The 72,089-nt window shown below is 41.3% G+C and overlaps 3 pseudogenes across 1 annotated transcript; 1 reads left to right on the forward strand and 2 right to left on the reverse strand.

The window, feature by feature from the left end:
- Positions 1 to 23,707: 23,707 nt before the first annotated feature.
- LOC115899910 lies at positions 23,708 to 23,943 on the reverse strand (annotated as a pseudogene).
- Positions 23,944 to 60,446: 36,503 nt separating this feature from the next.
- Positions 60,447 to 60,705, reverse strand: LOC115899933 (annotated as a pseudogene).
- Positions 60,706 to 61,934: 1,229 nt separating this feature from the next.
- Positions 61,935 to 62,378, forward strand: LOC104661837 (annotated as a pseudogene). The gene has a single exon (XR_004059656.1). The product of XR_004059656.1 is annotated as a ubiquitin-conjugating enzyme E2 variant 1 pseudogene (transcript).
- Positions 62,379 to 72,089: the final 9,711 nt, after the last annotated feature.

The raw sequence follows: 72,089 nt of genomic DNA on the forward strand, positions 1-72,089 counted from the left end.
GAATGGGAGAAAACTTTTGCAATCTATCCATCTGACAAAGGGTTCATATCCAGAATATACAAGGAACTTAAAAAAACTTACAATTAAAAAAAAAATCAAAAAGTGGGCAAAGGGTATGAACAGACACTTCTAGAAAGAAGACATTTATGTAGGCAACAAACATATGAAAAAAAGCTCATCATCACTGGTCATTAGAGAAATGCAAATCAAAACCATAGTGAGATACCATATCACGCCAGTTAGAATGGCGATCATTAAAAGGTCAGGAAACAACAGACGCTGCAGAGGATGTGGAGAAACAGGAACACTTTTACACTGTTGGTGGGAGTGTAAATTAGTTCAACCATTATGGAAGACAGTGTGGTGATTCCTCAAGGATCTAGAACCAGAAATACCGTTTGGCCCAGCAATCCCATTACTGGGTATATACCCAAAGGATTATAATTCATTCTACTATAAAGACACATGCATATATATGTTTATTGCAGCACTATTCACAATAGCAAAGACTTGGAGGCAACCCAAATGCCCATCAATGATAGACTGGATAAAGAAAATGTAGCACATATACACCATGGAATACTATGCAGCCATAAAAAAGGATGAGTTAATGTCCTTTACAGGGACATGGATGAAGCTGGAAACCATCATTCACAGCAAACTAACACAGGAACAGAAAACCAAACACCGCATGATCTCACTCATAAGTGGGAGTTGAACAATGAGACACAGGGAGGGGAACATCACACACCGGAGCCTGAGGGGTGGGAGGTTAGGGGAGGGATAGCATTAGGAGAAATACCTAATGTAGACAATGAGTTGATAGGTGCAGCAAACCACCATGGCATGTGTATACCTAGGCAACAAACCTGCATGTTCTGCATGTGTATCCTAGAACTTAAACTATATATATATATAAAGCTACATGAATTATGATAGTGCATAAAAGGGCCAAACTATAGTTTCCATTTCCAGCAAAGCCACAGAAAATGTCAAAGGGTAGGAAGCCCAGCTTTCTGTGTAGCCCAGCTAAAAGTGTTTTGCCAAAAAGTAAAGAACGAGAAGGGAAAATATTTTCTTTACTTCTCAGACTATTGTTGCTGTTGTAGACCCCTACTTTCCAATATGGTAGCTGTCACCCATTTGTGGCTAAAAAGCAATTGAAGTGAGACTAAATTTGCACTGAGATGCTCTATGAGTATAAAATACATAACGGATTTCGAAGACTTAGTACAAAAAAGAAAAAGGAATGTAGAATAACATAGATAATTTTTAATATTGATTTCATATTTAAATGATATTTTGGCTCTATTAGGTTAAAACTAAATAACTAAAATTAATTTCACCTGTTTCTGTTTACCATTTAATGTGTCTATTAGACAATTTAAATTATATAAGCAGCTGGCCTAATTTTCTATTAGACAGCACTGAGGTAGGTGGTGCCACTTTGACTTTAAGCACAATAATGTTTTTCACTAATGCACTTCATTCTGCTAGTAAAGACAGAAGTCTAAACTCCGTTTAAAGGAGGAATCAGTCTTTTTAACCCCTACAGTATTGCCTTAAAAATGAACTGCTTTATCTTACAGAGGCCTTCAGAAATACCCAACGCAGTTATCTTTTTTACACTTTCTTTTGCATTTGTTTAATTATTTTTTCAGTGTGCCGTCATAATGATAACTTTCTATTCTTTGGAAAAATTAGATCAGATGATTAAATCCCCTTCTGAGCATTTAGAAGGGGGTAGCCAAAGAAAGCTGATTTGAATACAGGGAATAAACAGTAATTAAACTGTAAATGTTGATTTCCTTTTGAAGTCCACTGGCGTGTTCGGTGTGAATAAAGAGTACATTGTCAGTTATTATTCCTGCTGCCACAGTTATGGCAGATGAGAATCGTTGAAAGGCTAAGTTAAATTGGGGAGTTTCCCAGGGCTGTGGTACTGAGACTTCCTTTGTTTATATTAAAGCCTGAATTTTTCCCCCACCTCAAACAGTACACATTGATTTTTTCAATAAAATCTGAGAGTTTTTTTCTTTTCCTTTCAAACTCATCTGCTGTGCTGTATTCTGGAGAGGAGCTTTTAAGACCTGGAAACGTGGCTTATCGTAGGAAACTAAAAAAGACTTATTTATTTCACTGTGCATTTTTTTTGGAGACTTTAAAATAGTAATCTCAACCTCATCTGTTTATTAGACTCGTGAGGAGGTTTGAAAACTTCCAGGGTCCAGGGTGCACGCCAGTCAGTTATGTTAGAAATGCTGGGCTAGGAATAGGGATAGGGATCAGTAAGTAATTGTTAACCACCCCGAGGTGATTCCAGTGAGTTGCTGGGGCTGAGAACCACTTCTCATTAACAGTCTAAGGAACACCTGTGTCCACCAGCTTTTCCCAGAAGCACTCAAGGAACCCGGCTTGCAGTACGCACAAGAGTTAGGTTTCTAGACGACTTTTTTCCTCCCTCTGATGGAAAATTAGAGGGACAGTACATTGGTTCACTCTGAAGCACATAACAATGTATACTTTTCTCACACTCTAATACAAACACTGAAGAGACTTTGATGATTATAAAACCGACACAAGTTCAATAATTACTTGAGCTCATTTTATTCAGGATATGTGAGCTAGGCTATTTGTCTTTTAAAGCCACACGCACAATAAACACACATATATACATACAGAATCAAAGTATATTCTGCCAATATATTTTCACAAGTTATTACAACAGCGATTTCAGCTGGATTCTAAAGAGGACATTTGGGGCAGGGTGAGTATGTTAGGCATTGTGCTGAATTATTTTGGGTTGGGTATTACTGTTTTTGCAAATGCAGTTGTTATCATGGAATCCAGATTTTTCCATTGTGAAACTGATCCTCTTGAATCTAGTTCTATTGCATCTAAGGCCTTCGACAGGGGTTCATGTGGTAAAAATATTTTGTAAACTGCAAAGCACTAAGTAAGCTAGTTCATGATATGCATTTTGTGAAGTTGGTGGTTTTGTTTAAAATCAATATAAAATGAGAACATCTCTTTCTCTCTCATTTTTCTTTTCTTTTTTTTTTGAGATGGAGTCTTGCTCTATTGCCCAGGCTGGAGTGCAGTGGCGCGATCTTGGCTTACTGCAACCTTTGCCTCCTGGGTTCACACCATTCTCCTGCCTCAGCCTCCTGAGTAGCTGGGACTACAGGCGACTGCCAGCACCGCCGGCTAATTTTTTTTGAATTTTAATAGAGGCAGGGTTTCACCGTGTTAGCCAGGATGGTCTTGATCTCCTGACTTCATGATCTACCCGCCTCGGCCTCCCAAAGTGCTGGGATTACCGGTGTGAGCCACTGCACCCGGCCGAGAAAATCTATTTTGTGGGTAGCCAAGAAAGGTGATTTATTCTGGGGTTGCTCTGTTGGGAGGGGTTGCGATTATTTGGTTGTCACAAAATGGATGGAGGGTAGAGTATAAAACTCTTTGAATCAGTAGCAATTTGTTGTTGACCATTTATTATCAAGAGCTTTGTGATGTTCATTCGCTTGTTTATTCATTCAACAAACACTCATTGACCCCTTCCAGGTGTCAGTATTGCTCTGGGTGCTGGGGATACAGCAGTGAGCAAAGTAGAACAAAACCAATCCTGTTCTCCAGGAGTTAACCTGTGGTTGGTGGAGACCAACACTACGTTGTAAATTATGAGAGAAAAATAAAGCAGAGAAAGGGGATAGGAAACACCAGATTAAAATTGTTCATGTGACTACAGCCAGCCTCAACCAGAAGGTGACATTTGAGCAAAGGACTGAAGTAGGTAAGAGAGCAAAGCATCGAAGTATCAGAGGAAGGGTGTTTCAGGCAGCAGGAAAAAGCAGTACAAAGAGCCTGAGGTCAGCGGGAGACTGGGGCTGGCTGGATGAAATACAAGAGACACACACACATGCACAGGCACACGCAAACACACACACGCATACATTCAGAGATGGAGTCACACTCGGTCGCCCAGGCTAGAGTGCAGTCACGCGATTATAGCTTACCACAGCCTCAAACTCCTGGACTCAAGCAGTCCTCATGCCTCAGCCTCCCAGGTGGTTGAGACTATAGGCATGTGCTGTTGTGCTGGGCTAATTTATTATTATTTTTTGTAGAGATGGGGTCTTGCTTTGTTGCCCAGGCTGGTTTGAACTCCTGTTCAAAGTTAAGTTAAAAACTTAACATATAAAACTTAACACAAAAACTTAACATACAGAGTGCCCTGTATTTTTATTGCCCAAATCTGGCTAAATCCGGTAACACTGGGTCTACCTATCAGGGTTTTCTTTTTCTTTCTTTCTTTTTTGAGATGGAGTCTCGCTCCATCCACCAGGCTGCAGTGCAATGGCTCTATCTTGGCTCACTGCAACCTCCACCTCCTGTGTAAAAGTGATTCTCCTGCCTCGGCCTCCTAGTAGCTGGGATTACAGGTGCTCACCACCATGCCTGGCTAATTTTTGCATTTTTAGTAGAGATGGGGATTTTCCATGTTGGCCAGGCTGGTCTCGAACTCCTGACCTCAGGTGATCTGCCTGCCTTGGACTCCCAAAATGCTGGGATTACAGGCGTGAGCTACGGTGCCCGGCCTACCTAGCAGGTTTGAAAGTGTGAAAGGATTCCAGTGGCTGGAGTGGAAGTGAGGAAGAGGGAGAGCTCCTGGGCACCAGAATGAATGGGGAGGGTCCTTTAGGCCACGGTGAGGACTTTAGCTTTTATTCCAACCGAGACTGGACATCACAGGAGAGTTTGAGAGCAGAGAAGTGCTATGACTGCTCTTGAAGTTTAAGAGGACCAGGTGGCCGGCTTTGCTGTGTGTCAGAGAACAGGAGCAGAAGCAGGGAGACCAGTTGGGAGGTGACTGCAAAAGTCCAGGTGAGAGGTGACGGCGATGGTGAGGAATGCTGGGGTCCTGGTGTATTCTGACGGTAAGCCAGTAGCATCTGTGGATGGACTGGACATGAGGCATAAGCAAAATAGAAGAGTTCAAGGAGGGATGAAGTTGGCATGAAGTGGAAGGGGGAAACTAAGTGCAGCAAGGTTTTTTTTGAGGGGTGGGGATAGGGAAAGATCATAAGTTCATTTGTGATGTGTTAAGTGTTAGATGTCTATCTGACATTTCAACTGTCCAAGTAGAAACAAGTTGGCAGTTCCGTATGTCTTTTCAGCTAGCGAAATCTGGAATTGCATCCTTTCACCCAAGTGGAAGAGGAAAATGAAAGTAAGGGTGAGGAATAGGTGAGAAAGGCTGTTTGGAAGAAAGAGATATTCTTTACCCCGCTCTGGGGGACTTGACTGAGGACTGTGACAGTGTTTGGGAACTGACAGCGAGGGGAAGCTGCCAATGCTTGTTGATCTCTCAAATCCCAGGGAAGACAGGCTGTCAGAGCTCTCTGATGGCACGTAGAAGAGCTGAGCTGAAGGTCATGTCTCCATGCTTCCAGCTGCCAAGGCCTGGTGGAATCACTTAATGCCACCACCTCCCACTTATCCTCCCACAGCTTTTTGTAGTGTGCCCAGCTTAACCCATTCTCGCCACTTCCCCTTATAACAGAGGAGCTGTAAGAAAATATATATGGCTGGGCATGGCTCACATCTGTAAGCTTAGCACTTTGGGAGGTCAAAGTAGGAGGATCCTTGAGCCCAGGAGTTTGAAACCAGCCTGGGCAACATAGGGAGACCTGGTCTTTACAAAAATAAAAAAAATTAGACAAATGTGGTGGTAGGCACCTGTGGCCAATGATCCTTTCACCTTCACCTTTGCTGAGGTGGGAGGATGGCTTGAGGCTGGGAGGCAGAGGTTGCAGTGAGTGGTGCTTGTGCCACTGCACTCCAGCAGAGAGAAACCTTGTCTCAAAACAGAACAAAAAATCAAAGAAAAAGAAAAATATATACAGGCACTACTCTCCCTACAAATTACCTCAGGAAGAAAAAAATAATATCTTTTCATGGAGGAGTGGAAAAATTCTTTTTAATTTTTGTTTTATTTAATAGAGATGGGGTCTCATTATGTTGCCCAGGCTGGTCTCAAACTCCTGGGCTCAAGCAATCCATCTGCCTCATCTCCTAAAGTGCTGGGATTACAGGCATGAGCCACCGCACCTGGCTAATAAAGCCCTTTATATGATGTGTGTTGTTGCTCTTGTCCACAACCACAGTCATGTTCATCTCCGTGATGTCTAGGAACCTGCTCCTACTCAGCACAGCCTCCTCCCGTATCTCCAGGAGCCTTTCTTTTCTCCAAGTGACTCCTGACTCTTTCCTCTCTTCGCGGCTGGCCCTGAGGATGTTGTCATTTCCTCTCTCCCACCCACTAAAATTTGGCTCCTCCCCAAGATGCTTTCGCATTTTCCCACAGTTTTCTTCTGGACTCTTCCTGTCAGCTTCTCTGTTCTCTTCTCTCATTTTCTGTAGATTCTGTGAGAACTTGGCAATTTTTCTCTTTGACTTTTTTTGCCATTTATTCTCCCCCTCCCCTTCCCCTGTTTTATTTCTTTCGACTTGTTATATACTGAGGTTTTGCATTTAGCTTCTATCCTCCTCTACTCCATAAGGCTCAGAATGGAGAATTGTTTTAAAGCCTTCATTATATTACTTGTGAATTTCTCAGTTTCATTCAGAAATCAGTTATACATACATAATAATGAAACTTAATTTGGGCAAGTTTTGCTGATTGACTCTATGCCAAGTTCATGATTTACAGCTGGGATAGGATATATCACAATTATGTTTAATATTTTGTTTCAAGGTGATCCAACTCCACCTGCCAGTTTTCCACTAGCTTTCTTTTGGAAAGAAGTTATTTGATGCAGAGATTGGGTTGTGGGAGAGCTACTTGGCTTATGTTTTTTAAAGACTCTGGGTTAACTCGAACTCAGACTACAGTTTGCATGGTTCTTGTGCTCCGTTTGTCTGACCCTCTCTTTCTGCCAATTTGCTGGGTCTGATTTCAAAAGCCTTTTTCTTTTATGCCAATTATTGTTGATTATCTTGGCAAATTCCCACCTAATGCTCAGTTAAGGGCGAGTTCTCAATCTTTTTCCACTGGTGTCTCAACAGGTTTTCCATGGGGAATGTGATATGGGTAAACTTCCTTGGAAAGGAGTGCCTCAGTAGTCACGAAGCTCCCTTGCTTGGGCCCTAAATAGACTTTCCTTATAGCAAAATCCACTTTGTAGCCAGTATTTTTGTGGTGAGTCTTTATTGTGCTGCCAGGCCTTATCTCATGTGGGCCAGCCTGTCTTTGGCATCTGTAGTTTGCAAATTGGTAATTGGAAGAATACAATGAGGATTTTTCCGTCCCTCCCTACCTCCTTCCCTCCCTCCCTTCCTTCCCTCTTTTTTTTTTTTTTTTTTTTTTTTTTTTTGTTTGTAAGCTGCATGTATTGAACTCTTACTCTGTGCCAGGCACTGTGATAGTGCTTTAGACAGAAGATTCATTCGGTTCATACAACCCATTTTATAGATGGAGATGGATGCTTAGAGGGGTTAAATAACTTGCTCAACTTATAGCTAGTAAGTGTAGGAACCAGGATGTGAACTAGATCTAATTTCAAAACCTGAATCTTCGAAGACAGTTCTTCCTGTTACACTATGGGATTTAAAACTAAATCAGTGAGGCTGGGCGCAGTGGCTCACACCTGTAATCCCAACACTTTAGGAGGCCGAGGCGGGCAGATCATGAGGTCAGGAGATCAAGACCATCCTGGCTAACGCAGTGAAACCCTGTCTCTACTAAAAATACAAAAAATTAGCCGGGCGTGGTGGCACGTGCCTGTAGTCCCAGCTACTCGGGAGGCTGTGCCTATAGTCTCAGCTACTTGGGAGGCTGAGGCAGGAAAATCACTTGAACCTAGGATGTGGAGGTTGCAGTGAGCAGAGATCGCGCCACTGCACTCCAGCCTGGATGACAGAGCAACACTCTGTCTCAAAAAAACAAACAAACAAACAAAAAGCAACAAAAAAGTAAGTCAGCAAAAGAGAATCAATCCAATTCATTTATCTTTTCCTAAAGATTTAAGTTTTCCTTGAAAATTTCTACCAACTGTCACACTCATTTGAAATCTATAAGTTGGGTTGTCTGCAGTATCCTTTCTCTATTCCCAGAGTCAGAACTTTCATTAACGTAAAGAAATCTTGAATCTCTAAGCTGCTGATTTAAATATATATATATGTATGTATGTATGTATTGTCTTGAACATAATGAGGTCCTGAACCAGAAACCAGTTGTACTGTACATCTGCAATAAACTAGCTACTAAATGGCAAGCTATAGGGAATATGCACTAATTAAAGACAGACTGTCTAATTCTTCTGTGATTGCTACAAAGTAATTGTGATAGTCTCAATGCACATGACAGATGCTCACTAAATTGTTGATAGGTTAGTTCCGGTTCAAAATGGTGGGCGAAGATGAGAGTGTGATTTATCTTATCGTAAATGTTGTTCCCAACAGAAGGTCAGACGATGAATTCCCAATGAGAAGTTGAACTCAGTTGGCCCCTTTCTATGTGTGCTTGATGAGGTGTTTCTGATGGGGCTTTTGTTGGTCAAGCTTGAAAGATCATCTTTTCAGAAAGGTCAAATTCCCCATTATCCAGGAATAGGAAAATAAGGCTACAAACTGCTAGGGCTTCTGCTGCTGTCTTTCTTCCTTTCTCATTTCTTATACATAAGAAAGAAATATCGAAAATTCGCAGATGACAGCTGAGATGTCCTCATGGAAATAAAACTTTGTTATATTTCCCCTCTACTGCCTGCTATGATTACATAAAGAAAAGGTGACCAGAATCACTGTAGAACAAATAGAATTCAATTGCTTCTTTTCCTGCCCTCAGCCTCCTAGGGCTTATAGTGTGGTGCCTGAGAGCTCAGATTCTGGAGGTGAACAGCTTTGGGCTTAAATCCTGGCTCCTTTACCTTTTGACTTGATTTTGGGCAAGTCACACAATCTCTCCTAAACTCATCATTTCCCATCTGAAGTGGGGATGAAAATAGCACCAATCTAATATGGTTACTGTGAAGATTAAAAGGATTAATGTTTGTAAAAAAAAAAAAAAAATTAGCAGTGTACCTGGCATATAGTAAATATCAAAATGATGATAGCTATTTTAAAAAATTATTATTATTGCAGAAAGATCCTAGTTCATTAGTTGCATATACTGATAGAAGTGAGGATGGAACTTCATAAGGGAGTGGAAAGAGAATACTAGCACTCCCTGATACCAGTTGTATGTAAATTACTTAACTGTGTGCAAAGGAGCACACTGCAGTTCTGTGCTGTGAGAGAAGACTGAATCACTTCCATTTCCATTGGTAAATGCTGAGGGCAACAACAGGGTACAGGGCAATAAATGCCGCCTCTCTACTTGGAAATGACTAATCTCCTTTCTCTAAAGTAAAGTGATGTTGAAGTGGGTAAGAAGAGAGAAGATGAAGGTAGCCAGAGTGAGAAATGGGATGGAAGGGAAAGGGAAGTTTCTAAGATCAGTCCCAAATCTTCCTTCTTGAGCTGTGACCAGAACATCATCCAATATCCAATGTCTTCTATCAGCCTGAGTTATCAAGCACAGGAGAGAGCTCCGAATTAAACTGTGTGGCATACAAGTGCCTAATTCCCAGTCTTCTAACCAGTAAGGACAAGGTTTCCTAGCCAAGTTTATCCTGAGGGCAAAGGCCTGGGTGATGTTTTTTCAGGGATGGTATATTCTTTTTAAAAAAGATATTTAGGAAGCTGTACTACTATTTGTAGACCCATGTGAGAAGGGAAATTGCGTTTAAAACTCACCTTGGGGTGAAGGGAAATGCCTTTGAACGCTGCAACTCAGCAGGTAGTCACCTAGTCCCCTCACCATTGATGGGTGAGCAGACAAGCTGAGAGCAATTGCATCTCAGCATACAGTCTCGATACATTTGTATTCAGTAATGTAGGCAGTTTGAGGTTTGCCCTTCTGTCTTCTCTAGGTGTTTGCTTTCTACTCTGTACGTGTTTTAGGATGAACTATAGTTATCTTTCAAATTAGCATTTTACAGGTATTCTGATTTTGTTTAAAACAAATCACAACCTGAAGTATTGGACTATGGCTGTAGATAATTCTTCAGATTGTGTTAGTACTCCTGGACCAGTTATTGTAAACTCATGGCCTTTTCAGAATGCAGTCATCGGGGTTTCGTCTTCTTAAATGTGACTCTATCAAATCCATTGCAACTCTCATACTGGCATTAGTTTGGTCTACTTCCTCTAACGCAAGCCAAGCAAATTCTCCAAATACCAAATATAAGATGGAGATTCAAAGGTCATTGTTCTCTTCCATGCCATTCCACTCCACCCCCACCCCCAGCCAGTGGGGTAAGGGTTCAGATTCCTGCTTAAAACAACAGGTCAGTGGGCACTGCCAAATCGTCCTCAATGCTGTTTCAACTGCTAAGTTTTCTGTATCATAAAATCAATGTTTATCCTGTATTTGCAACCCCTGAGCTGCGTTCTCTTGCCCTGATTCTCTTGCTCTCCCCTGCCAGTGAATTTGCATCATTTTTCTGTGTGTGCCTTGTTTGACTGCCCTGACTCCAGTTCTGCTGAGACTGTCTGTGGGTGGTTTCCCTGTGCAGGGATGACAAGTGCAAAGGTCAGAAACTTCCATGATTCATTTCCTCTTTGCTGCACGCAGTGGATGGTTTTCTGGGTGAGTCACTCAGATGCCAAACACAGGAGGGATTTTCTTCACATAGAGGCCCTGAGGCTCTGCTATGCCCTGAGTTGGAGGAGGAACTGACTTCTTAATATTTCCTTAAAAATTGTGTGTTTTTTCCAATGATTTTGTAAGCCCATTTGTATTCCGTTTCTTTGCATCTGATGACTCTGATTTGCGAATGCTGCCTCCCCCTTGGAGAACATTTTGGTATCTTGTGGAGCTTCACTGCGTTGTGACTCAAGAGTAATTGGACTCTTTGAAATATACTCCAAAAGGCTGGGTGCAGTGGCTCACACCTATAATCCCAGCGTTTTGGGAGGCCAGGCGGGGATTGCTTGAAGCCAGGAATTTGAGACCAGCTTGGGCAGCGTAGTAAGACTCTGTCTCTCTCTAAAAAAAAATTATGTGTGTATGTATGTTTGTGTGTGTATACCTCAAGCATATTCCTGTATTAAAATGTTTCCTGGTATGTTATCTATACAGGAGTATTAACAGCAGTTTACCTGTGGCTCCTCAAAAATTCACCCTCCTAGCCAGACATAGTGGTTCATGCCTGTAATCCCAGCACTTTGTGAAGCCGAGGCGGGCGGATCACTTGAGGTCAGGAGTTCAAGACCAGCATGGTCAGAATGGTGAAACCTCATCTCTACTAGCAATACAAAAATTAGCCAGGCATGATGGTGGGCACCTGTAATCCCAGCTACTTGGGAGGCTGAGGCAGGAGAATCTCTTGAACCCAGGAGGCAGAGGTTGCAATGAGTTGATATCGTGTCACTGTACTCCAGCCTGGGCGACAGAGTGAGATTCTGTCTCAAAAACAAACAAACAAACAAACAAACAAAAACTACCCTCTTCTTCTTCCAGGATAAAAATCTATAGGAGGAACAAGAACATCAACTGAAGATGATAATGTTGCAATACCTAGGGCTGAAATCTACAGCAAAGTATTATTTTCTCAATGAAGAGGGGTTATTATTTTCTTTTTTTTAATCTTTAAAAAATTATGAAATAAAATATACAAACAGAAGGCCTAAATGTATAGTACAATGAATAATTACAAAGTGAATACCCTCCATCAAGCAATGGAACATGGCCAGCCCAGACGTCCCTCCTTTGTTTACCTTCTAGACTGTACCTCCCTCCTACTGTCTTGAGGTATCCACTACCCTAATTTTTGTGGTAGTCATTTCCTTCCTTTTTTTTTTTCCACCTATGTATGCAAGGTTGTTATTTTGTAAAGCAGTATCACTTCTATCTTCTGCCGGTGGCACTATGTAATTCACTTGTATTAAGTAGCCACCACAGGATGACTTTGGGCTAGAGTGGTATGTATCTATTCTCTCCCCACCCTAAAATTCCACAAAAATGCTTATCCTTGTCTACTGTGTTATAAACTAATAATACTTCTGCTAAGACACATGTTTAAAGTAATGACAGTGAAGAGGTAAAATAAGCGTGAAACTTTCAGTGGTCTCTCTCCTGTGCTCTGGGATTCCTGAGCTGCAAATAGAGTTAAAGGATCTGTGATGGGAATATAGGAATCCTTCCTGCCAAACCCCCACCACCTCTTACTATCTCCTCTCTCTGATTTCCCTGGGAAATATCCCAGCAAGTTGTAAAATCTGCAGAACTTGGGCATGAAAAGGATCTATTTATAGGTCCTGAACTTTCCCCTCCTGGTTTCTTACTTGGAGAACATACAGGCTGTTTCAGCATATTTCTTCATCAGGGCAACTCACTCCATAGATTCTTTGATCCTCTTTAGTCTGACATGTTCTCTGCTGAGCTAGGAAAAGTAGCTGAGTGGTAACGGGACTTAAAACGTAATTCTTAACCATTTTTACTTCCTTGCTTTCCTTCACTTCCTTGATTGGCTCAGGCAGTTTTGTGGAGGAAGGGAAGGAAATTAACGTTTATTACATCCCTATGTTGTGCCAGGCACTTTTGAGTCCATTATCTTATTAAATACAACACCAGGAGATACTTATTTTTTTTGTTGGCTCCATTTTGTAATGGAGGCCACTGCATTTCAGAGCACTTAAGTAACTAAACATAATCATGTAGTTAGAAATGGCCATAATGAGGAACTAAACGGTCTAACTCCAAAGCCAAGTTCTCTTTCTTCTCTATCAAGCTTTCTCTTATTTCGTTTGCCTGATGACCTTGGAGTGCCCTTGGCAACCACTTTTTAAAAGAGGGTTTATTTTTGTTAGGCAGAATGAAAAGTTATTGGGTTTATTAGCAGTAATGGGTTCAAGGTCTCAGAGTTTTCTTCTTTTTTTTTTTTTTCTTGAGAGAGGTCTTGTTTTGTCGCCCAGGTTGGAGTTCAGTAGTGCAATCACAGCTCACTATAGCTTCAACCTCTCGGCTCAAGTGATCCTCATACTTCAGCCTCCTGAGTAACTGGGATCATGCCCAGCTAATGTTTTTATAATTTTTAGTAGTGACAAGGTCTCACTATGTGCCCAAGCTGGCCTGAAGTAATTGTCCCACCTTAGTCTCCCAAAGTGCTGAGATTACAGGTGTGAACCACCATGCTGGCCTCAGTTTTCTTCTTAAGAGCACTGGGTTACGGCTGGGTGTGGTGGCTCACACGTTTAATCCCAACACTTTGGGAGGCCGAGGCAGGCGGATCATTTGAGGTCAGGAGTTCAAGTCCAGCCTGGCCAACATGGTGAAACCCTGTCTCTACTAAAAATACAAAAATCAGCTGGGCCTGGTGTTGCACACCTGTAATCCCAGCTACTCGGGTGGCTGAGACAGAAGAATCACTTAAACCTGGACAGTGGAGGTTGCAGTGAGCTGAGATCATGCCACTGCACTTTAGCCTGGGCAACAGGAAAAAATAAAATAATAAAAAAAAATAAATAAAAAATAAAAAAGCACTGGCTTAGGCCTTGGAGCCACCAGGATGAAAGGCTTCAGGTTATGGTAGTTTCATAAGGGATGGAGGAGGACCGTCAATCTTTGAAGCTCATGTCTGATCCAAGGCCACTTTCTGTGTTTCCTTACATCACAGATCTGGCTGCCTCTGCGATCTGGTGTCCATAGTCTGTAGGAGACATTATAAGCTTAGTGTAAAAAAGCCTAATTAGAAAACAAAGACAACATGGAGGGGATTACCCTGGAAACATCCACTGTGCTATAATGCTATTCACTGTGGAGGACAATTTGGTGAAATGCCTGCCCCTCTTGCATCTTATCCAAGGAATGTTACTAAAGCAGCACAAGGACTCTGTTTTGTGTTGGTCTTTTGTGTAAGGCAGCTCCCCAGTGTGGTTCCTGTAGCCAGCATTTCCCTAGAAGAGAGCATGTTAAATGCTTACGGGAAACAGTTCGGTCAGTTGAGGAGCAGGTGTCGGGAAAACAAATGAGGCAGGAATTTAATTTTGGAGTATGTCTGGAGGTGGTATTTACAGAGCACATAGAAGTTATTTTTGGAGGTGCTTATGAATTGTTTAAGTCCATGTCCTTAACTTTAGGAGGAAGTAACATCTGTGTCACGCTAAATGTGGGACTTGAACGAGGCTCATAGCCTGTGGCAGAGGCCAGGACCTTGGGCCAGCAGTTTTTGCTCACCATGTGAGGGTCAGTGGCAGTGTTAAAGGGCATGTTTTCAGAGGGGAAGGTTGGAGAGGGAGTAGAGTAGTGGTAGCAGCTTCTACTTCAACCATGTCCAGGATTATGCCCTTGTAATCTGTGAGACATGAGGAACAATTTTTCATCTTCTCCCCAACGCAGGCACTACTCCACAACCCCACCGCAGTGATCATGTTGTTATCCTCTTACGATATACTTCTCTCTTTTGTAACATCTATGGCCATTCATTTGTTCATTCTTGATTCATTTGTTTAATCAAAAAATATTTTTTGATCTCTTAGTAAATGCTAGGCAGTGTCTTAGACCCTGGTGATACATGACAACACAGATGAACATCATAATTTGTTTCATTTTAAACAGTTTTCCTTTTTTTCCATGAATTTTAAAAACTCAATGATGTAATTGCAAGTAGTATAAAAAGAAGTTGCTTGTTTGTCATTGATAGGAATAATTTTAAAAACGCCATATGAAAAACTCAATGGTAGGGAAATGATGTGGATTTTACTAGGAGATGGAGCAGGAACCTGACAAGAATAAAGCCACATGTGTCATTTTCCCTGCTCTTGTCATTGCTGTTTCTACATCAGCAGCAAAAATTTGGGTTATGTCTTCATGGATATTAGTCTCTTCTCCAGGTCATTGTGGAAGCATCATTGATCTGTTTTGTCACTTTGTAAGTTACCAAATTTTTCCATGTATCTTAAATAGTTTAGTATCATACAATGTTAGAACTGGAAAGGCCCTCCAATGTTTATCTGTAAGGAAACTGAGTTTCAGATGGAGATGTGATTTGTTTAATGTTAGTGGCTAGTTAGTAGCAGAGCTAGTTCTGCTCTTCTTCCTCCAAAATGGACTTCCTGAGTTGTTTTCCTAAGATCTATTGCGTGATTGACCAGACTATGCTATGCTGCAAGCTCCTCTCTGTATCTAACACATATATTTACATAATGACTATGGTGACAATATAGTAATATATATTTAAAGCCTACTGTAAGTAAGTGATGAGCTGAAGGCTTTACACACATGATGTTATTAATCTTCACCCTAATACTTTAAGAGGAATGTTTTATTGTTTTCGTTTTATAGATGAGAAAACAGAGAGACTAAGTCAATGATTCCTTAACTAGCTTTAAAAAGTTAGATTATTCAAGGCCAGGTGCAGTGGCTCATGCCTGTAATCCAAACACTGGGAAGCCCAGGTGGGAGGATCACTTGAAACCAGGAGTTCAAGACCAGCCCAGGCAATAAAGTGAGACCCATCTCTACCAAAAAAGAAAAGATATTAGCCAAGCATGGTGGTGCACACCTGTGGTCCCAGCTACTCAGGAGGCTGAGGTGGGAGGATCATTTGAGCTCAGGAGTTCAAGGCTGCAGTGAGTCACAATTGCACCATTGTACTCCAGCCTGGGTAGTAGAACAAGACCTTATCTCTTAAAAAATTAGATTATCTTGAAGAACAAAATAATGATAGCATTGAATTAAAACTCAGAATAAAATAAATATCCACGAGTCCATACTGATATTGGTAAGTAATTGAAAAAATAAAGTTGAAGAGAAGGCAAAACTTTTCCTTACAGAACACTTCCTTGATAATTCTAACTAATAAAGGTAGAAGGAAGGAAATAGAAACTCACCATTAGAATACCCCATTAATAATTGTTGCAGACATCAATATGTGGAAGTTTGAGGAAAAACACAATATTTACTCTTGCAGAGTATCTTCCTCAAGGTTATTAATCACAAATGGAGAAATACTAACTTGACAGCCGAAAACCCCAGCAGACACCACCTTAATTGAGTGATTCAGGTTAACCTCACCAGTAATGAGATATAATGATATCTTATACCCCCAGAACGATGCACTGAGAAGGGCACTTCACTTCGGTGGGAGTCTTGCTAAAAATGTAAAACATCAATCTCATCTTGAGAAAACATCAGACAAACATGAATTGAGCAACATTCTATAAAATATTTACCCCTCATCTTCAAACGTGTCTAGATCATGAAAATCAAGGAAAGACTAAGGAACTGTCATAATTTGGAGGAGACTAAGGGGACATGACGACAAAATGTAATGTGGAATCCTGTAAGAGAACAAAGATTTTAGTGGAAAAACTGGTGAAAATTGAATAAGTATCATTCCATGTAGGTATAACATTGTGCCAATGTTAATTTCTTATCTTTGATAATTGTGTTATGGCTATACAAGTTGCTAACTTGAAAAGAAGCTAGGTAAACGACATATGGAAACTGTACTGTTTTTGCCACAAATTTTTCTTTTCTTTTTTTCCTCCTTTTTTTTTTTTTTTTTTTTTGAGACAAGATGTTGCTCTGTCACCTAGGCTGGAGTGCAGTGACATGACTCACTGTAGCCTTAAACTCCTGGGCTCAAGTGATCCTTCTGTTTCAGGCTCCTGGGTAGCTGGATAGCTGGAACAGGTGCATACCACCAGGCTCAGCTAATTTTTAAAATTTTTGTAGAGATGGTGTTTTAATTCATTCTCATGATGCTAGTAAAGACATACCTGAGACTGGGTAACTTATAAGGAAAGAAGTTTAATTGACTCACAAGTCCACATGGTGGGGGAGGCCTCAGGAAACTTACAATCATGGCAGAAGGTACCTCTTCACAGGGTGGCAGGAGAGAGAATGAGTGCTCAGCAAAGGGGGAAACCTCTTATAAAACCATCAGATATCATGAGAACTAACTCATTATCATAAGAATCATGTGGTAAACGACCCCCGTCCCATGATTCAATTATCTCCACTTGGTCCCTTCCATGACATATGAGGATTATGGTAACTATGATTCAAGATGAGATTTGGGTGGGGACCCCCCCCCAAACATATCAGATGGGGTCTTATCATGTGCAATTTTTCTTTAAGTGTAAACGTATTTCAAATTTGAAAGTTAAAAAAATAGATTGCCAGGCCCCATCTAAGACTTACTAAATCAGAATATTGCCAGTTCTTATGACCCATAACTCTGTACTGGGTGACCCCTGTGTCTGAGTTTGCATCAGGAAGTTGTAGGACCAGGATTTGAACCTAGGTCTGTCTGATTCCAAAGCTCTTCACCAGAGCAGGCTGCCTAATAGAGACTTGAAGTTAAGTGGAAATCCAGATTAAAAATATCGACAATATTTGAGATAAAAACACTCAGTAAGAATTGTTGTATTTTTATATCTTGTACTTTTAAATATACATTTGGTGATTAAATTGAACTAAAGACTAAATCCTTCTTCCTGATCATAATTCCCAAGTCATCTTCATTTATTTTAAATAGGCAGCATAATTATCTCAACTGAATAGGCTACTTCCGAGTTATAATACCAAAACTTGCTCCATTGTTGGTAGAGAAGAACTCAAAACTATAATTGCAAATGTCACTGTTGTAAAGTATGGTTAAATCATAAGAATTTAATGATATATGCATTTTGGACAAAGTAAAAACAGCAAAATCAAATTCTAAAGATAATTATCCAAGCGTGATAAAAAGTCAAGGCCTGTTTAATCTGTTTTCTCTCTCATTTGGCCCAGTTCAGTCTCTCAGATGGCCCTGGCAAGTAGAAGTTCTGAGCAGGCTGGAATTACCCACACTCGGGGAGATTGGTTGCCAAAGAGGTGTGGCTAGGAGGGTGAGGAAAAGGGCTCTGTGCCCATGGCTTCGTACCTTCTCACTCACTTTTGTGCCAGGCACCCTATTAGTGCCTAGAGATGTAGAGATGAATATGGCACAATCCCTGCCTCCAAATTACTCCTGGCTTAATTTGGGTGAGAGAACTATGGATGGTTCAGAGCTGGGGATTGGACAAGTAAGGGCAAAAGGAAGCAAAAAATTGCTATTGGAACAAAAACTGATTCTCATCATTTCATATACTAGGAGACTGACATGAGTTATCCAGGTGTGATGGCTCTTTGACTTAAAAATTAAACTTGAACTACTTGTTTTTGAGTAGTGGGCCTCCCTCCTCTGTGGCTGGGCCTGTGGTCTAGAAGGAGAGAAGGAGATTCAGAGAAAGCTTTTGGCTCTGCATAACAAAGCAGCAGGAATTGAGGACTGTCACCTGGCATCTCAAAGGCAACTGGGAATGAGTAGAGTGGTGTGGAAGCTGGGTGCAGCCTGTGCTGACTCAAGGCAGGCAATCTCTGCATTTCCCCAAATTCATCAAAGAAAGGAGAACCTCAAAAGGGATGGGATGGATGGACACTTTGTCACATAGGAATGAAGAATTACAACATAATGCAGTGGAGTCATGTGCTGCTTGGGATGGGATCACAGATAAGAATCTGCCTAACTTTGATGGGGTGGGGGTTGGAGGTGTGAAAACTTCACAGAAGACACCGTGTCTGAAGTTTATACAAAGTTATGAATAGGAGTTCATCAGATGTCTAAGGAGGAAAGAGCTTTCTAGAAAAAGGACTCATACATTAGTGAGTAACCCCTTCCCCACCCCATCCCTCCCCATTTGAGTTTTTTCTTGGGTAAGAGATTGTATCTGTATAGGGCTCCGCCAAAGCACAGATAAGTTCCCTGGGAGGGTGTTAAGATTTTGTAGCAGCAGTTTCAGAGGAATATACTGGGCGAGTTTTATCAAAGGAAGAGAAGGAAACCAGAGCACTTAGCTCTGGGAGGTCAAACCCCAACCCAGCCCTACTTCTACCCCATTTGGGGCTGAAATGATGTTCCTGGGTAGCCAGAGGGCTCCAGAAGGAAGGAAAGTGGTGCTTGAGGAAGGAAGTGGTGGGTCGGGGGAGGAGAAACAGGACCCAAAACAGACTCTGGAGACAAACATTACCAGGCTGGCTTTGACAAAATGGATTTTCTCTTGTTTAGATGGGAGATGACCAATAATTTGACCATTTCCAATTATTACCATGTTTGAAATGAGCAACATGCAAAACAAAAAAGTGTAATAGTGACAATATGATGTGTTGTACTTACTGAGAGCTCATCGTGTACTTTATATGCAATTTTTCCTTTAAACCTTCCCACCAGCTGGTGAAATAGGTATGAACTTTAACATCTTCATTTTGCAGAGGAAGGAACAGAAAAGGGGTGAAGTCACTTGTTCATGGCCATTGAGACAATAGAGGCAGGTCCTGGATCTCAGTCCAGGCTCTCAACCACTAGCTGTGCTGCTTCTCTGCTGCTGGCAAATTCAAGCCTGAAATTTGGGCATAATCTTATCTTCTGTGAGTTTCCCTTCCTGGTGTTTTGGGCAAAACAATTCTTGTGTTAGACTGTCCTGCACAGTAGTACCACGAGGCCTGCTCACTAACTGCTAGGCGCTCCCCAGCCACTGTGACTACCTAAGATGTCCACACATGCCCATTTCCCCAGAGTCCTCTGGGACTACACCACTGGCTAAGAATGATGCTAGGCTCATTAGGGAGAGCTGGAGCAGATGAAATCTACAAATCTGACCATTGGCAAGAGCTTGGGATCACCTGCTAATTCGGGGCAAGGTTTTCAAGTTCTCCAAGCCTGCAACAGGAAAGTGAAATTGGTTCTCCAGATTCCAATTCCAGGATTTTGGTGAGAAACCAACAGGTTCCTCCTATTTCGAGAAGGCTTCAAAATAATTGAAGTAGAATGTTGTGCCAGACATAAGGAAGAGTAAGAAAGAGCTCCCGCGCAGAAGGAACTCACAGTATAGCAAGGCAAGTGAGGTCCTCAACTGACCCTCATATGTGATGAAGTGATGTAGAGCTTTGCTCTTCTCAAAGTGTGGCGCCAAGGCTAAGAACATCGGCATCAGTGGATGTTAAAAATATAGAATCTCAGGCTCCATCCCAGGCCTACTGAATCAGAATCTGTCTTTTAACAAGATCCCCAGGTGGCTTGGATGCACTTTTTTTTTTTTTGAGATAGGGTCTTGCTTTGTTGCCCAGGCTGGAGTGCAAGTGGCATGATGATGGTTCAATGCAGCCATGACCTGCAGGTGTCAAGCAATCCTCCCACCTCAGCCTCCCTAGTAGCTGGGATGATAGGTGCTCATCACCACGCCCAGCTAATCATTGTATTTTTTTTATAGAGATGGGATTTCACCATGTTGCCCAGGCTGGTCTTGAACTACTGGGCTCAAGTGATCCAGCTGGCTCGGCCTCCCAGAGTGCTGGGATTCCAGGTTTGGGCCATTGTGCCCGGCCTGTATGCACATTTAAATATAAAGATCTCTGGTTATAGAGCACATAGGAGAAAATAACTAAGTTTGTTGCAGTGATCAGAGAAATCTTCCAGAGAAGAGAACACTAGACCCTGAAAAAACAAGTAGGCTTTTTTTTTTTTTTTAAGATGGAGTCTTGCTCTGTTGCCCAGGCTGGAGTGCAGTGGCACTGTCTCGGCTCACTGCAATTCCACCTCCCGGGTTCACGCCATTCTCCATGCCTCAGCCTTCCAAGTAGCTGGAACTACAGGCACCCGCCACCACACCCAGCTCAGTTTTGTATTTTTAGTAGAGATGGGGTTTCACCGTGTTAACCAGGATGGTCTCGATCTCCTGACCTCATGATCCACCCATCTTGGCCTCCCAAAGTGCTGGGATTACAGGTGTGAGCCACCGTGCCCAGCCAGGAGTAGGCTTTTTTAGTAGGCAGAGAGAGAAGAGAATAAGAGCCTACTAGTTAGGATCATACAGATTTTCCCCTTGGAATTATTTATTGGTCTGAGACACCAAAAGGGATAAAGATTTACGTGTAATCAGGGAAACAAGAGTCTTTGGGTACTCACATTCGTGTCTGATAATAATATTAATTCAGTTTGACAAATATTGTTAAGCAACAGTTATTCATTATCACTCAACAGATGGATGTTCCAGGTATGTGGCTGAACAATGAACACAACAGATGTATCCTTTCCCTGAGTACTGAGTCCAGGTTGGAATCCCGGGAAAACCATGTCTCAACTGTGTAAACATGGGATGTTATTTAGCCTCTCCTTTTCTTAGTTTCCACATCAGTAAAGGGGAATCAGTAATGGCACCCACCTCATTGGATTTTTGTGAGGATTACATGAACAATACACTTAGAGCGTGAAAAATAGTAATAGGAGCATACAGAAGTTTATTAAGCACTTTCTGTAATGAGGAATAGTGTGCTCAGAGTAACTCAAATTTTTGAAATAGGTTAAACATTTCTGAAGAACTTTTGAGATTCCCTGGATTACCAAATCTTCTTATATCACTTCATTGTATATGAAGATTGGTTGAGGTCTTATGTTTCCTGACACCTAACGGCAAAGAACATTAACAAGAGGCTACATAATGTTCATAATGATGTGTACTCATGAGCCCGTCCAAAACTTTCCTCTTCAGCTGTTTCATCCTGGCTTGTTCTTTACTAATTGTGTGACCATGAGCCAGTCATTTAACTCCCCAGCCTTTGGTTTCCTCATCTGTATAATGGGGATAATCAGTGCACTTGCATGTAGGGCTGTTGTCAGGATTAAGTTAATTTCTGTAAGTAGTGTTTAGAATAGTGCCTGATCCACATTAAGCAGTTGATACATCTTAGCTAACATTGTCATCATCATTCTTATTTTGATTATTTCCCTTAGTTAAAGAGCTACCTGGAAGTTAAGCCCAATATAGGGAGGGCATTACTCACACGTCAAGTCAAGGCTAGTTCTCACAGTAGAGTGTCCTTTATGCTCAATTCCTTGGCTGTCCTGCCTCTTCTGTCTTGATAGAAACTTGATTTGGTTGGTTTTTAGGCCACATAGAGTCTTGTTAGTCCATACCTGTCATGTGAACAGACAGAAAAATGGGATCTGCATCCTCAAAATAAAAATGAGATCTGCATCCTCTTTCTGTTAAAAATGGCCATTCTCTTGCCACCATCACCCCCAAAACTTTGTCAGACACACTCTATCTGCAACTTGAGTTTGAACATTCTTTATCAAGTTTATGTCATTAGCAATGATGATTTCTTTAAAAGGGGTAGATGAACTAAGTGCATTTATAGAGATGTGCACTTAGTCTTTCAAGTATGACAGCTGCTCTGAAACTTCTAACCAGCCAAATCTCAGATCTTCTATCCTGCTGGGCTGGATATTTCATTGTCTTACCTTTTGCACTCCCTTTTCATTACTACACAATGTACTATTTCACCATGAGGTGAAAATAGAACACCTGTTGTGAGTCTTTGAGGATTTTGTTCAGTGTTTTCTTGTAAAGTCAAACCAGAAACCCCCACTGGCAAAACTAGCTGGTCTCATATTGAAACACAAACTATAAAGTGTCAGGGAAAGAAAAAGTGACTTAGCCAATGAAAATAGTGCACTGGGGGGCCAGAATCTGTTTTCAAGATTTATGAGCTGAAAGTAAGTCACACTTTAATGAATATTAAATGAAACCCATCTTATTCGTGAAAGACAGGCTATATTTTCTTATGAACGTGACCAAGGAATGCCTTCTTGCTGAAACTTGAGTTGTCTCCTTAAAATGATATGCCTGTGAACACATTACAATCAATCTTCTGAGAACTAGAAAATATATGATGGTTTGGCATTATAAAAATCATTTTTTTTCCCTCTAAAGTGTGTCAGAATTTTATGTGGGGGGGATGTTACAAGTGAAGAACAGGGAAAGAAAGCAGTGTCTTATATTTCAACGTATTTTCTCCTTGGTTTGAGGTATTTGTGACTTTGAAAACTAGGCCCAAATTTGGCATAGGGGGTCAGACATGGGCAATATCTGTCCCTGGTGGCCTCAGTTCTTTTTTTGGGGGGGGATGGAGTCTCGCTCTGTCGCCCAGGCTGAAGTGCAGTGGCACGATCTCAGCTCACTGCAAGCTCCGCCTCCCAGGTTCACACCATTCTCCTGCCTCAGCCTCCTGAGTAGCTGGGACTACAGGTGCCTGCCACCATGCCCGGCTAATTTTTTTTTTTTTTTTTCGTTTTTAGTAGAGACGGAGTTTCACTGTGTTAGCCAGGATGGTCTCAATCTCCTGACCTCATGATCCTCCCGCCTCAGCCTCCCAAAGTGCTAGGATTACAGGGGTGAGCCACCACGCGCAGCCCTCAGTACTTTTTTCTATGCTCCAAATTCTCCTTCAATTTTGGCTGCCACAAAGTGTTCCACCCTCACTTCTCTACCACTCCCACCCCCAAATATCATCAGGAAAAGATTTGACTCTTAGTGTGAATATGATCTTTTATTTTTAAATCATTTTATCTTTAATAATCTTGCAATAATTTAAAATATGAGAAAAAAAGTTAAATGTGTTCCCTTTACAGGTGATGCCACCATGATTGTCTCGCACAAGCATGATCAATCACCATGATGAGACTGGATGCCAAAGAGTATGGCTGGCAAAAAAGGCATCAGGGCTCGTAGATTGAAGAGTTTGGTTACGGAGTCTCTGAGGGGTAACAAGTGGCAGAAGAGACATCAGTTTAAGGGACCTTCAGAGAGCAGGGTGCAGTTGCTGGGTCATGAGCACCTTGAAGCATTTCTTGATGGTGATTTGGTGTCGGGAGTATTTGTCATCTGGGGAGAACTGAGCAGGAAGGGCTGAGCAGATCTGTTGTCCCATCTGGTCAAATTTCTCCAGTGTATAGACCCAATCTCCCTGCTCACTGAGGTAATACTGGAGAAACATGATCACTCTTAAGCCAGAGGTTCCAACTGGGTCCGCAGCTCCGTCTGTCGCTGTCTGCCAAATATGATCTTTTAGAAGGGCATTTGCATTTAAAATTTTCTAAATGCAGAAGGAAAGGTTGGTATATCTGGGGGCATCTGGGAGTATGTAAGGAATTAATAGTGTATGGTGGGAGAGGAGAGACAGAGCCTCTTCTCCCAGGAGCACCTGTCACACCTTGTCTGTGTCCCTGGAGATGGGCAGTGCAGTAGCCCTGGAGAAGGAGGTGGTACCGTTAGCTTCTCAGTGTTTCTGAAATCATACTAAAATACTAAGTAGGAACCTACGTGTGTGGCCTGGCTGTGTGTAGTAGACAGTTAGAGAAATAATCCTAGAAGCGAGGCAAGGCCAGCCTGACAAGGATGTGAACTGAAATATCTGTTAGAAATACTTCCCTCAGGCCGGGCGCGGTGGCTCAAGCCTGTAATCCCAGCACTTTGGGAGGCCGAGACGGGCGGATCACGAGGTCAGGAGATCGAGACCATCCTGGCTAACACGGTGAAACCCCGTCTCTACTAAAAATACAAAAACTAGCCGGGCGAAGTGGCGGGCGCCTGTAGTCCCAGCTACTCGGGAGGCTGAGGCAGGAGAATGGCGTGAACCCGGGAGGCGGAGCTTGCAGTGAGCTGAGATCCGGCCACTGCACTCCAGCCCCCAGCCCCGGCGACAGAGTGAGACTCTGCCTCAAAAAAAAAAAAAAAGAAAGAAAGAAATACTTCCCTCAGGCAGGGAGGGAACCTGTGCAAGAATAGGGGGTGTGGCCAGCCGTGAGTGACAGACACTCATGGACTTCCACATTAGTGCCATATTCAGATTGAGCAGAACTAGAATGCAGGGGTCCCAGGCTTCCAGAGTTGTACTTCCAGAATATAGTCTGAATTTTCTAGACGTATTTAGAAGTTTTTCCTTTTGCTCATGAAGGGTGATGGCAGGGTTTATCAGGCTATGGTCTCCAGGTAAGTGAGGGTGTCAGTCCTTTTCCAGGTTAAGGTATACTATACTAACTGGTATGACTGTTTGATCCCTAATTTGGGAAATGATACATGTAGTGGTAAAGAAACAGGATTTGGAATCAGACTGAAGATAAATCCCTGTAAGACAAGAATAGCAGCCATTTTGTTTGTTGATAACCAAAACTTAGCTTCACTGGTTCCTGGAACAGTGAATACACTCAAAAACTATTTTGAATGTTGAGGGAATGAATTGATGGATATACTAATGAATGAACTAACCTGTTTGAAATTCCAGAGCTTATATATTTGAGACTTATGGCCTTGGGCAGTTTACCCAAGTTCTCTGAGTCTTAGTTTTCTTATTTGTAAAACTGGAAAAATAATACTCAGTTTACAGGGTTGTTAAGAGAAATAACATTATCTAACATATCCATAGGCCTTAGCACAATGCCTTAATAAAGACAAGCTGTCATAACAGTGATAGTAGCAGTATTAATGTTCATCGCTGCCATACTCACAGAATTGTTGTTCAGTGGGGGAGGAGGTGGGTAAAATGTGGACATAGATCCTCATGGCAGCCAATGAGAGATGAACAGAGGAGAATTGTTGTGGAGTGAAGAGTCTGGACAGGGGTTGTTTTTATGAGGTTTAGGTGAGAGATTGTACATGCCTTGACCTTGACAGAGAAAGTAGAAATGATTGGGGTGAGGCCTTAGCAAAACGGGGTCAATTTGAACCAGTTTCCTTTGGGAAATCACCAGCATGTCTGGCTTCAAAGCTCAGGCCATTTCTACCACATCATACTACATACTCCTACCTATATGAAGAAAAGAGGGGGATAAATAAAATGTAGGTCTCTCTCTCTCTCTCTCTCTCTCTCTCTCTCTCTCTCTCTCTCTCTCTCTCTTGTGTGTGTGTGTGTGTGTGTGTGTGTGTGTTAAAGGCCTGGAAGGTACTGCCTAGTTGGTAATGGAGACAAAGTTGTTGGGAGGTAGTCAAAAAGAAAGGTTGGTGTTAATCAGAGTAAATTTCTGCCTTTCCCTTCTGGCTGGGCCCAGCCTTACCTCTGGATGGGAAGCACAGCTGATATGCTGCCATGCTAGGTTCTCTAGTTCATGCTTTCTGGAGGAAAGCAATGATGTTTGCCATCATGCAATCTTATGCTATTTTGCAAGCCAATTTTTACAGCCATTAGAATTTACAAAGTACTTGTTGAAAGGGAATATATAAAATGCTTGAAGAGAGAACCATGAGAGAAAGTTGGTGCCATGAGTGTATCTTATTAGGTGTGTTCTAACAGGCATTGGGTTAGATATTTTACATACCTTATGTTTCATTTGTATAACCCCTCTCTCCATGTTATAGATGAGGACGCTGAGACGTGGAGAGGCTAAGTAATTTGGTTACTAACCTGTACAGTCAAGATTCCAACCCAGATCTTTCTCAATTCTGAAGCTATTCTCTGACCATATTCTATAATGCACGTGGCGATGCAAAGCTAAATGAGCCTTTCACTCTCTGCCTTTGTCTTCTTTCTACAGTTATCTTGCATTATATGGAAGGGCTAGCTCAGTGATGGGAATGGATGTATTTATGGAAAAGAATCACTTGCTGGCCAGGCATGGTGGCTCATGCCTGTAATCCCAGCACTTAGGGAGGCCGAGGTGGGTGGATCACGAGGTCAGGAGTTCAAGACCAGCCTGGCCTAGTCTCTACTACAAAAATTAGCCAGGTGTGGTGGTGAGCACCTGTAATCCCAGCTGCTTGGTAGGCTGAGGCAGAGAATTGCTTGAACCCAGGAGGCGGATGTTGCAGTCAGCCGAGATCATGCCACTGTACTCCAACCTGGGCAACAGAGTGAGACTCTGTCTCAAAAAATAAAATAAAATAAAATAAAAAATAAAAAAAAAAAAAAAAAAAAAAGAATCACTTGCTATTCCAGGGACAATAGTTCTATCTTAACATAATAAGAATAGTAAACAAGTATTGAATCCTTAGTATGTGCCAGCCATTACACTAAGAGCATCACCCTCATGATCTCATTTAATCCTCACCACAAGCCCATGAGCTGAGCACTGTGCGTGCATGCTACTGGGAGGTAGTGGGTGGGTCAGCATAGGCTCTTCCAGCTCACTGCCATGCCTTGGCAGGGTGAGGTCCATTGCATTGGCTTCCATGCCAGATGCTGTCGGAAAATACACTGGAGGCCAGATGTAGTAGCTCATGCCTGAATCCCAGCACTTTGGGAGGCTGAGGAGGTGGGCAGGTCGCTTGAGCCAGGAGTTCAAGACTAGCTTAGGCAACATGGCAAGACTCCATCTCTATGAGAAATACAAAAATTAGCCAGGCATGGTGGTGCATGCCTAGTCCCAGCTTACTCAGGAGGCTGAGGTGGGAGGATTGCTTGAGCCCAGAAGGTCAAGTCTGCAGTGAGCCAAAATTGCACCATGGCACTCCAGCCTGGACAACACAGTGAGACCCTGTTTCCAAAAAAAAAAAAAAAAAAACCAAAAACAAACAAACATACAAAAAACACCAGAGACCTGGTTCCTAGGTTCATAGCATTCTCCTGTGGAACATAAACAGCTAGTGTAAGACCTTTCTTCCTCCAGAAACAAGTGAGTTATGAGTGCAGCTACAGTTCATTGACAGTCAATGTGATCCATAAGCTGGGTGGGACAGTGGTTTCTGCAAGGCTACATCCCACCTTATCATCTTCTTCCTTGTAATAGCTGTAAGAGTATTAGCTCATATTTGTTGAGCTGTTGTTGAACTCCAGACACTGTCCTAGTCATTGCACATGCGTTCTCTCTTATCCTCATTGCTACTCTCTGAGGGTGGAACTGAGACAAAAAAATTAAGTCCATTTGCCCAAGGACTCATAGCAAATGGAAGGGCTCTGATTCAGACCTAAGGGCATCTGTTTTTAGAGGCTAAATGCCTGACAGGGAGATATACAGCTGAACGTCTCAACCAGACCATAAATGAGAAGCACTGTGTTTTATTCATCTTCCTGACACCGGGTCATGTACTGTAGGGACTCAGTAAGACTTGTTACTCAGGGCCAGGTACGGTGGCTCATACCTGTAATCCCAGCACTTTGGGAGGCTGAGGCAAGTGAATCACCAGGTCAGGAGTTCGAGACCAGCCTGGCCAATATGGTGAAACCCTGACTACTAAAAATACAAAAATTAGCTGGGTGTGGTGGCGGGCATCTGTAGTCCCAGCTACTGGGAAGGCTGAGGCAGGAGAATCGTTTGAACCCGGGAGACAGAGGTTGCAGTGAGCCGAGATCGCACCACTGCACTCCAGCCTGGGTGACAGAGTGAGACTCCATCTTAAAAAACAAAACAAAACCAAAAAACCCCAAAAATTTGTTACTCAGAAGAACCACCAAAAGGTTGTTGTTTTGGGGCATTGGCAGTGGTGTGGAGTATACTGGATGTGCTAAGTGCTTTTTAACCAACTTGGATCGAGGCCAGGGTTATTTTCCTATTCTAGGTCTGACCTCAAAGTGCTCCCTTTGGCATGTTGGATTCAATTATTAGGGTGGTTTCACATTTACCTTTCCCAGCAATAGTTTTCAGCCTTAGCATTCTGCTCACATTTCACATTTAACTAAATCTCTCTTTAGCAATCTGCTCAGACCTCTTGCCTTTGTGAATAAAGTTTGATTTTCACAAAGGGCACTTTTCTAGTCAAAATTCCATACTTGCTGCTTTCCTGGCTATGAAGTGCTGGACCTGGGTGGAGGAGGCATTGCTTCCTTAGAAAAGGACAGAGCCTGAAGCTCTTCATTCATCTCAGGGCCCTTCTCTCCCACTTTGGAACAGTATCAGTCAGATGTACTTCATTAGAGAGACCCTGGACTGGTTCCTAGGAACTTCCTGTCCGCCAGCTGCTACAGTGGGGTTGGCAGGTACCAGGTGTGGCCAGCAAACATACCTGCCTCAGAGGCCTGGGTCCTTTGAAGTACCGAAGGAATGTCACACTTCAAAGAAACCTCACTGCAGCTGTCACCTGGCTATCGAGGGGAGGTCAGAGAGTTAATATGCAACCATGAAACTCCACCTCCAGCCAACACCTGCAAAGCTGAAGCACATTTTTTTTTTTTTCTGGTGCACAGGATTTGAAAGCATTGTTCCTAATTTATCTCAGCATTGTTCCTAATTTATCTCAGCAAGAGCTCAGTGCCCTATGTCTTCAGATAAAGACCCATTGTACATATCTGTCCAACAATAAAATAAGTAAATGAGCTGGAGTTTTCTTTTCTGAATAGGAATTTAGTAATGAAGTAAGTATTTGCAATTACTATTTGCAGGAGTTTAATTATGAGACTAATTTGTAAAAAACATTAGCAAGGCTTTGTACAAATGTAGCATCTTTTATCCGAGGATCACAATGTGTTGTATGCAAATGAATGAACTCTGCTGACGACTCTGCTTGGTATGCACTCAATTACTGTTTTAAATTTTCCTTGGGCATTCAGCACTCTAGGGCTGGGGTGGGAAGCCAACATTTATTTATAAATTGCAGCAAGATGGATGTAGATTAGATCTAAAATAGGACTTCCTGGTTGTGATGTTGCTAAATGCTGGCCTGAATTACTGTGGCAGTTTTTAAAGACTTGCATGAATGAGACTTCCTGTCACTTTGATGGTAGTCTTTTTATTAGAAAACCAAACCCATCATCTTCTTCCAGTAGAAGAAGCTAAGTTCTGAACTTCAACACAAATAGTAAGCCATTAAAGAAAAGAAAAAGAAGGTTGGAGCAAGTGACTACAAAAGCCCAAATTCTGGCAGACTCTCCTTTAAGGCTCTGGACTCTGCTAAAACCTGGATAGCAGGAAGGTATGCCTCAATTAACATCATAAAGGCCAAATTTTGCCTGGGGATAGCCTTTGTTACAGTTCCTAGCCTCAAAGAAATGGCTTCAGCTCCCTTTCCCTCCCACCCTTACTTATACACTCCAATAAAGATTTGCGTCTAAAAAATAAGATGGACAAATACCTGCATATATATGTTTAGAGTGGAATTTCATTACAGATTTCTGCCTAGTCTTGACAGATAAACCAGACCCAATGACCTAATATTCCTCCTGCACTTGTTTTATTTAAGCTTTGTGTTTCTTCTACCTACTCCACCTTCGGCAGAAACAGAAAAGATTTTGGAAAAGAACAGGTTCTTTGCAAACTGCCTATGGCTACTCTGAGGGCGGACCCTCATTCACCCTCACTCTCTGCTTCCTAATCTCTCTCCTGTCTCAGTACCTTATGGTTTATTCAACTCTCAAACCTTTCTGTAGCTTTGGTGCTAAATTTTGCAATCAGTTTTCTTCCACTCTTAGGGGTTAGTGCCCCTGGGCTCATATTGGGCTGCAGCAGACCAAGTGGAAGGTCAGAGGAGCTGAAAAGAGGAGTTTCTGGAATTGGGCTGCTTAGTTCAAAATCTGGCTTATGAACCGTGGGAACTTGAGCAGGTTTCTTCATCTCTCTACCTAGTTTCTTTAACTGTCAAATGGGGACAGTATTAATCCTTACCTTTTTTTTTTTTTTTGAGACGGAGTCTCGCTCTGTCACCCAGGCTGGAGTGCAGTGGCCAGATCTCAGCTCACTGCAAGCTCCGCCTCCCGGGTTTATGCCATTCTCCTGCCTCAGCCTCCCGAGTAGCTGGGACTACAGGCGCCGCCACCTCGCCCGGCTAGTTTTTTGTATTTTTAGTAGAGACAGGGTTTCACCGTGTTCGCAGGATGGTCTCGATCTCCTGACCTCATGATCCACCCGTCTCGGCCTCCCAAAGTGCTGGGATTACAGGCTTGAGCCACCGCGCCCGGCCTAATCCTTACCTTATAGAAAAGTCATGAGAGTTTAAATGAGATGATATGTGTATAATACATATTTCAGATAACATGTATTATTCATATTTCAGATAACATAATACAGATTTCTGTTAATTAGACTCCAAAAACATAAGGATGCGTGTACTTTTATCTCATAGCATTTTTGAATGTTTTTCACATGCTTCTTAAGTATTGTACACGTATCATCTCATTTAACTCTCATGACTTTTCTATAAGGTAGGAATTAATACTGTCCCCATTTGACAGTTAAATAAACTAGGCAGAGAGATGAAGAAATCTGCCCAAGTTCCCATGGTTCATAAACCAGATTTTGAACTAAGCAGCCCAATTCCAGAAACTCTTCTTTTAATTAATTAGACTCTGAAAACATAAGGATGCTTATACTTATATTTCTTTCCTGGATCCAGAGCATCTTCAATTATTATGGTGTTTCTCCAACTGTGGGTTGGGTATTATTAATGGTTCAAGAATTCAACTTAATTTGATATCAACTAGCCTATGAAAAAAGGAAAAATATCTGTGTACAAGGCCGGTATTAAGGATAGTACTGCCAGACATGATAGCATGCGTCTATAGTCCCAGCTCTTCAGGAGGCTGAAGTGGGAGGATCGCTTGAGTCCAGGAGTTCTGGGCTGTAGTGCACGATGCCAGTTGTGTGTCTGCACTAAGTTCAGCATCAGTGGGATGACCTCCCAGAAGCAGGAGACCACCAGGTTGCCTAAAGAGGGGTGAACTGACCCAGGTTGGAAACAGAGCAGTGCAAAACTCCCACACTGATAAGGATTGGCATCATACCTGTAAAGAGCGACTGCCCAGCAGCCTGGGCAACATACTGAAACCTGCCTCTTTTGAGTTCTCACCTTATAAAGTGTGCTTTCTTCTCATGCATCTATCCTAAGACAACAGAAAGTACAGTATGTAAACTTTTTTAAAAAAAGAATAGTACTGTTTTAGAAAACTTTTCTTTATTTTATACCTGTATACTTGTATATGATATATACATTTACTTAACATGCTTTACCTATGTATATTTACATATATACTTACATGAGGTACACTGAATCATGATGTAAAATATCATTTCAAGCACAGTCAAAAAAGTGAAAAAATGCAAGACATTTTTTCATACAAATTGAACAGAGTTGCCTGCCACAACCCTGTGACTCCCCTGCGTCATGGGTTATGTGCTGAGCTCTTTCAAGAATGATAATGGTCTTTTAGAAATATTATTAGGAAAGTCATAAATGGAGCAAGGAGGGAAGAAAGGAATCATTTAAATGACATATAGGGCAAGGCAAACGAAAACTATTAGGCATAGTATGTAAATTATAGAAGCTCATTTTTTACAAAGTATATACATGTAAAGGGTTAATATCTTTACCATATACAGAACACTTACAAGGCATATGAGCAATTAATTCATAAGACAGTCGGCCACCTCTATCTGTGGATTCTGCATCTGTGGATTCAACCAACTGTGAATCAAAGCATTTCAAAAAAATAATAATTATCTCTGCACTGAAAATGTACAGACTTTTAGATCTTGTCATTATTCCCTAAATAATACAGTATAATAACCTTTTACATAACATTTACATTTTATTAGATATTGTAAGTAATCTAGAGACTAGTTAAAGTATACAGGAGGCTGGGTGGGGTGGCTCACGCCTGTAATCCTAGCACTTTGGGAGGCCGAGGAGGGTGAATCACGAGGTCAGTAGTTTGAGACAAGCCTGGCCAACATGGTGAAACCCTGTCTCTACTAAAAAATACAAAAAATTAACTGGGTATAGTGGTGGGTGCCTGTAATCGCAACTACTCAGGAGGCTGAGGCAGGAGAATTGCTTGAACCCGGGAGGTGGAGGTTGCAGGGAACCAAGATCGGGCCACAGCACTCCAGCCCCAGTGAGAGAGGGAGACTCTATCTTAAAAAAAAAAAAAAGTATACAGTAGAGACCAGGTGCAGTGGCTCATGCCTGTAATCCCAGCACTTTGGGAGGCTGAGGCGGGCAGATCACCTGAGGCGAGGATTTCAAGACTAGCCTGACCAACATGATGAAACCCTGTTTCTACTGAAAATACAAAAATTAGCCAGGTGTAGTGGTGGGTGCCTGTAATCCCAGCTACTCAGGAGACTGAGGCAGGAGAATTGCTTAAAACCGGGAAGTGAAGGTTGCAGGGAGCCAAGATGGTGCCACTGCACTCCAGCCTAGGTGACAGGGCGAAACTCCATCTCAAAAAATAAAAAATAAAAAATAAGTATACAGGGAAATGTGCATAGATTATATGCAAATACTATATCATTTTATATTGCAAGAGTGAGTATTTGCAGATTTTGGTACCTACGAGAGGTCCTGGAACCAATACCCCATGGATACTGAGGGACAACTGTAAATAGTAAGCATATAAAACCATCTTCAGCTTCATTACTAACATAGGAATACAAAGGAAAGCCTTGAAATTATGTTTTTCATCTATCAAATTAACAATTTTGTTTTATGGTAATATCCAATGTAGAGAAAGTTACAGGGAAATAAACACTTCCAAAAAAGACTAGCAGAGATAAAGACTAGGATAACTTTTCTGAGGGAGCAATCTGGCAATTTGATTTCAAAAGCCATAAAAATGTATATACCCTTTGAGTTGACAATTCTACTTCAAATAATTTATCCTAAGGCCATAATAAAGCTGTTTCACAAACATTTAGCTATCAGGATGTTCATTGCAGGACTGTTATAGTAAAAAAAAATTGGAAGATAATTAAAAAAAAAGACAATTGATAAAATAAACTTTGGTGCACTGACAGAAGAATTTAAAATGATGCTCTGGTATGGTTTGAGATAATTTCCTTTTGTGTAGGGTTTGGTCTCTACAAGCAAAGCTTTGGGTACCAGACTTCTCTTAAATTAAAAACTAGGACCTTATGTTTTGCAACTGTGTCAAAGTGCAATAGATTGAATTTAGGCAGAAGTGCTAACTTGAATAATGATGCGATTGGCTTTAAGAGTATATAGTGTGGAAGAAATTGCATGTTATTTATATAGGTGCCAAGTAGTCCACACTTGCCTGCTGTTCTCTGTAAGAGCTGTAACCACACCCAGTTAAATTTTGGCCTTCCTGCCTGTAACCTGATAAAAGGGTCAAGCCTGCAGGACAGTGTGTTGCTATACTCACTGATGGAATTTTCTCTCCCCTGCCTGGGCAGGTGAACCCAAGGCTATGAACCAGGGCCTGTAGGTATTTGAGGCTATCATGATGCTGCCCCTTCACTCCTGCAGTCAACTGGGAGCTGTGGGGGCTGCAGCACTTGCTCTCTCCTGGCCAGCAGCCCAGGGGGTGAGGAGGGCTTGGGGATCCATTGAATTTTCCTTTTTGTTTTCTTCATTTCTATTGACTCTAACCACTTGTTAGAAAGAAAAAAGTCTACTAGTCTTATTGTTGGAATTAGGAAATTAGTCTTTAACTGGACTGCAAATATGGCTCACACCTATAATCCCAGTGCTTTGGAAGGCCAGGGCCTGAGGATCATTTGAGGCTGGGAGTTTAAGACCATTCTGGGTAATATAGTGAGACCTGTCTTTACAAAGAATTAAAAGCAGCCAGGTGTGGTGGTGAGAACCTGTAGTCCCCACTACTTAGGAGGCTGAGGCAGGAGAATCATTTGAACCCAGGAGTTTGAGGCTGCAGTGAGCTATCATTATGCCACTGTATTCCAGTCTGAGTGACAGAGCAAATGTCCTATCTTTAAAAAAGAAAAAAGAAGAAAAAAAATAGATTGGAAAGGACAGTGTATACCCCATGAAGTTAACAGTTGGTTTTTTTTTTTTTTTTTTTCCTGGTTGGGAGGATTCAGGTGGTTACTCTTTCCAGTTTACCTCCATTTTATAGTTTTTGTCTCCAAGCACATATTACTTTAACTAGAAGGACAAAAGAATCTTTTTGTCACTGTTGTCTTGTTCACTGCTGCCCAAGTCCTAGAATGGTCTCTAGTCTACAGTAACCTCTCAATAACTACCTGTTGAAGAAATAACCGAATGAATAAATGTCAAAGGTCATTGCTTCCTTTGGGAATGGAAAGCTTTAGTACCATCAGATTTTTTCAATATCCTCAGCTTCTCAGGATCACAGGTTGGAGTTTTAGTAGCATATGTTAAAAATCATAGTTCCTGTCTTCTTCAAAAGTCCTGTGACTTTCAAGAAACCTATGACTTTGGGCACCCTGTGTGCTATCTTTCCTTCAGCACAGATGATTCCTGCCTGCTGAAAAGTGCTAACTATTGCACCTCAGCTAAGCCACTCAACCTTCTTCTAGAGGCCCAAGGAGATATGAATGTGACCAAGAACTTGGCCTTTAATATTCAACCCAAGTCTGGCTAGAGGTCGGAGGGAGAAAAAAAAAAATCCCTCCATGAGCCATAGCTGTTTGTATATTCAGTGTCTCTAGGCAACTGGGAGGACATTTACCATTCATCCTCCAAGAATGCTGAGTAGCCCTTCACATGTGTGATTCACTTTGGGGTAAATTTCTGTCCTTACTAATGAGCCTGTGATGGGAGTCAAGTGAAAAGGAATCATTAAATCTGGTTTTATTCAAGTTACATAATTAACTCTGGCACTGAAGTTGGCTTCCCAAGTTTTATACATGGCCTGAGTTTGTCCATTGAATTAAAGGTGAGCATGGGGGTTGATGACACAGTGGCTATAGGTTCTTATTTCTTATCCTTCTTCATAGGGTTAATTTGAAGAATAATTTAGCTAAAGCACCTTGTGCAGGATTGGGAATGTGTTAGTGATCAGTACATGAAATTTCCCCATCCATTGCCTCTTTTCCCTCATGACCTCCTACATGGTAGGTTTTCCCTTGGAGGGTGTGACAGCTGATTGCCCAAGCTGGTGTGGGAATTTAGCTGCAGAGATTGACTGGCAGATCACAACTTGGACTGTTCTGACCAATGGGGTAGGGCTCTCTACTTCATTAAGTGTCTTTGTGGCATTTTGTCTTTCTCTCTCCTGGCTAGTCTACTCAAACACCCTTCTCAGAGACTGCCACTGTGGACTCAAGTTTTCACAATACCAGGAGGTTTGTGGGAACTGAATAAATTGCTTCAAGATCTAACATAAAAATAAGTCCTGGCCCCAATCCTAAAAGAAGTCACTGGGAACCCAATCAGTGCTGGGCAACCAGCCCAGGCCCAGGCTAATGAGATATTTACACGCTAGGCCTTTCCCTTCATTTTGGTCTTCATGGGCCTCATTTGTGAGGAAGTCTGGAGTGTGTGTGCTGTAGGCAGAGGCCGGTGCTTCCCAGCTTCGTGCCGTGGACTTCTATAGCAGATCAGGGGCACTCTCAAACACCAAAAAATCCAACACATTCAACAAACGGCAAATTCTCAGCTCTAAGTGATTACTTGCTTTTTTTTTTGTGATTATTTTTCATTTACATTATTTTCTGAGTTTTGTATGTTTTACTTTGAGAGGAGGTATAAACAGGCAAAGGAAATGTAATCTCATTTATTTCAATATTTTGTGAGTGCTGGGTCCTAGGAGTTTTAGGAGAGCATTTTCATTTATCAGATTAAGACACATTTAAAAGCATCCCCAAAGACGATTTAGAATTGGAAAACTAAACCTAGGAGGAAGTTAAGCTACAGTGATTATTTTGCTTGGAGAGTAGTATTGGCTTTCCAATAAAATGAAGGTGATTACTGAGAAAGGTAGCTGATTGGTCATTAGTGCATGGCAAGGACAAGAGAGTGAAGACTAACGTTTGCTTAAAAGAATTATTTTTCTCTCAGGTGGAATTTGTTGGACATTAGTGTGGCAGATTGTGATATTTCTTCTAAAAGTGGGAAAGCAATTTGTGTAATTTGTGCTCGTGTGCAGAGGAGAGAACCAGACGGCTTTCGCAGTAAACTTTGAGGGCTTTACTATTTTATTTCGGGAGAGACAAAAGGGAGGCAAACTTGGTGGCTTGTGAGATGGAGAATCATTGTTTCAAATCAGGGGTGAGAAAAACCCGAAATTTGGGAATGGCTTTTCAATAATAGCTCTTCTGATGTGTAGTACTAGAATCTAATTTTTATTTGTTTTAAGCACAGCTTCAGAGGTTCTTTAAAAAAATTCCAAACTTGGAAATAAAGAAAAAAGAGGGGGCCGGGCACAATGACTCATGCCTGTAATCCCAGCACTTTGGGAGGCTGAGGTGGGCAGATTGCCTAAGATCAGGAGTTCGAGACCAGCCTGGCCAACATGGTAAAACCCTATCTCTACTAAAAATACAAAAATTAACCGGGCACTGTGGCAGGCATCTGTAATCCCAGCTACTTGGGAGACTGAGGCAGAAGAATCGCTTGGACCCGGGAGGAGGAGGTTGCAGTGAGCTGAGATCACGCCATTGCACTCCAGCCTTGGCAACATGAGTGAGACTTTGTCTCAAAAAAAAAAAAAAAAAAAAAAAGAAGAGGAACAGCGTGTCTTATCAATGTCACATTGGGAAAATGTTTAAAAGGCCTCCAAGGATTACTCATTATTTACTACTGACAAGGCCTAGACTCTGTGAGGTCACATGTTGATTTGTAGGTTTATGTCTGGTATAAAAGATAACTCTATAAAGATTATGGTTTCATTGCCCTGAAGGACATTAACCTCTTTTGACTTAACATAGTAATCTTGTTCATATATTCTCTTTTACAAATTTCACTAATTTTTCTGAGTACTCAGGTCCCCAAATGGCCTTGAAACCAGCTTGCTCGTTCTTCTGGCTCCCCACCAGTGAATTGAATGTGTGTTAACATGTGTTCATTATTTAAGTCATGTTTGTAACTATTTTAACATTGCTCTTTGACTAGTGGAATTTTATCTTTTATTGTTTGCTGAGTAAGATTTTTCATAATAACTTCTCTTCTGCTCTTTGATTAATGCTGAATAGAGTCATGATTTTACTAACATTTATTTTTGTGGCAGCCTCATGTGTAATCCCACCTGCATTCTTCAAAAGCATTTGTAAATAACCAACAAAACTATTTCCTGGTGTAAATCAGTGCGTGGAAATCCGTTCTTGTTCTTAAAGGAAGTTAAAGTGAATGAGTTTTCTTCACAGCAATCCAAGATTTTTATCTACAGAGAAAAATCAGTATTTATGTGGTTTTTTACTTATTGTCAACCAACAGGTCTCATAAATATAGGGTTTTTGCCAGCTTTTGTGTTAAAAGTTACATGTACTCACATAAATGGTTTGGGAAGAAAGACTGAATTGGTTTGGAAGGAAATCAGTTTTTTAAAAAAGAAAACAACCGGGCTGGGCGTGGTGGCTCACGCCTGTAATCCTAGCACTTTGGGAGGCCGAGGCAGTCAGGTTGCTGAGCTTAGGGAGTTCAAGACCAGCTTGGACAACAGGATGAAACCCCGTCTCTACTAAAATACAAAAAAAATACACCATTGGGTGTGGTGGCATGTGCCTGTAGTCCCAGCTACTCAGGAGGCTGAGGCAGGAGAACTGCTTGAATCCAGGAGGTGGAGGTTGCAGTGAGCCAAGCTTGCACCACTGTACTCCAGCCTGAACGACAGAGTGAGACTCCGTCTTCAAAACAAAACAAAACAAAACAAACAACCTGAACCATAAACAGTTGAATTCAGTCAGGATTGTTTACTCATTGCGTGAATAAATTTGACCCCTTAAATAATGAGCCACTTGAATTCAACTGCTTTTCGGTATAATACAGTTGTATCTTTGAAATTTTGGCGATGCAGCATGACCTCAAATGGTTGTAATTGCCTATTAAAGAAAAACAGTCATGAGAAACTGTGCTACTTTAAATGCAACAGATACACATATTTGGATTTTGACAATTCCGTATCCGTATCTTCCATCCAGAGAGGAAAGATCCCTTTATATAAGTAAATACCTGAGACTGGATCCTGGCTCACTCCTGTAATCCCGGCACTTTGGAAAGCTGAGGCAGGAGGATTGCTTGAGTCCAGGAGTTTGATATCAGCCTGGGCAACATGGAAGGACATTGTCTTTACAAAAAATACAAAAATTATCTGGATGTGATGGTACGCACCTGCAGTCCCGGCTACTTGGGAGACTGAGACGGGAGAATAATCACCTGAGCCTGGGGAAATGGAGGCTGCAGGGAGCTGTGATTGCATCACTGTACTCCATCCTCGGTGACAGAGCAAGACCCTGTATCAAAAAAAAAAAAAAAAAGATCATTACAAATGAGCTTCAAATGTTTTTCTTAGTGTTTCAAATATTTAAAACCAAAACAATGCTAATGATTTTTATAGACAAAGTAATATTTATTTCTTTAGAATAACCATTCCATAGTTAAGTAATTAAATTATTGCTTAGAGCTGTGCATAAATGAACTATCAGGAAACATTTTCATTTTTTTTCTCATCGAGGGCAGTGGGTAATGATAGAAAATAACAGGTGAGTTTTGTATGTTTTAAAAAATAGTATTCATCACTTTTTGCTCTCCAAATCTATTGTTTCATAAATTTGGCATTGCCTTTGTTTAAAAATTGGGATAAGCATTATACTCCTTACTGTAGGAGTTCCTATAGCAATCTGTTTCCAAGATGGAGTATCAACCAGTATTTGACTAAAGAGGGAATTTTTTTTTTTTTTTTTTTTTTTTGAGATGGAGTCTCTGTCTGTCGCCCAGGCTGGAGTGCAGTGATCTCTGCTCACTGCAAGCTCCAGCTTCCGGGTTCACGCCATTCTCCTGCCTCAGCCTCCCGAGTAGCTGGGACTACAGGTGCCCGCCACCACACCCGGCTAATTTTTTTACATTTTTAGTAGAGACGGGGTTTCACTGTGTTAGCCAGGATGGTCTTGATCTCCTGAGCTCGTGATCCGCCTGCCCCAGCCTCCCAAAGTGCTGGAATTACAGGTGTGAGCCACCACGCCCAGCCTAAAGAGGGAATATTTAGTTTTTAAAGTCATGTATTAAAAATTGAAGACCAAGAAGAAAATTCTATATTCCCATGGTTGGCAAATTAGAATTGGTTAAAAAATAAAAATGTAGAATTGCAATATAATTTTTAACATGATTTTACTAATCGATATGGAAGTCATTGTTATTTTAAGACTGACATTCCTGGTACTGGATAATGTTTGCAGGCATCTAAATCAGAATTTAGAATAGTTCAAAATGGACAAACACATAAACTTCTCAGATTTACAAAACTCTTTATAACCCTTGTTAAAAGCTTCCTAGCCAGGTGCAGTAGCTCACACCTGTAACACTGGCATTTTAGAAGGCTGAGGCGGGAGGATTGCTTGACTCTAGGAGTTCAAGAGCAGCTTGGGCAACATAGTGAGACCCCGTTTCTACAAAAAATTAAAAATGTGCTGAGTGTAGTGGTGCATGCCTGCAGTCCTGGTCACTCTGGAGGCTGAGGTGGGAGGCTTGCTTGGTCTTGGGCGGTTGAGGCTGCAGTGAGCCATGATTGTGCCACTGCACTCCAGCCTGGCTGACAAAGTGAGACCCTGTCTTTAGAAAAAAAAAAAAAAAAAAAAAAAAGGTTGGGCACAGTGGCTCATACCTATAATCCCAACACTTTGGGAGGCTGAGGTGGCGGATTACCTGAGGTCAGGAGTTCGAGACCAGACTGGCCAACATGGTGAAACCTTGTCTCTACTATAAATACAAAAAATTAGCTGGGCCATGGGGACAGGTGCCTGTAATCCCAGCTACTCGGGAGGCTGAGGCAGGAGAATTGCTTGAACCTAGGAGGTGGAGGCTGCAGTGAGCTGAGATGGCGCCATTGCACTCCAGCCTGGGCAACAAAGAGAGACTCCATCTCATCTGTGTTATTTTAAAAAACACACACAAAAAAACAAAAAAAAAACAAGCTTCCTTAAGATAAAGATTTTTATTGTTTGTTTCCTTTTGACTAGTAAGGAATTATAAGTAAATACAAATAGTGAAAAAATCTTTGCTCTCAATAAAATATTTTCAAATTAAAAAAAATTGGGGTTTGAAATTATTAAAACCAGTTTCCAGCACCACTTCCACTCTTCAGGCTTTACTGCATTTCTTAGAATATGGACTTCCGAATATAGACACCTTTACAGCTGCTTACCTGAAGATTAAAGTTCATCTGTTCTGCAGGTATTATTATTATTATTATTTCTTGAGACAGAGTCTCACTCTGTCACCCAGGTTGGAGTGCAGTGGCACGATCTCGCTCACTGTAACCTCCGCCTTCCAGGTTCAAGTGATTCTCCTGCCTCTGTCTCTCAAGTAGTTGGGATTACAGGCATGCGCCACCACACCTGGCTAATTTTTGTATTTTTAGTAGAGACGGGGTTTCACCGTGTTGGTCAGGCTGGCCTTGAACTTCTGATCTCAGGCGATCTGCCCGCCTCGACCTCCCAAAGTGCTGGGATTATAGGTGTGATCCACTGTGCCTAGTCCTTTGCAGGTATTATTAAATGTTACCACAGAGGCTCAATTATTTCAAATAAGTAGTGTTTACAAAGTCCTTTTCTGAGCATATCTCATCCAACTTTGATTTATTTTGGAAAAATGGAAATGATCTGTGAGCTATCAACTCTTGGAACAAGAGAGTTGGTCAGGTGGTCAGGTTTTTATTTTTGTTTTTTAAAATGACTGTTATAGTGGCAGCGTGTATTTCTAGCTGAATATACAGAAAAGATTAAAGATCTACAAGGGCTTCAGAGTCAATCCACAAGGCTGTTTACTACTATCAACCAGAGAAGCACTTATTTCTCTTCTGTTCAGCAACTTTGAGGAAGGAATTTCTGTTACTTGCAACCCAAAGCAGATAAATATTCTTAAAAACATTCCCCCCAGATTATTGTTTTTTTAATTAGCAAAATGGTACTAAATTTGAAAAGAAAATGATACAGACAAATTAAAGTTCTTACCACTTTAGACATTTCAGCGTTTTGTTCATATAGCAGCATGTCCTGTACAAAATGGCCTGTAACTGGCATCTCAAAAAATTTTTTAAAAAGTTACAGGCACCATTTTACTATGAGTAGCTGAATAAATCTTCAATTTAAAACAGTTTTTACCAAAGGGAAAAAATAATTTAAGTTTCTTTTTAAAGTCATTCTTTTGAGTAGTACACAAATTATTTAGATGACTTTCCCACAATACTACTAGCTGGCTTAATTCCTTCAAGTAAAGATTTAGTATTAACTTAAAATTAGTTTGAATGTTCCTCAGAAAAGCAAACTTACCATGTTTTGTGTCAGGAACTTGATGAATCTAACATAATCATGGTCATCCAGAAGTAACAGTTCCAGTGACCAAAAATTATTCTTTTCTTTCTTACTTTTTTTGAAAATAGAGATAGGATCTCGCTCTGTTGCCCAGGCTGGAGTGCAGTGACAGGATCATGGCTCACTGCAGCCTTAAATACCTGAGCTCAAGTGATCCTCCCACCTCAGCTTCCTGAGTAACTGGACACAGGCATGTGTGACCACGCTCAGCTAATTAAAAGAATTTTGTTTCTTGTGGAAACGGGGCCTTGCTATGGTGCCCAGGCTAGTTTCAAACTCCTGACCTCAAGCCGTCTTCCAGCCTTGACCTCCCAAAGTGCTGGGGTTACAGATGTGAGTCACCACATCAGACGTGTTCTTTTCTATGAAAGAGTATAGGGGTTCCCAAAGGAAATAACACAGTTCAAGGAATTTGGGGAGGGATCTTGACATTACAGGAGTTTTCAGCCTTCAGGATTTAACAGGTGGAACAGGTACAGTTTATGTTGCTTAAGGTACTTGGTAGGGACTTTCAGTTCAGCTCCAACCCACATAGAACTGGCCAGTATCTTTGACTTGATTGGCTTTCTTTGCAGATAAGCTCATGGACTCTGAGTTCAAATCCTGACTCTACACTGGTTGTATGATCTTGGGCAAGTTGCCTAAACTCTCTGTGCCTTAGTTAACCCATATGGAAAATACGGATATCAGTAGAACCTATAATAGTCTTTCCTTGGTATTCACAGGAACATTGATTCCAGGACTGCCTGTGGATACCAAAATCCATGCATTCTTAAGATCTGCAGTGTGCCCTGCGGAACCGTGGATAAGAAAAGCTGGCTTGTCCTTCCATATTTGCATCCCACAAATACTATTTGGTTGCAGATACAGAACCTGATATGGAGGGCCAAGCATATTTATTGACAAAAATTTGCATATAAATGTACCTGCAGGATTCAAACCTTGCGTACTATGTAAATTGCAGTAATTGACATAATATGTATAAAAAAATTAGAAAAAGTAACTGATACAGGGCAAGCATTCAATAAATGTTTGCTGTTATTATTTTTAGAATTTCACCTATGTTGTCCTACGACTCTCTTTTAACTTTGTTTCCGTGTGCCTATGTATGTGCTTTTAAATTTATTTTGTGCATGTGATAATCACATAGCTAGTCTTTTTTTTTTTCTGAGATGAAGTCGCAGTCTGTCGCCCAGGCTGGAGTGCAGTAGCACGATCTCTGCTCACTGAAATCTCCACCTCCTGGGTTCAAACGATTCTCCTGCCTCAGCCTCCTGTGTAGCTGGGACTACAGGCATGCGTCACCACACCCAGCTAATTTTTGTATTTTTAGTAGAAATGGGGTTTCACCATGCCGGCCAGGCTGATCTTGAACTCCTGACCTCAAGGTGATTCACCCACCTCGACCTCCTGAAGTGCTAGGATTACAGAAATGAGCCACCATGCCCAGCCATCATATATCTAGTTTGTTTGTTTGTTTGTTTGTCTGTTTGTTTTTTGAGATGGAGTCTCGCTCTGTCACCAGGCTGGAGTGCAGTGTTGTGATCTTGGCTCACTGCAACCTCTGCCTCCCAGGTTCAAGCAATTCTCCTGCCTCAGCCTCCTGAGTAGCTGCGAACGCCACCACACCCAGCTAATTTTTGTATTTTTAGTAGAGACAGGGTTTCACCATGTTGGCCAGGATGGTCTTAATCTCTTGACTTCGTGATCCGCCCACCTCCCGAAGCGCATGAGCCACCGTGCCTGGCCCACATATCTAGTCTTAACAGTACATTCAAAAACATTATCGATAAAGTCAGGAAGAATTAGAAGGTCTTCCTAATATTCTGAAATCTTATCAGATAAGAACAATCTTCAGATTCACAAATTACCAGATAAGCAAAGTTAGGGAAAATTCCTGTTGACAAAAGACGGCTGCTTCCTGGGTGGGGTTTTCCTTGCAACCCATGAAGAGGATTACTTAATAAAACACTAAAAAGAGAAAGATACTCCATTTGGAGGTGACATGGTTTCCTTTCTTGTATGAGATGGATCTAAGGCATTCCAGTTTTTCTGTATACCCAGAGGCAAAGCTCTGGCTTTCTCTTGAGTCTCCCCTTCTGGAAGTCTTTTCTTTACTTCCACTTCATCCTTGAGGTCTCAGCTTGGAGGACACTATTTCCTGAGAAGATTGCTCCCTTCGCCCTTCCTTGAACTCTCAGAATAACCTGTTCCATCTCCTCCACCCACATTACAGCGTTTAGCGCTGGCATTGGAATCACCACTCTGTCAGTGTCTGCCGTTGAACTGTAGCACCCAGAGAATGGAGAATGATCTATTATTTTGCTTATGATTATAACCTTGGCAACTAGCACAGTGCTTAGCACATAAGTAGGTACTCAATAAAATATTGTTGTATTATGTCAGGCCTCCCAAGGCCTTTAAACTTTGGTGCTGGTGGCTCCTGTTAGCTGTGAATGTGGACATGGGAAGGGTTGGGTGAGTCTGAGACTTTGCTGGACATAGTTTCATATGCAGGTCTTACAGGAAGGATGAATCAGGCCTCTAGACCTCCCAAGGTAATAGGAAAATGCTTCAGTTTCTACTTATTTGCTCTCTTCCTACTTTACTCTTCAAATCTAGTCTTCAACTCCTCCAGAATGAATCAGCTCTGATAAATCTGTCTCGGGCTGAAGAAGACTTATAGTAGGCATTGTGGTGGGAGAGAGGCAGTCGCTTTCCCGTACACTCGTGCTGTCTCAGAATACTACTGTGGTTGTTCTTCAATTGAAAGGTAAGTCCTGTGCAGAGTTCTCATCTGAAGATGAGCCTGTGGCTTGTTTCCTTTTCCATTTTCTGACCATAGCCTTCTTTAAGACTTCCTCCAAAGTTCATTAGTAATTTTGTTGCTGTGAGTAACATGGGGTTAACTTCCCTTTGGAGGAGATAAACCTAACCTGAGTCATTCAAAGGCTTCTCGTTATTCAGATTCCTTTGTGTCAGGTTAACCCTGGCTGGACCTGTGCTTTCCTTGTATCATCTCATCTGCCTTTTAATCTCACTTGTTCATTTCCCTCTGCTGAAGGAGAGTATTCATTGGCCAAACAGTGTGTGCACTGTATGCAAAATGATGTTGCTGTTTTGTTTAGAGCAAGAGCCTTTTACCTTCTTGCGAGTTGAATGAGAAGAAAAGGTCTGTTAAGGTTTGTGCTGGGTAATAACTATGTGCCTCTATCTCTTTTAGTTCTTGCTTTTAAAAAGGAAGTGACTCATACTGCAGATAAACTGGACTTGAAAGAATGTCTGGCTTATGCAAAGCTCTTATTTACATACTAGTCTCTTTCATTCACAAGCAAATAGGGACTCTAGGACTTTGGTTCTGGAGTTCCTCCCGTTTTATTTTTGTTCTTTTATGAGTAGTGGCCTAAAATGATCCCTGGGGGGATTTTCTCTGCTCTTAGCTGGTCCCCCATTCAGATTTTTCTCTTTGCTGAAAGTAGGACTTTGATAAATATAAGACCAGGAACCAGAGAGAGAGAGTATAAAAATGTCCTCTCCTACATTTCTAACTCCTCAGAATTTCAGACATCCCACCACTGGTATCTCGTGTCTTCTTGTCTGCCTAGATGGAGCTATATATCCTATGATATCCTTCAGAGAGTTCAACAAAGCAGCTTAGTGCAGAGGTTAGGAGTGCGTGCTTTAGTGTCAGCTAGACTTGGCTTGGGCAAGTCATTTAATAGTAGTGTATTTCCTCACTTATAAATGGGAATCATAATACCTGGATCCTTGTGCTGCTGTGATAGTGATGTGAGAATTTATATATAACATAAGCTTGCCCAATATTTGAGATTGTCATTAATAAGAATTTCATTTGTAACCTGATTTAATGTCTAATCCTTTTTTGATTTTAAGGTTCTTAACGTCTTTTCTGAATCACTTCTTCAATTTAAACCACTTTCTCTCTCACTGTTTTCTGGGTTGATGAAGAAATGGTGGTGGTTTATGTTTTTGGTTACAAGAGCCTACTTACTAGATTCTCAAAAATTCAGGTTTGTTCTACAGACTCCTGGGCAGGCAGATGAATGCAGGGTGAGGAGTTTATTCTATTCAACTACACAGTTAAAGGGTTTCCTAGAGGCCAGGATTCCTTGCCCTGCCCATCAGCTTGTGAACCAGAGATGACCTCAGGCTGGTGTGATCCAGAACAATCCCACTTAGACCTGGCTCCGTCTTCCCAGTAAAACAGCATCCGGGTAGGGCACTAGGCAAACAATCTTCTCTTGTTTTCACCTCCTTAAAATAACTCTCCTGCACTCAGAGACAGTTATTAATCTAGTCACAGCTTGTACAGTAGTTTGGGTACAAACCAATATTAAAGTGAACTCCTGGCCAGGCGTGGTGGCTCACGCCTGTAATCCCAGCACTATGGGAGGCTGAGGCAGGTGGATCACGGGGTCGGGAGTTCAAGACCAGCCTGGCCAAGATGGTGAAACCACGTCTCTACTAAAAATAACAAAAAAATTAGCTGGACATGGTGGCGGGTGCCTGTAATGCCAGTTACTTGGGAGGCTGAGGCAGAGAATTGCTTGAACCTGGGAGGCGGAGGTTGCGGTGAGTGGAGATTGCGCCACTGTACTCCAACCTAGGTGACAGAGCGAGACTTTGTCTCAAAAAAAAAAAAAAAAAGTGAACTCCTTTGAGTTTGTCTCATACATTCTACTTTTTATTCCTTCAATATTTCTTTTGCTTTCTGAATCTGCTTTGGTGCATATTCATTCACTTGTTTTTTCCAACCCTTCCTCTTGCTCCCAAACTAATCAACTAACTGATGGTGAATGGAAATTTGAAATTAAAGAATTACTTAGTCCTTCCATATATACCATGCATTCTCCAAATATTTTATAAACATCTTCATGGCTGGGCACAGTGGCTCACATCTATTATCCTGGCACCTTGGGAGGATAAGAGTGGCGCATCGCTTGAGCCCAGAGTCTCCAGATATCTCTACAAAAATTAAAATTAGAATAAATTAGCTGGGTGTGGTAAAGTGCGCCTGTAGTCCTTGCTACTCAGGAGGCTAGCAGTAAGCTGTGATTGTGCCACTGTACTCCATTTAGCTTGGGTAACAGAGTGAGACCCTGCCTTAAATAAATACATAAATAAATAAAATTAAATAAAAATGCCTTCTCTGTGTCAAGTACTGTACTAGATGCTGGGCATATATTTAGAGAGAGAGAGAGGGAGACAGAGACAGAGAGATAGACAGACAGATACAATCCTTTTCTTTATGGAATTTATAACCTAGCATCATCATTATGGGACATTTTGGGCTTCCGTTAGCACCCATCCAGCAGCCATTTCACAATTTCGTAACCTTCTTAATTTTGTTTGACTTTCACCTCCTTTCCACTTCAGCCATCCTTTCACATAGGCACTTCATAGGCATTTACAATTACACTTGACCTTGTCATCAGTCAGAACTGACATCTTAAACTCTAAAGACTGGCTTGCTACCCACAGCCTCCCATCCTCCCAGCTTTCTCACCCTCATTTTCCAGCCATGCAGGATGGCCAGTTTCCTTTTTCTTTGAGTCTATCAGTCACTTCCGTGTTTCCTTTCTCTTCCTATCCAGTCTAAACAGGATGCTGGCTTACTGCTTGAATTTGTCCCTGGTTAATACCATCACATCCTTTGCATCTTCTTCTGCGGTCATATTCTTTAAGATCTTTACTTTGTACCAATGCAACTTTTTTGCTTTCACATCAAGGCTTCTGAATGCTGCTACGCAAAAAAGTCACTTGACTTTGTCACAACAAATTTATTGTCTTCATCTTTAGCCAGACTTACAATGCTCCACCATGATCTTTCTGTATGCTTCCAGTTGTATCTTTCTTTCATTTCCCATGATTTCATTGCTTTTTCTTCTGGCTTTTAAAAATATGTATTTTTTTCATAGAAAAATTCAAACATATATAAAAGAGATAATAGTCTCCTAAACTTTTATATATCTATTACTTAGCTTACGGCCAATCTTGTTTAATTTAGGGCCTTTATTCCACCCCCAGATTGCTTTCAAACAAATCCTCGACACCATATTATTTTGTCTGTAAATATTGAGGGCACTTAAAAGATGAGGGCACTTAAAAAATTAACCACAACAGCATTATCTAAACAAAAAAGTTAACAGTAATTTCCTAACACCAGCAGACATGCAGACAGTTTTCATATTTCCCTAATTGCCTTTTGATTTTTTAAAGTCTGTTTGAATCATGATCCAAATGAAGCACACGTTATTGTGATGCGTTGACATATCTGTGAAGTCTCTTTTAAAGTAAAGGTTCCCCCTCCTTTTCTCTTTTTTCTTGCTCTGTGTGTGTGTGTGTGTATACACACACAGGGTCTCATGACTGCTTTTTTGAAACCATTACTGCATTACTATGACCAACTCTCATTCCTGACAGCTGATCAAGATTTATGGGAAGAGTCCCTTAACTCCCTGCCCTTCTGTCTGTAACCTGATTAGCATCTGCATACATCATTCTCTCCTCTGCTGGTCTCCAAGGAAAGTGTCTCTTACTCCCATCTAAGGCTAATTCTTCCATCAGTGCCCTGGTTCCCTCCTTACTTAGGGAGTGTGCTTCATTTTTCAATCCTCCCTTTTTGGCATCTTTACCTCTCCCTGACATTTTCCTGTCAGCATAGGGACATGTTCAAGGTTCTCTTAACTATATAAACAAAGTAACCAACCAAATAACAGTCCCCCAACACTGACATACACCTACACCCCCAGATTTTCAGGCCTGTGTCTCACTCTAATTTTGGTTGCATCTCTCATCTTCCTTTTAAAGCCAAGCTTCTATAAAATTCTCTAAATTCATTTTTTTCTGCTTTCTTAACTTCCATGTACTCCCTAACCCACTGCCTGGCTTTGGTTTCCATCACTTCTCAGAAATAGTGCTTTGCTTTCCAAGCTCCCTAAAAGCCTCCTCTGGGCTAAATGCAATGGGCATTATTTGAGCCTTTGTCTCATTTGGACTCTCTGCAGTATTTTGCAGTGTTGGCCGTGCCCTGGTTCTTGAAACATTCTCTAGCTTTGGTCTGTCTTGGTTTTTCTCCTACCTCTCTGATGGCAACTTCACAATTCCTTTGAAGGTTTTTCTTCCTCTCTCTGCCCTAACTTTCAATATTTTGTTAGTTCTATACCATTTCCCCACATGATCTCATCTATTCCTATGAATGGCTCTGAAATCTTTGTAGTGAGAGCTGGACCTCTGTAACCCACTGCCTATTGGACGAACACTTTAATGTTCCTTGGACAACTCAGACTCAACATGGCTAAAGATGGATCCATGCTCTTCCCACTTAATTTATTCTCCTCCCTGCATTGTCTCTCTCTGTGAATGATAGCCCTGTCTACCTAGTTGCTCAAGCCAGAAATTTGGTAATTATCTTTGATGCCTTCCTCTCCCTCCTTGCTATCTTTACTCCCATGTCTAATAAACCACCAAGTGATATTAATCTTAACATTACTCTCTTTTCACGTTCTCCTCCCCAAAGCTCCTCATATTTTACATAGATTGCTACAATGGCCATGACAGGGCATTCTCCCTCCCATCTAGGACCCTTCGATCTTCTTCCCACACTGCTCCCTGAGCAATCAGGTTACCATGCTGCAAGAAACCCTCCAATAGCTTTCCATTCCTCCAGTGAAACAAAGAGGTGTGGGAGTGAATGTATAAAGCTCTGTTGACTTGGTGAAGTCTTACCTCTTCATCTTTTTCTACCATTCCCCATCTCTCTTTCCTATAACCCAACTCCTTGCATTTCCAAAAAGGGTCTGTTTTCTTGATGCTAAGCCTGTCCCCATGCTGCTTGCTCCAATTAGATTGTTCTTCCTTTCCTTTGTTTAACTCAGCCTTCTAGCTAAGGTCAAAGCGGTGGTCACCTCTACCAGAAATTCTTCTCTAATCCCTGGTCCATGTTAGGCTCTCTTCTTATCTATCTGCCTCAAAACATGTCTCACGATAGGCCATGCTCTCTGCTTTACTGTGTCCTTTACCTATTGATGTAGCTGTGGTCCTGGCCAGTGCTCAGACCCGGCTCCCCAGGTCATGGAATGTCCCAGCTGGAAAGGACTTCCTCTTCGTTTTGCAGATGATGATTTGTTTGTGGTTTACTGCCTTTGAGAAAGGAATCTAAACTTCCTGTTTTAGCAATTGAAAAACTGTTTACTAAGGGCCTGCCTTGGGCAAGGTGCTACGTTAGGCATCTTCAGAGTATATAGAAACCCTTCTCTTAAGTTGCTCATTGAGGCAGAGGAGATAAAATATCTAGGAAGTAAAATGCAACCAGTAAAGAGGTAAACAAGAGAGGTAGAGATAAAATGCTGTGAGACCTCAGAGGAGGGTATGATAAAGGACACTGGGGTCCTCAAAGGGGTTAAGGAAAGTCCTGTGGAGGAGCTGAGTCTTGAACATGGGTGGTAGGGAATAAATTGTAGAGGGGGCATTTGGGGCAGAGAGGCTAGTAAGAGGAAAGGCAGAGGCTAATTGAATTTCAAGCAATGGGCATAATTTGCTATATATCTGTCTGAGAGTTAGCAGGCCCTTTCATGATTTTTTTTTTTTTTTCTGTGTAGCACCAAATTGGAATCTTTTGCTGCTCGAAAAATATTTAGATGGCCTAGATATATTATCCTGTGTCATCATGTTACTTTGGCTGTCTCCTTTTCCCCAGCATTCAGAGGATCAAAACTTTGTAACATTTATTTATTTATTCAGTAAGCAGTTATTGATCTTCACTAAGGGCTGGGTATAATGGCATTTGCAAAGATAAATAAGACAAAATCACTGCTTCCAAGAAGTCACAGTGTTGTGAGTGTGGTAAGAGATAGAAAGGTTACAGGATGGTTCAAAAACAAAGTAGGCCAGGTGTGTTGGCTCATGTCTGTAATCCCAGAGCTTTGGCGGGGTAGAGGCAGGTGGATTGCTGGAGTCCAGGAGATTGAGACCAGTCTGGGCAATATAGTGAGACCCCATCTCTAGAAAAAATAAAAGAATTAGCTGGGTGCAGTGGTGCATGCCTGTAGTCCCAACTACTGGGAAAGCTGAGGCAGAAGCATCACTTGAGCTCAGGAGTTAGAGTCAGCAGTGAGCTATGATCACATCACTGCACCCCAGCCTGGGCAACAGAGCCTGTCTCTAAAGCAACAACAATAACAAGGTAATAAATACTGTCTGTGACACACGTGTGAGCAGATTGCTATAGGAGCTGAGCCAAGGGAGCCCCTACCTCTGGCCTGGGGGCAAGAGGAACCATTAAAGAAAATGTGAAACCTCTGAAATAGGCAGGGATAAAAAGTGTCCCAGAGATGGTTACACTATGTGAGAAGTAAATGGGAGGTGAGAAAATGGAACCAAGGTGGGTAGCTTTTTGTATTTTCATAGATTTGCAACTGAGCTTCAGCAATATTTCTACCCTGATCTATGTTATTTTTATTTTATTTTATTTTTTTTATTTGAGACAGGGTCTCACTCTATTGCCCAGGCTGGAGTGCAGTGGCACAATCTTGGCTCACTGTAATCTCCACCTCCCAGGTTCAAGCAATACTCCTGCCTCAGCCCACCTGGTAGCTGGGATTACAGGCATGCACCACCATGCCTAGCTGATTTTTGTATTTTTAGTAGAGATGAGGTTTCACTGTGTTGGCCAGATTGGGGTCGAACTTCTGACCTCAGGTAATCCACCTGCGTTGGCCTCCCAAAGTGCTGGGATTACAGGTGTGAGCCACCACGCCTAGCCAATCTATGTTATTTTTAAAAGAAGAGGAGAGATAGATCAAGGAAGAGGAGAAAGACCTGGTTCTATAGATCTGACTCTGCAGTTTGTGTGCTGTGTAATAGAGAAAAGTTAGTGCCAGATTGGACATGGGCCAAATGACTTTTTGAGTCTCTTGTAGCAGAAATGACCAGGAATCCTGTTTTCTTTCTGATTGTGAAGCTGGGCATAGGTATTCTGATGGACACAGCCAAGATATTTAAGCCAGCATTTGCTGAGAAACAGTGAAACTCATTTTCAGACATTCTTCCCCCATGACTGAGAAGTGTTAGGTTTTTGTCCAGCAGCAGTAGCTGTTCATTGCTGTTTTCCTTAGAGAGGGAGGCTTTTTTTTTTTTTTTTTTTTTTTTTTAAATATTCTGACACCTTTTTTTTCCCCCTCAGTATCAGCACTGCTCACTAACCACATCATATGGTGATAAGAACTGAAATTACTCATTGACATTATCATGGGGCTATTTTGAAAACATTATCTCATTTCATTTCCTAGAATATCATCAAGTCTCCACAATACCAGTTCCTTAAAGGAGAATGTTTTTGTTCCAACTGAAACCAAAATATTTTAGTGAATTTTGTCTTCAGTATTGCTTCCTTCCTATTCTAATACCATGGCCAAAAGTATAACTTTTGGCAAACTCTTTGCCATAGCAGAATTTGACCTAGTTTGCTGAATTTGAAGTTAGCTGTTTTCAGTAATTTCTTTCTTTTTTTTTTTTTTTTGAGATGGAGTCTTGCTCAGTCCCCCAGGTTGGACTTCAGTGGTGTGATCTCGGCTTACTGAAACTACTGTCTCCTGGGTTCAAGCGATTCTCTTGTCTCAGCCTCCCGAGTAGCTGGGATTACAGGCACCCACCATCATGCTCGGCTAATTTTTGTATTTTAGTAAAGACGAGTTTCTCCATGTTGGCCAGGCTGGTCTTGCACTCTTGACCTCAGGTGATCCACCTGCCTCAGCCTTCCAAAGTGCTGGGATTACAGGCTTGAGCCACTGTACCAGGCCTGTTTTCAGTAATGTATCTTATACTTTATGTAGATCATCTGTGTTGCAGATTACTTATTGTAATTTTCAAATCCTGGACTGAATTTCTTTCATCATTACTTGTGGATTTGTCATCTCTTTTCCTCATCCCCACCCTCTATTCAGGCACCATGTAACCAGGCAGTTAGACAAAGCATTGTTTCATAGCTGAATCCACCACATTTTTTTCTATATATATATTCCCAAAGGTATACAAATAGTTTTCATATTGTTGGAGAGTTTGACTTGTTTCCACTAATGTAGAAAAATAGTTATTTAATAATTAGACACTCCTTTTGTTTGATCTTGAATGCTTTTTCATGAGACCAGATGAAGTGAATATTCATTAATGGTCCTATGAAATAATTATTTTAAATACTTTTAACCAGCTCCAGTTTTTTTTTTTTTTTTTGACTTTTCTGATGTATTTGTCATTCATGCATTCACTGACCATTTACACCATTTTTATATTTCTCTCTAAACTGCTATATTCAAAGCTAATTGTAGGCAACATCCTTAAATACAGTTAAAGCAATAATAGTTCAGGGGGACAAGTGTTAGCAGCATTTTAGGATATTCGGAGAAAAAGGTACAGTAAGACATCTTAGAGTTTCTGGGAGGCCCAGGGACTTGTTGGCTAATGTTTCAACCATCAGAACTTGTTTCAGCAGCAGTCTTGGCCCTACGACATGAGTCATAAACACCAGGATAGGCAATGCCTTCAGCCAGATGCAATGGAAAAGGGTTTGTTAACATGGAAAATATGGGATGGCTATACCACATACATCAGTAGGACTCCCAGAACTGAGTCTTTTAGACCCATTAATTACTTTTTGAGTGAATTAATGTATATGAGCAAACACAGTTAGGATGTTGCTAGCATTATTAGTCAATGATCAGAATTCCTTGCCAGACAGATTAAGACTGAGACCAGCTAGTTAATGAATTTACTGAAAGGCTCATTTATAAGGCTGCTTCACAGAGAATTGAGCAATAAACAATTCTGCCAACTCTTGATCTTTCAGCTATAGCCTTTCTTCCTGTATTTCTTTGGAATAACACATAATTAACACACAGCGATCAAGTTTTTGCTTGTCATTTAATATAGCACATTTTTTCTTTTGTGTTTTAGTATGTTTGCATATCAAACAATGCTTTTAAAGCTTATGCAAGGGTTGTATTTTGGACTATATTTCTTTATAATTTTTATATCATCCTGATGGGTAGAGACAGTGTGGGAAGAAATGCGGAGATTTTTATTGAATACTACCTTGTTTTTAGATGGTGTTTAATATTTAATATGTTGGGTCTGCTCATTTAGGAGGAAAAAGTATTCTTTGGATTTTCTTTTGCATAGGTTATTTTAGTTGCCAGTCTTTTCTGGGTCTGAAGGGTCCAAAATGACTGATAGAAATAGGTAAATAGCAATGAATGTGATTGTAGGAAAATAGGAATTGATGTTGCTAGGAAAGTATTAATCTCCTATCATCAGTCAATATTCCTGGTTTTAGTGTCACAGGAATTTGACAGCCTCCTCAACTTTAGCCACCTCTCAGAACATCCTGCTTCTCTTTTGAACAATGACTCCAGGACTGGAAGATGGGTGAGGCATCCACTTAGTGTGTCAACAGTGTGGAAAGGACCATGGTGGAAAGCTGACTAGAAATCCACAGTGCTAGCTAAAGAAAAGAGGACTTTGAAAAGAAGTGAGAATAAGTGTGAACAGTTGACTCCAAGTAGGAAATTAGTGGAGGATGAACTAAATTAAAGTTCGGGATAAGCAAAGAACAAAGGTATATTCTATGGCCAGGAGTCAGGCTGGTTGTGTAGTGAGTGAGGCAGTTTTATTTATTGAGTGTGCATTCACAGAGTGTAAGGGTGTGTATGTGTGTATCTGTGTGTGTGTGTGTGTGTGTGTGTGTGTGTGTGATCAAGTCAGCTGATTTCTTTTTAGCTCCAGTTAGTTGTCAATATGTGGGCCTAATGTTACTGGGTTATCTCACTTTTCAAAAGAAATGGGGAACCTGATATTTTAAAGGATATATGTCAGAATTTTTTTTTTTTTTTTTTTGGTGAAATGGAGTCTTCCTCTATCACCTAGGCTGGAGTGCCGTGGCATGATCTCGGCTCACTGCAACCCCCGCCTCCCAGGTTCAAATGATACTCTTGCCTCAGCCTCCCAAGTAGTTGGGCTTACAGGCGAGTGCCAGCACACCAGGCTAATTTTTGTATTTTTAGTAGAGACGGGATTTCAGCATCTTGGCCAGGCTTGTCTTGAACTCCTGACCTTGTGATCCACCCACCTTGGCCTCCCAAAGTGTTGGGGTTACAGGCGTGAGCCACTGTGCCTGACCAATATGTCAGATTTAAAATATAGCCCTACATTAAAAAAACTGTGTGAGCCCAGGTGACTATCTATGAGATGATAGGACACTTTGGTCACCAGTGGGTCACCTCTATTCAAAGCTGATTTTAGGATTACATGCTCCATGCTGAGAATTGTGCTACTGATTAACTGGGCAACCTCAAAATCACCATCTGAATAATGTGCTCTAAGAAGACTTAGCACATAGGGTTGTTTTGAGAATTAAATAAGATGATTGATAAAAAAAAAAGCCTCTGCTACAACGCAAGGCAGTTAATAAGATAATAAATGTTAGCTGAATTTGAATCAGCAACCTCACATAGTACTGAGGGTTGGGTTGGTCTTTTTCATGTCTACATGCATGACAAGCTTAGGAAGAATAAGTGGTGACTTCTGTTATGTGATTTTACAATGGCTTCCTCCACAAGTCTCTCTTCACCTTTCTCTGCCAAGATACATATTTGAGATAAACCTTTGCAGCTATAGATAGGTCTCTATTAAATATAAATGCCCCCTGCCTCATGGGTGAGTGGGCATGGAGGTGTAAGGTGGTGGAGATCACATGAATTGCATAGACGTAGCTATAGTACCTTTGCAGCCTTCTGCCTCTCCATCCCACAATCTACTCCTTGAGAGACCACTTATCCCTGGAGCTTACTTTCAACCATCAACCAGACACTTAAGACACTTGAGACAATTAGTTATCTGAGTATAACTAGACATAAACCTAGCCACCTCCATGAATCAGGGATGTCAAGGGAAAAAAGATTTGACTGTTCTTAACTGAAAGTTAGAAAGCATCTAACTTTCCTTTACAGAAAGGTACAGGGAAAACCTGTCTTTGTCTTCCTCAGTTTACATTTCTTGCTGGTTATCCCCCAGTGTTTCCTTCTACTATATTCCTGCTATGACACATATTAGGGAGCTATTTCTTAGTGTTGGGAAGGTGTCACAAAGCTCTTAGGGCCAGGTAGAGAAGCAGCTTCATCTTGCTAGCCAGCTCCAGATGTTAGGCTGTCCAGTATCATACACTGAGTAGAATTTAAAGGCTTATGAGATTCAGTGTGGAATGATGTCCCAAACTATTAGTGATGTCTTCCACAGGCCCATGAGTGGAGAGTAGAAACACATGCTAATTCTGTGCCTAGTAAATATAAATATTCACTTAAATTTGATTTAAAAGCAAGGAAAGAAAAGTAAGTTTGCCCATATCTATCCCGGGTTTGTTTTGATGTGTTAAAACTAAAGGAAAGGCTAGGTACGGTGGCTCAAGAGTGTCTGTAATGCCAGCACTCTGGGAGGCTGAGGCGGTGTATCACCTGAGGTCAGGAGTTCAAGACCAGCCTGGCCAAAATGGCGGAGCCCCATCTCTACTAAAAATACAAAATTTAGCTGGATGTGGTGGTGCACACCTGTAATCCCAACTACTCGAGAGGCTGAGGCAGGAGAATTGCTTCAATCCCAGAGGCAGAGGTTGTAGTGAGCCAAGATCAGCCTGGGCGACAGAGTGAGATTCCATCTCAAAAAACAAAACAAAACAAAACAAAAAACCACCTAAAGGACAGAGCCTATGTTTTTAGTGGGCTTTATTATATATTTGCAGGTCATTTTGGCAAGTATAAGGAATCTTTATTTTTGAAATCACTAATATGGAGATTATTCCTTGTCCTCTACAGATATTGTTTCTCCCTCCCTTCACCTTTTCCTTCCTTTCCTGTCATTATCCTTCCCTAATGTCTGTGTATTTAAGAGATGTCACTTCTAGCTCAGTAAGCCACATTCTAGATAAAGAGTAGGTTATGTCTCTGAAGATGATTCAAATAGTAAAAGATCTGGAAAGTTTGAGTTCCAGTTTCCTCATGGTCTTTCTGGTAACACTTGCCCAGAAAGCCAGTCTTACTCTGCCTAGACCACATATAGTTTTCCTAGGTAAATATGAAGTTCTCGCATCATGGAGACCTCAGGTGGTGACTTGAAATGCCCCCAGGGACCACGTAGAATGTAAAGCAGGGTTAGTTATGGGAAGGCAGCAGCCCAGTGGGAGAATAAATGGCACCTGGCCTTTGGCTGGGCATTGTGGTGAGCTGAAGGGTGTGCTCATCTCCAGTTGATTGCTGCAGTAAACCTGGGTCCAGGACTGCCAGAGCAAACATTTAGATCTTTTTGTGGATGTTAAAATATAATGTGGGGCAGACATAACATGTCTATGGACTGAATTTAGCCTTAGAGGTTCCAATTTCTGATATCTAGCTAAATTAAGAAGTGATCAATGACATTAAGAGCAGGTGGTCTGAAATCTTTACTTATAGAATAGGAGGACCTGAGGTAAGTATGTGTATGGGGAGAGATGGGAATGGGTAGGCAGTACAGAGAGGTGATGCCTTAGGGATAAGTCAGTATAGTATCTTGAGCACTACATGAAAGCCCCCTGGAAGAAAACATATGGAGGGGCAGCAGTAGCAGCAAGATTAATGCTATACATGGGATGTACAAATGCAGGACAAACATAGCAAGGAAAAGAGACAAGAAAAGAAGGGCATGAGTAAAAAGAAAAGACTTTACATGTTTTGCAATCAGCACAGCAGAGACCTTTCAGGAAAATATTAAATAATGTAGAGAGAGTCACTATTGTCTTTTAACATACACAAGACAATGACTGACAGTGAACCAGGAAACCGAAATGATAGGATTGAGAAACTCATTATCCAAAATTGACTAGAGAGCATTTACTTGCTGCTAAGAAGGGATAAATGACCAGAGTCAGAATTTCAGGTACAGCATGCCTCTAATTTGCTGTTTAGGATGGTTTCTTAGTCTGTATGTGTTACTGTTAAGGAATACCTGAGACTAGGTAATTTAGTAAAAAAGAGAGCTTTATTAGCTGGGCACGGTGGTGCCTGCCTATAGTCTCAGCTACTTGGGAAGCTGAGGTGGGAGGATCACTTCAGCCCAGGAGGTTGAGGCTGCAGTGAGCTGTAATCATGCCACTGCACTCTAGCCTGGGTGATAGAGTGAGGCCTTGTCTAACAAAAAAGTGTGTGTGTGTATATATATATGGAAGAGGTTTATTTGGCTCACAGTTCTTCAGACTGAATAAGAAGGATGACGCCAGTATCTGTTTCTGGTGAGGGCTTCAGGCTGCTTCCTTTTGTGGTGGAAAGAGAAGGGGAGCTGGCGTGTGCAGAGCTTACAGGGAAAGAGAGGAAGCAAGAGAGAGGGAAGATGTTAGACTCTTTTTAACCAGCACTAGGAGAAACTCTTGAGGGGAAATAATAGAGAACTCACTCATTAATGTGAGGAAGGCACTAAGAGATTCATGAGGTATCGGCTTCCATGATCCAAACAGCCTCCCATTAGGTCCCACCTCCAACATTAGGAATTAAATTTCAACATGAGATTTGGAGGATCACATATCCAAACTATAGCAGATGGTATACCTAAATATTTATTGACTATTCGTAATTCTCTAGAAGATTCCTTAATATTGAAAGCCCCAGGCTGTTGTACCACCTGGATTGGTTATACCTCAAAACCCCAGATAATGGGGTTATAAGGGTGGAAGGAATCCTAGAGATCATATAGTATAGCACTTCCTTTTTAAAATAAGGATCTTTGACCAGAGAGATGACAACTTAATCAATGTCACAAAGCTTGTAGTCCATCTGGGTCTAGAACATAGTTTCCCACCTTAGATCCAGTACTGATTTCTGAGCTCGAATCCTAACAAGAGTTACTATCTCTAGTACCCCTACCTATCCACCTAGTGGAGAAAAAAGTCAGGCAGAGCATGAAGAGGAGAACTGGAATTACAAACTAGCATTTGAATAAAGATTGCACATATTTATTGTGCCCTGTTTTCCTTTTTCTTAACTCAGTGACACCTTCAAATAGGATTCCTTGCTGGAATTATCTCTGATAAATAAAACAAAGTTTTTGCATGTAGGTGGAATCTATCAAAGAGTTCTTTTTACTCTTCATACAAATTCATATTAATTTTTTTGTCTCATTGAATGGGAGCCTGGCATAGTTTAGCTCTATGTCCTTACCCAAATCTCATATCGAATTGTAATCTTCACATGTTGGGGAAGGGGCCTGGTGGGAGGTGACTGAATTGTGGGGGCAAACTTCCCCCTTGCTGTTCCTGTGATAGTGACTGAGTTCTCATGAGATCTGGTTGTTTGAAAGTGTGTGATACTCCCCGCTTCGCTCTCTCTCTCTCCTCTACCACCATGTGAAGAAGGTCCTTGCTTCCCCTTTGCCTTCCACCATGATTGTAAGTTTCCTGAGGCTTCCCAGTCATGCTTCCTGTTAAGCCTGCACAACTGTGAGTCAATTAAACCTCTTTTCTTCGTAAATTACCCAGTTTCAGATAGTTCTTTTAGCAGTGTGAAAACAGAGCCAATCTCCTACTATGTTTTAGGATCGAAGTCATGCATATTCATCATGTCAAAGCATAAGTATTGATTATGGGGTTTAAAAACTGTGATTTTAACTTATTATATAGACTTAGCTTATTTTTATTTTTATTTTTATTTTTTTTGAGACAGTCTTACTCTGTCACCCAGGCTGGAGTGCAGTGGTGCCATCTCGGCTCACTGCAACCACTGCCTCCTGGGTTCAAGTGATTCTCCTGCCTCAGTCTCCCGAGTGGCTGGGATTACAGGCACCCGCCACCATGCCTGGCTAATTTTTGTATTTTTAGTAGAGACAGGGTTTCACCGTGTTGGCCAGGGTGGTCTCGAATTCTTGACTTCAGGTGATCCACCTGCCTCGGCCTCCCAAAGTGCTGGGATTACAGGTTTAAACCATTGTGCCTGGCAGATAAGCCATTTATTAACTCCATACTCCTAGCACCCGCTGTCACCCTGGGCTTGTTGGAGGTCCAGGGGTTAGAAAGGGAATGACAAAGTGCACAAGCCCCTACCACCCTATGCCCCAGACACACCTTCTCTGCTGGCAGTGCAGATAATGCATCCCAATACCCTGGAGGAGAACCACCACCCCAGAGAGAACCCTTTCTGCTCCAACTTCCTGGGCAGGTCCCAGGTTAGAGCAGCAGGCCAGACAACCAAGCCCAGGTTGTCAGGCCTGGCCACACATGCGGACAGAGGATGTGGTTGGGGCACCCTAGGGTGTGGGGAGGGTAAGACTGGGATTGGGGGTCATGAAGGCTGTGTTGCAGGACTCCTCCTCCTGCCCCCAATCCTCTGTGCCCTATCTAGAGCTCTCTTAGCTTTGCTGATCTGTGCTCACGTCTTTGGGGAGCTGCCTGGTCTCCAGGGAGAGCCAGAGGTTGTTGCATTTCTCCGACTCCACTCTTGTTACCCCATAGCTGGCACAGAGCCTGAGACCATGGCCACTAGTAGGCTCCACTGCAAAGGGTATGGAAACTTCCTCTGAATGAACATCTGCAAGCCAAAGGCCATGCTTGTGCTGGGTGCTTGGCAGCCAAGGTGTTGTCCACCTAGGACAGGCTCAGGTTCACCATGGTTGGCCAGGTTCAGGTGACTTAGCTTTTAATTAAAGTATTTTGGTTAGAGTATGTAGTAAGATGAATGGAGAAATATTGATATTTTAATTTTATTTTAATTTTCTACATTTGTATTGTGGATAGTGATTTCTAGAACAGAGATTCTTAGCATGTGATTTTATTTCAGCAACTTCCACTTAACTTCTGTGCCTTACCAGGAAAGTGATTCTAAAGAAAAGAGAGTGATAGGTACTCCAGAGGTGTATCTGAATCTGATTCTTGGTGGATTAGGTGGTGGAAGTCATATGTAGTTTGAAAATGCATGCTTTTGGAGAATTTACAACATCCTGTTGTGGGAGGTGTGTTGCCTCCTGGCTCTGAAAGTCCCTATAGTACTTGTTCCCATCTTGGGGTACTGGCTAAATTAGGATTATCAAGGGTCTAAAAGGAGTCTTAGAAAATGGTCCTCAACCTCCTGGTTAAAGAAAGATCTTACAGAGGCTCTCCAGGTTAGAATGATACTGTGTGTGTGTGTGTGTGTGTATTACCACAGCAACTGGGTTTACATACCCATGCACAATGGAAAGCCAAACACTGAAGTACTGGATTTTTGCAGTGAGAAAAGTCTATTGTAAGTTGACTGTCAAGGAGACAGAAGGAAATGCTCAAAAATGTCTTCCTGAGCTGGGGACTGGGTCAGGTTTTATAAGCATAGGGTAATGAGGTGTGATCTGATTGGATTTTGCAATGAGATGATACCAGAACTCAATCTGATTGGATCCTGGATCCTGCCATGCAGTGTCTACTTTTTAATACAGCCCCTCTTCCTGCTCCTCTGTTGGAGCACTTGGATTTGCCCATAGTTTCATGCTTGGTTCATCTGGGCATGCTCAGGTTACATGACCTTCAACCTGGGGGTCCATGGTGACTGAAAAACAACTCACAGCTTTGTTACATAAAAGTTGGGCAAGATTGGTCTGGTGTGGCTACATGTGTTTTGTGTGTTTTGGGAGTAGTGGTTTAGGAAGGGGAAAAGTTGGAAGAAAGAGTACCCGAAAGTAGCTCAGACTCCAGTAGCTGAAGGGATTTTTTCTTCTCCTGATGTGAGGCTCTGTAGTCTACCAGTTTATCCCCAGACTTTCAGAAGCAGCTTGCGTCATATTTCTTTTCTCTCTGATTCCTTAAAGATTAAGAGTTTGGGGTGGGGGGTGAAGAAGGGGCCGGCCTTCAAGCAACATCCACGCAAGATGGCAGCCACCACGGGCTTGGGAGTAAAAGTCTCTCGCAATTTCTGACTGTTGGAAGAACTCGAAGAAGGCCAGAAAGCAGTAGGAGATGGCACAGTTAGCTGGGGTCTAGAAGATGACGAAGACATGACACTTACAAGATGGACAGGGATGATAATTGGGCCTCCAAGAACAATTTATGAAAACCAAATATACAGCCTTAAAATAGAATGTGGACCTAAATACCCAGAAGCACCCCCCTTTGTAAGATTTGTAACAAAAATTAATATGAATGGAGTAAATAGTTCTAATGGAGTGGTGGACCCAAGAGCCATATCAGTGCTAGCAAAATGGCAGAATTCATATAGCATCAAAGTTGTCCTGCAAGAGCTTCGGCGCCTAATGATGTCTAAAGAAAATATGAAACTCCCTCAGCTGCCCAAAGGACAGTGTTACAGAAATTAATCAAAAAGAAAAACCACAGGTCCTTCCCCTTCCCCTCCATTTGATTTAAGCAGGCTTCATTTTCCACAGTAGTAAATTTTCTAGATACATCTTATAGACCTCAAAGTACTGGAAAGGAAGCTCCCATTCAAAGGAAATTTATCTTAAGATACTGTAAATGATACTAATTTTTTGTCCATTTGAAATACATAAGTTGTGCTGTAACAACAACCAAAAAAAAAAAAAAAAGATTAAGAGATTGGGTTAGAATGGGAGAAACAGATTAGTCAAACATCCTAAAGATTAAATGTCAATTTTGTATTTTGATGATCATGGTTATATGTGAGTTTCATCCATTGAAAAATAAACACAAACACATGTCCCTATAGGTTCATTGGTTGTAACAAATGTACCACCCCAAAGCAAGATGTTGGGAGGCTGAGCACATGTGGGAGGCAGGGTCTATGGAAAATCTCTACTTTCCATTTAATTTTGCTGTTAACCTAAAACTGCTAAATAATAGTCAACTTTTAAAGAGCACACCTTCTTCTAGTTGCCTTTAAGCACTTAGTGTCTTATAACTTCATTGGTATTTATGGCAAAAAAATAAATTGAGGCTTCTGTGCTGGAAGTGAAACTGGCCCAATTGTCTCATAGAACTGATGTTTATGGTTTATTTTGGATAAACATAAAAATTGACCTTTCCAGTCTTAAAACTTGAGAAAGTTACATTTGTCTTATCTGAGTTCCTTTCTCAGGAAACCAATCAGCAAGCTCCCCAGATAGTATTATGGAACTGAAACTCACCAGGTCACTGCATCTAGACAGTGAGACACCAGACCCCTCACTGGACATGATTGCCTAACTGATCACCAGCTTCCTGTTGACCAGTCCTTTTCTTTTCTCCTCCCTAATTCATATTTTTCCACACAGTTACGTTTCTCCCTTGCTGTACCAACCCCTACTTTCAGTTGGTTGAGGAAATAGATTTGAGACCAACGTCCCATCACCTCAGATGCAGGACTGGAATAAGTCTTCTTCCCTGGCAGTACTCTTCGTCTCAGTGATTGGCTTTCAGTGCAGAGAGCAATGGGACCTAGACCAAACCCCTGGTGTTTTGGTAACAGAAGAAATATGCTGACATATTCCTTTTTCCTTTATTCTCTGCTCTCTCTGCCATCTCCCACTTCTTTATACAGCTGCTGGCTTTTAAACCTGTTGCCCCCTCTCTGATGTTCACTTAGGCTCAAGACAGTGCCTGGTATGTAGCAGATGTCCAATAAGTTTTATTGACCGACTGAAAAAAAGCAGGAATAAATGACCCTGATTGAAGGTTGTAAACTTTGGTATAACATGAACCTCTGTTTCAAATTCAAGAGGCATTTGTTACATCTTAGGGGATTCCAACAATTTGAGGATTTCTAGCCCTATACATTTTTGTTAAGGGTTAAAATGAGTCCTAGTTTTACAATAGGTTGTTATAAATGGAAAATGGTTTTAGAGATCGTCTAATCAAGTACCAGCATTTTTCAGATGAGATTTTGTATGTGTGTACTCTTGTGGGATTGAGAAAATAGGGATCAAGAGAGGTTTACTGATGTGTTCAAAGTGTGTTCAAAGTCACAAAGCTAGTCAGGGGCAAAGCTGGTGTTTTGAAGTCCAGCTCTCCTGACTCTTAGTAGCACATTCATGACATGATGATTCTCAGAGAAAAACTAAACTAGGAAGATGTTCTGGGAGGTGACAAATGCCACATTGATGATTTGGATTCTATGGTGACATGAATATAACTTGTACGTTTTCCTTATCATCAAGTTGATTTTTACTACTGAGAATGTTCCCCTTTCTGAGGAGCGTTCTGTACTTCAAGTTCTGCGACTCCTGAGAAGGGCTCTGTGGCTTTGACCCTGAATAGAAGTTTTAAATGAACTTATTTTATATATATATATAAAGTCCCTTAAGTTTCTGATGTCAGGAAATTCTAACTATGAGCTTATATAAATTTGGATTCCTACTGGGAGATGAAAATTCAATAAAGTGGGTCCTGCTGATAACCTACAAAACATTAAGTTATATATCAAAGATCAAAATAGGCTATGAATAGAAACACTTATCTTAGACTCATCTTAAGTTAAGCATTTTCATCATATTTGGCTTGAAAACATTGCCTGCCTAGAGGTGAAATAAAGTCTGCTAACATGTACGCCTGCAACAGAAACAGAGCAGACAATCGGTTGAAATGATATCTTCAAGAGCATCAGGATGTCATTCATAGAAGGCTTGGAGACTTTTGGAATTAAATGGAGAGAGGTTGAATTCACTTTATGTTTAATTGTCTAGAAAATATTTGCAGTCTTTGTCTACCATCCTTGCCAAATTACTGTGACCCTGGCTGCTTACTGGTCTGCCAAACCCAGCCCAAACAATTTAGAGTCATTTGGGAAAAGACATGATTAACTCTACTGTTAGCTATGGGGACCTGTGGATGTTTGGATTGATTCAAAGAAGAGGAACAAACTAAGCCAATCGGGTGGATGACTGATGAAAGTTATTTAAATAGTAGGAAGTCCACAGGTCCTATTTTAGACAAAATCTGATTGTTTGGTTATCTTCATACCTTTCACTGATTACTCCTTATCACTTCTAGAAAGGCATTAAAATGACATTTTACACTTTAGTATAAATTACATTAGTTTTACTATTTTTTAATAGATTTTTCTTTTTTAATCCCTAATGTGATAGTAAAAGTTTATTAGTTTTACTCGATTTTTCTGCCTTAAGAAAAACAGCTAGGACTTCAAACATTTTTGACCCCATGTACCCTTAGGAGAAGAAAACATTTTCTGAGTTTAACTAAAATGAGATCTGATTAGATTCTAGCCTTAGTACTTTTTCTCCCTTCCTTCCTTTTTTTGTCCTTTCCTCATCCTCTTTCTCTCCCTCCTTCTCCTTTTTCTTCTTCTCTCACTTTCTCTCACTTTCTCTCTCTCTCTCCACCCTCTCTCCCTTCTTTCCTGTCAGGAGAGGAAATGGAAGGAGAATGGTAGAGCTGGAAAATGTGCTTTATAAATGTTTTGTCCCTTCCAGGATGTAAGATATATTACAATTTACCAATAATAAAATTCAGATCCTTGAATATAAACCACTTCCCTTATTGACTCTGCTTTTTATCCGCACCATTTTAGAGCTGGGTAAACAGGGCATGGCCAGAGAAATTTCGCAGTGCTCCAGCCTGCTTTTCCACTGGAGGAATCTCTTCCCTCACCTGTGAAAAGGCCAGGGAGGAGAGCTCAGGCCTTTCTCCATCACACTGTGTAAGAGTTCAGCACTTGGACTCTCGAACATCCCTCTCCTGGAAGCAAGAGCAGAGAGGCAGCCTCAGCCCCGGCCATTCATTCAGCCCCGTGTACAAGGTCTGTCTGAGATGGTGCATATGCAGGCAGCAAGAAGTCCAGCTACTTCTCTCTGCAGCCTCCCCCATCATTGGCCTGTCACAGTGCCTGGAAAGAACTGAGAAAATACTGTTAGATCTTGTTTATTGAGCAAGGTGTTATGAGATAACTTTTAGGATGTTTGGGGCCATTTCCTCAATCTCTCTAAAAGCTTTTATTTGTTATTTTCCTTCTGGTACTATTTACTTTTTATCCTCTCACCTGTTATTATTTCTCTCACCCCTAAAACTTAACAAGGCATTTCTGATCATGTGTGATGTTTATCCTTTTAGTGAGAGGCATTAGATAATAGATAAATAATAAGGGGAGTTTTAGTAGTTTTTCCTAAATATAATTTAAAGCAGGATATATATATATATATGTATTTTTTTTTAAGCTGCTGTTTTGCTCTGTTGCCCAGGCTGGCATTCAGTGGCATGATCTCTGGTCACTGCAACCTCCACCTCCCGGGTTCAAGTGATTCTCCTACCTCAGCCACCTGAGCAGGTGGGATTACACAAAGCAGGATTTTTTGAAAACTGTGAACCTCAATTCATAAGTGGGATATAAACTCAATATAGTGAGCTTCAACTTGCAGCAGATTTTTTTTTTTTTTTTTTTTTTGAGACAGAGTCTCACTCTGTTGCCCAGGATGGAGTTCAGTGGTGCAATCTCGGCTCACCGCAACCTCTGCCTCCCCAGTTCAAGTGATTCTCCTGCCTCAACCTCCTGAGTAGCTGGGATTACAGGTGTCTTGCCTGCCTCTGTGCCCAGCTATTCTTTTTTTTTTTTTTTTGTATTTTTAGTAGAGATGGGATTTCACCATGTTGGACAGGCTGATCTTGAACTCCTGACCTTGTGATTCACCTGCCTTGGCCTCCCAAAGTGTTAGGATTACAGACGTGAGCCACCGCGCCTGGCCAGCATTTTTTTTTTTTTTTTTTTTAAGGAAAAAATTGTATAGAGTGTAGCAAAAGTCAGCACAGTTTTGTGAAACTGGCTTCAGTTACATAGCCACGTGGGAGTGTAGACTTGGGTGTGATGTGAAATGTATTTCTTTCTTGTTTTTGAGACAGGGTTTCGCTTCGTCACCCAGGCTGGAGTGCAGTGGTGCAAACACAGCTCACTGCAGCCTCAACCTCCCTGGCTCAAGCAGTCCTCCCACAGCCTCCTGAGTAGCTAGGACTACAGGCTTGCACCAACATGCCTGGCTAGTAAAATACATCTCTTACAGTGGGTCCAAAGAATCTGAAGCTATTGATTTAAGGCATTCATGCTTTCTGGGCTCAACTTAAAGTAGCATATACTGTCTTTGTAAGATCTTAAATCACTGGGTTTACCACAGAGCTTACGTTTCCAGAGGAACCACTTCACCTGACTGGTAGGAAATCCATAGGGCCTATTTTGGGTAGGCTGGAAGTAAAAGCTTATTAGATAATAGAGCTGTAATAAGAAGTTTAAATAACTATTTGTACGAACTGTACCATCTGCTTGCCACTGCTCCGAACTTTTACCCACTTGCTTTTTGTAAAGAGGTCACCTGCTTATTTAAAATATCCTTTCGTAATGTATTGGAAAGGTGTGAGAACATATGAAAATAGTTGTCAATGGAGACGGAAGGGGCTTTATTCTCACTTAAGAGAGCCCTGGGAGGAATAAGGTTTTATCTGGATCAGGGTATCCAATTGCATTGGATAAACATGGCCTGAGGCAGGACAAAATTTAAAAACACAATGATAAACCTCCTGGTGACATTCTCTGTTCCTTTTATAAGTCCCTCAGCTGGCTTGTTTGCAAGGTGCAGGATGGGTGACCACCTAACGTGCTTATGTGGTCAGTAAGTTATCTGAATAGGGTCTCTCTAGACCCCCTAGAACTTGTGGAGCTGGGTTGTAGCATAGTAAATGCAAGCTGTGCTGGTGTTCACAGCTAGAGTGAAGGAGAGTGGTTGGATGTGCACCTGGCTCTGCAGGCAGCCCATCTCAGGTTGTTGCTGAGGATATGGCACTGGAATGGTTGGAAAGGCTGTAAGAACTCCACATGCCCCCTGGCCCTTTTTGGGTATGCGGTGCCCAGAACTGAGCTGCTATTTAGACTGACAAAAATAGAGGGATTTTTTTTCTCCCCTCTTTGGACAACCTGCCCTGTATTGTACAGAGGAAGGCACAAAGAAGTCAGTGATTTATAGACCCTCTGTAGGGAAAACAACAAAAAAAGCAAAACAAAAAGGTCCAATAAACTTAAGCTACACTTTTCCATTAGCAGCTGGTTTTGCTTTTCTTGGAAATAGCGTTTCTTGTATTGAATCCAGCTTTAGAAATTCCTCCTGTAGTCTAAAGACCTGTCATCAGACAGGTCAATGGGTAAAGCTCATTGGAGCTGTTTTTATCTTTATTCTGTCCAAGAACTTGCCTGCTTATCCTTCTCAGACAATATAATGGTTCTCCAGACTCAGGAGTAGGTAATGGCTTATGAAAATATATTGATGTCCTATTTGGAAACTGACCTTTTACTTTTATCCTTATTATCCTTTTTCTTCTTCCGGTCTGTCATTTGAGAAGGTTGGGACAAAGAAATGCAAGAGGAGAGACCACAGCTTGCTGGGGATCTCTTCCACCTCCAATAAGCCACAGGCCATGTCTGTACACTTAGTCAAGGCCCTTTGAATATGTTTTGTGCCAGTTTGACTCCTTTTTCATGTGCAGACTTAAAAAGGGAAGTAAATTGACATCTCATTATGGGAGGACTTCACCTCAAGTATGGACATCAGAGAGAGGCTTTGACAGAAGTACGCCTCCTGACTTATTTTCCCCAGGATCCCAGTCTTTACCCTAAGATCTTTGAATTGTTGCTGATGGTGGTAGTTAGAAAGTGAATAAAGAGGAGGCACATTACACACAAGGGATGAACCCCTAGAACTTTTCATTCAGTGGAAAAGGCTGGTGTAGGGTAGTGAAACAAGGCTTCCCCTACCCGTCTAGGTTCCTTGTCTGGGCTAGAAATTAAATTGACATAAGACAGATGAACAGGAGAAAAACATATTTAACTATATATGCATGGGAGTCCCCCAAACTAAGAGACTCCCACAAAATATGGAAGTCCATGAAGAGTGAGATGATTGAAGCTTATCTAGCATCCTGAGCTACAGAAAAAATAGGGACCCAGGATCTCTGGTGGCGGAGGCAGCAACAAGCCTCGGGGAGGGTGAGGGGAGGAAATGCACGGTGAACAAAAACTGTCCTGCTATGCAGATAGAAAATCGTCAGGTAATAAAAATTATCTCAGAGCAGCCTTCTTGCTTGTACCAATAATTTACTACTATAGATTTTCTTTATAAAAATTTTCTTTTATAGACATAAATTTATTTTACAAAAGGACAGTTTTTCAGAGCTATTCCTGTGTTAGCAGTTTCTCAGAATAACCAGCTCAAAATGAGCCTAAGAGGTATATTTTGGGATGGCATATTCTGGTCCCCTACAGTCATATTTTGGGGTGGAGTATGCTGAGCCCCAACACTGAACACTCATGAGGGAGAAGGGGAGGGTAAGTTATGCCTTGATGGTTAATTGCTGGAATATCTAGGTCTCGTGATTTCTTATCCTCCTGCTATTTGGTCATTAACGCAGCTGCCCAGGAATTCAGTGGTGAAAAAAGATGGGGGGATAAAATTAAAACAAGCAAGCATTTCCATTACAGAGTAGACAAATCTGATTTCATTCAAAAAAAAAAAAAGAGAAAGAGTTTAGCTCAATTTTATTTTTCACATGGTGAAAAGAGGGTGTCCCCTTAGTCTTTTCTCTACTTTCCAGTGACTGCATTTTAATAATCTGATTTCTCAGGATATCTGACTGGTGAAGCATTTCCTGACCCCAGTTATTGAGGCTAATTGAGAGTTAATTATATGTCTGCTCATTATTTTGCTTACTTCCTAGTCTGAAAACAACAGCAATTGCTCACACTCCAGAACTGGGCCAGGAAGTAGCATCATAGGGTATGATTTGAGATGTTAGAATAGCTCCCTCCTCACTATCTTTACCACCGCCTAATCAGACTACCTAGAATTATACCATTAGAGAGATGTTATATGTTATATAGGCTAAACATGGCTTTGTTTTTCTCAGGAAGAGGCAATCTTAAAAATTATCTTTAAAAAGTTTTTCACTTTTTCTTTTATAAGTTGGTGTGCATTGCAAGTTATAAATCTAGTATTTCTTCCTAACAAAGTTTTATTAATTTAGAATGCATTTTTAGTTGATGATATATTAAGCTATTATTAGTTAATCATATCCAAGTATAAAGTATTTCAGGATTTTGCTACTGAAAAGCTACCTGAGACAAGGGCATTGTAGAATTTGGAATGCTAGAAGGACGAGGGATGGAAATAGCATAATATAGAGTATGTGCAGGCTCAGGGATCTAGTTGTCAGGTAGGAAAAACTTTTTCTCTACCCTCTTATGTTCAGTATATGGGGACCTTCAAATTAAACTAACAAAAGATAGATCAACAAAAGAAAAGGCACATGATTTTATTAACATTTACATGCTTGGGTGTTCACAGAACAGAAGTGAAACTCACAGAACTGATTAAACTTGAGTGGTTATAGACCCTTTCCTTTTAACAAAGGAAAAAAGGTTTGGACTTCAAAGTATGACAAATTGTGGGGAAGTGAATAGGAAGTGTGTGGTGGGAACTAATGGAAGATAAAGGCTATTTTAGTAAGGCCTATTTATGCAAACTCAACATCTTTGATAAGACTTTTAGGTAGATAAGGGGAAGACACCAGATCTCTTCCTGTATCTTTTGATTCTCAATTGCTTTCAGCTCAAAATAATCCTTATGTCAAAGTAGCATATTTTGAGTAGCATATTCTGATCTCCTTCAGAGGCAGGTGAAGGGAGTGTTACACACAGTTAGATGGCTTTAGATCCCAAGGCTAAATTATATAGTTCCATGACATTTACCTAATATTGAACCTTATCCTTAAAACGTGAATGTTGGGTGACCCCTGTCTTAATGAGTAGACATATGACTTTATTCAACCAATTTGAGGACATAATTTGTATCCAGACTTTATGGAATTGTGATTTACCTTGGTTGATGTGGTTTATACAATTAATACCTATACCTGAGTGTGGGTCTGCTGGGCCTAAGCTGAAATCCAAACATCCAGGCATGTCTGGTTGGCTGATAACAAGGTCCTAGCAGGTGATTTGTTTGAATTAAGGAATTTGTAATGGCTATAGGAAGAAAGTGTTTGGTAGTTTGCAGGCATTTGACTGGGCACTGTGCTACATCCTGCATAAATAGATGCTGAAAGAACTCTTATTCTGGAGGGCTTCTGTTGCTGTGGGGTATAGTTGAGAAAGCACAATTTACTCTTAAACACGGTTTAAATCTTATGTGCAGGCCATGTGCGGTGGCTCACGCCTGTAATCCCAGCACTTTGGGAGGCCAAGTCAGGCAGATCACACGGTGAAACCCTGTCTCTACTAAAAATACAAAAGTTAGCTGGGCATGGTGGTACCTGCCTGTAATCCCAGCTACTCAGGAGGCTGAGGTAGGAGAATTGCTTGAACTTGAACCTGGGAGGTGCAGGTTGCAGTCAGCCAAGATTGCGCCACCCTACTCCAGCCTGGGTGACAGAACGAGACTCCATCTTGAAAAAAATAAATTTTACTATATACTTTGCGATATACCGGCAACCTCTTTAATATCTAGAGATGAAGTATAAAATCAGGACTCATTTGTCCATTGTATACCCTATATATGCAGCAAAACAAAATGCATCAAACATACAGAAAAAATGGTGCCTGAAAATGTCCTAGTACCAACACACTAGCATATTACCCTTTGCAATTCTTTCCCTCCCACCTCTTCTAAACCTTTGAACAGGTATAGTTCCATATTCCTCACAGAGGTGGTTTAACAATTTCATTTCCAAAAGACAATATTTCCTATGAATTTTAGCAAAATATATCTACAAAGTGATATTTTACTACCTCTACATGTAATATATGTTGGGCACTTCTAAACATCTAGGTAGACTAGATGTTTTAGATAAGGAGTTAATTTGTCCTCTATGTACACAGCAGTCTTTAATAAACTGCACACACATAACAATAGTTATAATTTGAAAGAGTGTTCGAATATGAACGTTCTGGCCTAGAACCTTCCCATCTCCTTCAACTCAGTGGGTTATAATGCTCGGATTTTCAGAAGAGAATCTTTCCCAGGAATTTTAAAACAAAATATACAAATATATTAGTTTACTAACTGTACTTTTGTCACACACTGACAACC

This window comes from Rhinopithecus roxellana, chromosome 10, assembly GCF_007565055.1.
Source record: "Rhinopithecus roxellana isolate Shanxi Qingling chromosome 10, ASM756505v1, whole genome shotgun sequence".
In the NCBI taxonomy this organism is placed as follows: Eukaryota; Metazoa; Chordata; class Mammalia; order Primates; family Cercopithecidae; genus Rhinopithecus; species Rhinopithecus roxellana.